Source organism: Silene latifolia, chromosome 11 (assembly GCF_048544455.1).
Source record: "Silene latifolia isolate original U9 population chromosome 11, ASM4854445v1, whole genome shotgun sequence".
Classification (NCBI taxonomy): Eukaryota; Viridiplantae; Streptophyta; class Magnoliopsida; order Caryophyllales; family Caryophyllaceae; genus Silene; species Silene latifolia.
In genome coordinates this window covers 105,339,745-105,411,833 of record NC_133536.1, presented here as the reverse complement: position 1 = coordinate 105,411,833, position 72,089 = coordinate 105,339,745, and the positions used below count along the sequence as shown (strand labels likewise).

General features: G+C 40.5%; 1 protein-coding gene and 2 non-coding genes across 3 annotated transcripts; 2 read left to right on the top strand and 1 right to left on the bottom strand.

Annotated features, from left to right (window-relative positions):
• The first annotated feature begins 18,327 nt into the window (after positions 1–18,327).
• Positions 18,328–67,933, top strand: LOC141613761 (uncharacterized). Its single transcript, XM_074432504.1, has 2 exons — positions 18,328–18,868; positions 67,113–67,933. Exons 1-2 carry the CDS (start codon positions 18,328–18,330, stop codon positions 67,931–67,933), a joined length of 1,362 nt encoding a protein of 453 aa, XP_074288605.1.
• LOC141616332 (small nucleolar RNA R71) lies at positions 44,454–44,560 on the bottom strand. The gene has a single exon (XR_012530687.1). It is a non-coding gene; the product is annotated as a small nucleolar RNA R71 (small nucleolar RNA).
• On the top strand, positions 56,212–56,318 carry LOC141616350 (small nucleolar RNA R71). Its single transcript, XR_012530703.1, has one exon. It is a non-coding gene; the product is annotated as a small nucleolar RNA R71 (small nucleolar RNA).
• Positions 67,934–72,089: the final 4,156 nt, after the last annotated feature.

Here is a 72,089-nt window from a genome sequence, read left to right as displayed (position 1 = left end):
TATAAATACCCCATTAGTCTAATTAGAGGAGCATGTTCTTCTTATCAATAATTAGTGTAGTTAATATCAATCAAATCTCTCTTCAATATTGTAATCAAGTATTAATCAAGTTTTAATCCAAGTTTTAGTTCTTTAATCTCTCTCTTGTTCATCCTTTATTTTGGGTAATTGAAGATTATTTGGGTTATTATTGGGAGATTGACAACCTCTCAATCAAACATCAAGTACTTCTATTATTCTTGCTTTATTATTGGAATCATTAGTAGGTATAATCTCTTAATCCCTTTTTAATTATTGCTAATTACTTTCATTTATTCATCATGTTTCATATTGTTGGTATGATTGACAACCTTGCTAGCATGATCAACATGATAATGAGTGAGTAGTCTCTTAGCTAGGGTTAATGGGTGATTAGGGAAACCAACATGGGGAATGATTCATGCTTAAATTAATATGCTTTCATGTTTTATTTGCTTGCTTGTTTTGATCTCAACTCATGCACATGTTATATTTGATGAAATGCTAAGCCTATGAATCCTTGCATTTACTATCATCTCCTATCCTTTCAATGAGACTTGTAAGACATAACCCAACTCGAGTCTCATTAGACCATGCATGTTGTTGAGTAGGGAAGATTAAGTCGACTTGTAGGTGTTGTACAATCTAATCGATTCGGCTCCGGGACCCAAACTTTCCTAGGATTTTAAGATATAACCCAACTCAATCCATCACAACAATAATTGCTTGCTTATAATTTGAGAACATGTTTGTATGATCATATCCCATGATTCTCCTATGATCCCATGACACCCTAGTGCCTTTAATCAATTGTTTACACCCCTTTAATTCATCTTGCTTGTTTATTTTCATTGTTATTCTAGTTTAGTAACCTTCTACATCAACCCAATTTGTGACACCCCTTAGACACCACTAGTTACAATAGAAATCTCATTTCAACTCCCGTCCCTTGGGATCCGACCTTTACTTGCCTCTTTACTAATTGTAGAGTTGTTTGTGGAGCTATAAATTGTGTTTTGATTCGACCGTGACCAACGACCACATCTTAATTTGTGAACACTTAGCGGGATCGCATCAACTATCCTGTTAACAACCCCTGCCAGGCCTGCTTTGGGAGGTCTCAAGTATCAGTACAAGCTCAACCACCAGCTGCCACCTTGGCCAGCTGAAACATTAACCAACTAAGATCAGAAAAGTCCTAAGGAGCCAGGCCTAATTCACCCTGCAATCAAAAGAAAACTAAACTGAAAGTCAAGCTGCTGAAAGGGACATAAAGCATAAAGCATATTACCATTTCTGGCTAAACAATGAAGAAGCTGATGCTGGGGTAATTTTGCTTGTCTCTCCATAATTTAGATACCACCTAAGAGCCAAAGTCAAGGCTTCTACTGCACCCATTCGCCCTTATACATCCAGCCAAATCAACACAGCAGCCTAGGAAGCAACATGTCACTATCAGTGCAGACTTTCTGTTGTTTTATTGCAGTTTCCTTTAAATCATTTTGTCATCATTACAAAATATTTCTAGTACTTTATTTATGTCCTAAGAACTAATCCTGGCCCTTGGATGAGATTTCTAGGTTAAAGTTTGTAATAGATTTCCAAGAGGAAGGCCTATATAAGGACCTCTCCTCCAACTGCATTGAGGCAGCTTTTGATGAATATTAAACCTGAGTTTTCTCTCAAATTTAAATCTCTATAACTTGTGCTTAGTCTGTAGTTAAGAGTCAGGCCTGTTAACATCTTATGCTTAGACGGTAGGTGTTGAACAAAGTCTGTTAGTGAGGTTCATTCAATCCTGTGCTCAGACTGTGGGTTGTTTGGTCTTGCTGTTAACTTGAGTTGGTTTTTATCTGTGCTTGGCTGTGATAAATTCTAGTTTAAGTTGTCCAAATTGTTAGCTTGCATCCCTGTGATTATTCTTTGGGATTGAGTTGATAATTATATCCATGGATCCTTGATCAGTCTCAAACATCAGTCCTGTGTCAAGGTGTCTGGTTTTCTTCTGTCAGACAGTCCTAATTAATTTATCAAAATTACTTAGAGTCCTTCAAAATCCCTGAAATTTTAGTTAGAGTTACTTTATTCATTTAGCTAGCATGTCACCAAATTTCATGATTTGATCAGGCCATTTGGCATTTTAAATCAAATTCTGAAAGTCCATAGTACCCTGAGAATATCAGGTCAGTTATGCTAAGTTAAAGTCTCAGTCTTTGTGTCAGGCCTGGGGTTTGACACTGCAAATTGGTAATCAGAGCAAGGTTTAACAAAATTCGACCTTTGTGTTAGTCTTAGGTTGAGAGAAACTGTGAGTTCATTATCCCTACTTACAACAAAAACACAAAAAACAACCATGAGTGAAGAGAGACTTGCTGGTATTGAGACCAGAATAGAAACTCTTGCAGAAAATGGGGACACACTACTCAATGTTGTTCATGTAGTGATGGAGAGGTTTCCAAACCATGATCCAAGAAGACAACCACCTCCCAGAGGAAGAGGTGGAGGAAGAGGCTTCTTTGTGGGAGCAGGGAGAGAACAACCACCACCTGGGTATGAATCGAAATCTGAGGAGAGCATCAGAACACAAGAGGAGGTTCCTGAGCACACAGACAAGCATTTAAAGGTAGAAATCCCTGAATTTTCTGGTAGCCTAAATCCTGATGATTTATTAGAATGGATTAGAGATATTGAGAAAATTTTTTAGTATAAAGGTTACAATGATGTTAAGGCCTTTAAAGTTGTTGTCTTGAAACTAAAGGGATATGCTTCTCTTTGGTATGATAACCTGAAACACCAAAGGATTAGGGAAGGAAAAGAACCACTTAGGTCTTGGTTTAAGCTTAAGAAAAAGATGTTGAGTAAATTTGTCACCAAGGAATACACTCAAGATCTCTTTATTAAACTGTCCAAACTTAGGCAAGATGAGAGACAAGTTGAGACCTACCTGAGGGAGTTTGAGCAATTAACCCTGCAATGTGAGATTAATGAAAAACCTGTGCAAAGGATTGCTAGGTTTCTGGAGGGTCTTGATAAGAATATTGCTACAAAGGTTAGGATGCAACCCCTGTGGTCTTATGATGATGTTGTTAACCTGTCTTTGAGAGTGGAAAAAATGGGAAAGGCTAAGCCTGTAGTGTCTAAAACTATCACTAGACCTGCATTCAGACCATTTACTGGTGTCAGGATTGGTAGTACACCTAAACTAGCTTCACCAGCTACACTAGATAAAGGGAAAGCCCCCATGAACCAGAAAACCAACCCACATGTGACTGAGGGAAAGATCAAGTGCTTTCAATGTCAGGGATATGGCTACTTCAGGAAGGATTGTCCTTCTAAGAGGGCACTGACAGCTATGGAAGTAGAAGAGTGGGAAAGAGAAGGATTGGTTGAGTATGAGGAGGATGAGAACCTAGTGATGGAGGAAATGGAAGCTGAGGAGGAATCAGGCCAAGATCAGGTTGTAGCGCGCCCTGACATAGGGCACAGCTTGGTCTTATGGAGAGTGATGCATTCACAACATGCACCCTTAGAAGCTGATCAGAGGTCCCTGATCTTCAAGAGTAAATGCACAGTTCAGGGAAGGGTTTGTAACTTGATCATAGATGGAAGGAGCTGTACCAATGTGGCTTCCATCACCATGGTCAATAAGCTAAATCTGGTGACTCAAGATCATCCAAATTCTTACAACTTATATGGTTAAACAAGGGAGTAGAGGTTAAGGTTGACAAACAATGTCTAGTCCCATTCTCTATTGGGAAAGTGTATAAGGATGAAGTATTGTGTGATGTTGTACCCATGGATGCTTGCCACCTGTTGTTAGGGAGGCCATGGGAGTTTAACAGGAATACAACTCATCAGAGGAAGGAAAATGTTTACAACTTCAAACATGAAGGTAAGAAGGTCACCCTGACCCCCTTACCACCAAATCAAAGAAAATATGGGAGTCCAAACATGCCAGAAGAGATCAGTGGTGTACTGTTCTTGTCTGAGACTGCCATGATCCAGGAAATAAAACAGGAACAACCTGTATTGATCCTGCTATCCAAGGAAGTGACTGAAAGAGAGGGTTCAGAGTTGCCTGCAGAAATTGAACCTTTGATCCATAAGTTCAGGGATGTTTTTCCAAAAGAGCTACCTAGTGGACTGCCACCCTTGAGGGGAATTGAGCACCATATTGATCTTGTACCAGGTGCTATACTACCCAACAGTCCTGCTTACAGGAGTGATCCGGCAGCCACCAAGGTGTTACAACACCAAATTGAGGAGCTTATGAGCAAGGGCTTTGTCAGGGAGTCTCTAAGTCCTTGTGCAGTCCCTGCATTGCTTGTTCCAAAGAAAGATGGAACATGGAGAATGTGTAGTGACAGTAGAGCTATCAACAATATTACTGTCAAGTATAGATTCCAAATTCCAAGGTTAGACGACATGCTTGATGAACTGAGTGGTGCCAAGGTTTTCTCTAAAATTGATCTCAGGCAAGGGTACCTTCAGGTGAGAATCAGAGAAGGAGATGAATGGAAGACTGCCTTCAAGATAAAATATAGTTTATATAAGTGGCTTGTAATGCCATTTGGCCTCTCAAATGCACCCAACACTTTCATGAGGTTGATGACTGAAGTGTTGAGGTCATGCTTAGGTCAGTTTGCTATAGTGTACTTTGATGACATACTGGTGTACAGCAGCAGCAGGGAAGATCATATCAGGCATCTTGAAATGGTCTTTAAAATTCTCAAGGAGCAGAAACTGTTTGGCAAGCTAGAAAAGTGCACCTTCATGGTTGAAGAGGTGACCTTCCTAGGTTACATTGTATCTGGAAGGGGTATATTAGTGGACCAGGAGAAAATTTCAGCAATCCAGTCCTGGCCAGTCCCTAAAACACTCACTGAAGTTATGAGAATCCATGGATTGACTTCCTTTTACAGAAGGTTCATTAAAAACTTCAACTCAGATGTAGCACCAATCACTGAGTGCATGAAGAAGGGAGAGTTTCCATGGACTGACAATGCTCAGCAGTCCTTTGAAAGAATTAAGAAGTTGATGTGTGAAACCCCTATCCTGAAGCTGCCAGATTTTGATCAGCTATTTGAAGTGGAGTGTGATGCCAGTGGAGTTGGCATTGGAGCAGTTTTAATTCAGGCTCAGAAACCAGTAGCCTATTTCAGTGAGAAGCTAAATGGAGCTAAACTGAAATACTCTACCTGTGATAAAGAGTTTTATGCTATCATCAGAGCCCTGATGCACTGGAATCATTACCTGAAGCCTAAACCATTTGTGTTGCAATCAGACCATGAGGCACTAAAATATATCAATGGTCAACACAAATTGAGTCACAGGCATGCTAAGTGGGTGGAGTTCTTATAGTCATTCACTTTTTCCAGCAAATACAAGGAGGGAAAGCAAAATGTAGTGGCAGATGCATTGTCAAGGAGGCACTCCTTACTTTCAGTCATGGGAAACAAAGTCCTTGGGTTTGAATTTATGAAAAAGGTGTACAAGGAAGACCCTGATTTTTCTGAAGAGTGGATAACACAAACTGAAGGACAAAGGGTTCCAGGGAGCAAGTATCTCTTGCAGGAAGGATTCTTGTTCCAGGACAACAAGTTGTGTGTGCCTAGAGGATCTTACAGGGATCTGCTGATAAGGGAAGTACACTCAGGAGGCTTAGGTGGTCACTTTGGAGTCCAAAAGACATTGGACATTCTTCAGGATCAGTTCTATTGGCCTAGGATGATCGGAGATGTCCAGATCATTCTCAGGAGGTGTTCAGTCTGTCAGCAGGCCAAAAGCTCTTTCCAGGCTTGTCCTTATACTCCTTTACCAGTGCCTGATAAGCCATGGGAAGATGTAAGCATGGATTTTGTTGTTACCTTACCCAGGACTCAAAGGGGCAAGGATTCTGTGATGGTAGTTGTTGATAGGTTCTGCAAGATGGCTCATTTTATGGCATACAAGAAGACTGAGGATGCTGCCAGTATTGCTGAGCTCTATTTACAGGAAATTGTGAGGCTACATAGGGTACCAAAGACCATAGTGTCTGATAGGTACACCAAATTCATGAGTTATTTTCTGGAAAAACCTGTGGAGGCTTCTAAAAACAAAACTGTTGTTCAGTACATCTCACCATCCTCAAACTGATGGCCAAACTGAAGTCACCAACAAGACATTGGTAAGGATACTGATGTGTATAGTTAGCAAGTCCTTAAGGGATTGGGATTTGAAACTGTCACAAGCTGAGTTTGCATTCAATAGGGCACCATCTGCTGCAACTGGTCATGGTCCATTTGAGATAGTCTATGGGGTTAATCCACTCATGCCCTTAGACTTTTCTAGTATTCCAAGAGGGGAGATGAACTTTGATGCTAAGGCCAGAGCTGAACAAATGCTAAAACTGCATGAATCAGTCAAGAAGCAGATTGAAAGGGCCAATGAAAGGTACAGGAAGCAGTATAAGGTCCCTCAAAGGAAGAAGGAGTTCATGCCAGGTGATCTGGTCTGGATTCATCTAAGGAAAGAAAGGTTCCCAGCCAGGAGAAAGAACAAGTTTACTCCAAGAGCTGATGGCCCATTTGAAATTGTTGAAAAGATTGGATCAAATGCCTACAAGGTGGATTTACCAGGTGATTATGGAGTACATGGTACTTTCAATGTCAGAGATCTCAGTCCTTACTATGAATCAGATGATAAGGAGGCTACAGGCTTGAGGACAAGCCCTGTTCAACCAGGGGAGGCTGCAGCAGGAGCCAGGGACCAGGGCAACACTGATCAGGCAGCCGACAAAAATTCCAGTCACACTATCCTGTTAGCAACCCCTGCCAGGCCTGCTTTGGGAGGTCTCAAGTATCAGTACAAGATCAACCACCAGCTAAAACATTAACCAACTAAGATCAGAAAAGTCCTAAGGAGCTAGGCTTAATTCACCCTGCAATTAAAAGAAAACTAAACTGAAAGTCAAGCTGCTGAAAGGGACATAAAGCATAAAGCATATTGCCATTTCTGGCTAAACAATAAAGAAGCTGATGCTGGGGTAATTTTGATTGTCTCTACATAATTTAGATACCACCTAAGAGCTAAAGTCAAGGCTTCTACTGCACCCATTCGTCCTTATAATTCCAGCCAAATCAACACAGCAGCCTAGGAAGCAACATATCACTATCAGTGCAGACTTTCTGTTTTTTTTTATTGCAGTTTCCTTTAAATCATTTTGTCATCATTGTAAAATATTTCCAGTACTTTATTTATGTCCTAAGAACTAATCCTGGCCCTTGGATGTGATTTCTAGATTAAAGTTTGTAACAGATTTCCAAGAGGAAAGCCTATATAAGGACCTCTCCTCCAACTGCATTGAGGCAGCTTTTGATGAATATTAAACCTGAGTTTTCTCTCAAATTTAAATCACTATAACTTGTGCTTAGTCTATAGTTAAGATTCAGGTCTGTTACCATCTTGTGCCTAGACTGTAGGTGTTAAACAATGTCTGTTAGTGAGGTTCAGTCAATCATGTGCTCAGACTGTGGGTTGTTTGGTCTTGCTGTTAACTTGAGTTGGTTTTTATCTGTTCTTGGCTGTGATAAATTCTAGTTTAAGTTATCCAAATTGTTAGCTTGCTTCCCTGTGAGTAATCTATGGGATTTGAGTTGATAATTATATCCATGGGTCCTTGATCAGTCTCAAACATTAGTCCTGTGTCAAGTTGTCTGGTTTTCTTCTGTCAGGCAGTCCTAATTAATTTATCAAAATTACTTAGAATCCTTCAAAATCCCTGAAATTTTAGTCAGAGTTAGTTTATTCATTTAGCTAGCTTGTCACCAAATTTCATGATTTTAGCAGGCCATTTGGCATTTTAAATCAAATTCTGAAAGTCCATAACACCCCTAAGAATATCAAATCAGGCAGGCTAAGTTAAAGTCTCAGTCTTTGTGCCAGGCCTGAGGTTTTACACTACAGGTTGTCTTTTACCACTGTGAATGCTTCTGCTTCTATCCATTTGGAAAAATAGTCTGTCATTGCTAGCATCCATATTCTGTTTCCTGTAGCTCTAGGCAGAGGGCCCATGATATCCATCCCCATGTCATGAATGGCCAGGGGGAAATGATGGGATGTAGGGGCTCTGCTGGCTAATGTATCATTGGCGCTGAACGCTGGCAGGCGTCGCATTTTCGGGCATATTCTGCCGAGTCTGCCCTCATTGGGGGCCAGAAGTAGCCTTATCTGATGGCTTTGTTTGACAGACTCCTGCCCCCTACATGGTTTCCACATTCGCCACTGTGGAGGGCATGCAACACAGTCTGTGCTTCTTGTTTATCTAAACACCGTAAGTAGGGTCCTGCTAGCGATTTTATAAAAAGCACATCGTCAATTAGTATGAATCTGGAGGCTTTCATTTTAAAACCCCTTATCTCCTTCTTGTCATCTGGCAGCTTGCTGTGTCTAAACCAATCAAGGTATCGTGTCCGCCAGTCCCAGTCATCTGTCTGGTCAGCTATTTGATCATTTGGCTGGACAGCTGTTTGGTCATCCGTGGTTGATAGAACTGCTGCCCCATCTTGCTGATCTTCCAGCTCCCCTTTATCTACTTCTTCTAACTTTTGGATAGACGGTTCTAGTATGTTTGCGATGGGGATGTTAGACAGCTCTGTTGGTTTGAAGGTTACCCCAGAGTTGCCAGGGCATCCATCTCCACATTCTGGTCTCTGGGGACCTGCTTTAGTTTGCAATCTCTGAATTTTTGTTTGAGCTCCTTTGCCACTTTTAGGTAGGCGATCATCTTTGAGTCCCTGGATATGAATTCATCATTCACATGGTTAACTATCAGTAGCGAATCATGGAATATATGTAGGTTCCTGACTCCTAGCTCCAGAGATAGATGCATTCCTAGTATTAGGGCTTCATACTCTGTTTCATTGTTAGTTGCCTTAAATTCACACCGCACTGCTTGCGCTATCAGATCTCCCTACGGTGATCGCAAGATTAGTCCTACATCTGCCCCCTTTTGGTTGGAGGCTCCATCAATGTGAATCTGCCAGACTTCTACCTCCGTGTTCCCTTTGAGGGTTAGGATCTCCTCGTCTGCCAGATTCTGAATAGCTGGGCTGAAATCTGACACAAAATCTGCCAGCGCTTGCGATTTTATCGCCGTTCTTGGATCATACCTAATGTCGTACCCACTGAGCTGCACAGACCATTTTGACATTCTGCCTGATAACTCAGGCTTCCTCATTATATATTTTAATGGGTAATTGGTCACGACATGTATGGTGTGGGACTCATAGTAAGGGTGCAGTTTGTATGATGCGATAACAAGTGCTAGTACCAATTTTTCAAAAAATGTGTACCTGGTCTCTGCTGGCAGCAAAGACTTGCTTACATAGTAGACTGGCTTTTGCTCCTTGTCCTGCTCTCTAACTAGAACCGCACTTACTGCTACCTTTGTGACAACTAGATAGAGAAACAGTGGTTCTCCCTGCTCCGGTTTTGATAGCAGCAGCGGGGTGCTGAGATAGTGCTTCAGCTCCCTGAATGCCTGCTCATGGTCTGTCGTCCATTCGAACTTCTGGCTCTTTCTCAATATATCGTAGAATAGCCTACACTTGTCTGAGGATCTTGAGATGAATCTGCTCAAAGCTGCCACTTTTCCTGCTAGCCTCTGCACATCCTTCGGTTTTTCTGGTGACTCCAGCTGTAATACGGCCTTAATCTGCTCGGTGCTGGCCTTTATTCCCTTTGAGTTATGATGTAGCCCAAGAATTTGATGGATGAGACTCCAAAGGTGCATTTGGATGGGTTTAGCTTCATTTTGTATTCTCTGAGGGTGTTGAATGTTTCTGTCAGATGCTGCATGTGATCCTCATCTTTCTCTGACTTCACTACTATATCGTCAATATATACCTCCATGGTTCTTCCTATTTGCTCTTTATACATCCGGTTGACCAGCCTTTGATATGTGGACCCTGCGTTTTTCAGGCCGAAGGGCATGAAGTTGTAGCAGTATATTCGTCATTCAGACATGAATGTTGTCTTCTCCTGGCTGCCGGATCCATTTTGATTTGATTGTAACCGCTCCAGGCATATAAAAACGTTAACATTTCATGCCCAGCTGTCGCATCCACCATTGCATCAATGTGTGGTAGTTGGAAGGGGTCCTTTGGACATGCTTTATTAAGCTCGGTGAAATCCATGCATACTCTCCATTTTCCATTCTTTTTGGGCACCACTACCACGTTTGATAGCCACTCTGGATACTTTACCTCTCTTATCTTGTTTGCCGCTAGCAGGCTGTCTACCTCCTGGTTGATCACTTTATTCTTTTCAGCTACGAACTTTCTTCTTCTCTGCTGGATGGGCTTGCATCCTGGATCTACGCTGAGTTTGTGTGTTATGATGGATGGGTCTATTCCTATCATGTCATCATGGGACCACGCAAAACAATCCATATTGGCTTGCAGGAACTTGATTAGGTGCTGTCTGAGGTCTCTTGTGCATCCTGCCCCTATTAGCACGGTTCTCTCTGGGTGCAGCTTGTCCAGGTTGATCTGGTCCAACTCCTCGGCTGGAGGTTCAATGTATTCGTCCTGGACATGTTGCTTCTGTAATTGTTATGCTGGGGGGCTGGCAGTGCACTTTAACGCCTTCTTGTAGCAGCCTCTAGCTTCCTCCTGGTCTCCTCGTATTGTCTCTACTCCCCATGGTGTGGGGAACTTTACACATTGATGATATGTTGAGGGGACTGCTTTCATCAGATGCAACCATGGTCTTCCAAGAATAACATTGTAGGTAGATGGTCCATCTATGACCAAGTACCTTACCTGTTTATTGACTCCTCCTACGTAGGTTGGGATCATAATTTCTCCCAATGAGTTAGCTGTCTCCCCATTGAACCCTACCAGCGGGATGGTTTTCTTTTACAAGTCCTTCTCGGTGAATCCCATGTTTTCTATGGTTTTCAGCATGATTAGATTGACCGAGCTACCAGTATCTACCAGAACCTTTCTAACTATGCAATTGGCCATTGACAGTGGTATGATAAGTGCATCATGATCTTCCTGTCCGTCATGTACATCCTGTTCGTCGAAGACTACAGCAGGCAGGTCACTGTGAGAAATTCTACAAGAAGTTTATGGTCTATCTCCCTTAGTCTCAGTAGCACGCCTTGTGGCTGCTGAATATGTCAATCCGCTTAAGTCTGAGCCGCCTGTTATCACGTTTATTATCTTGGTGCATGTAGGTGGCGCTGCAGACTTTACGGAGCCCACCTTATCCTGCTGCTTGCCCCTACGTAGTAATAGGTGGCTCAGTTCCTCCTGCTCGTATAGGCGCCTAATCTCCCTGCGCAGCGTGTAGCAATCCTCCGTGTTATACCCGATGTCATGATGGAACTCCCATTTTTTCTTACTGTCTTTCCGCCATGACTGTCCTTCTACTGGTGGCCTGGGCCACCTTACCCCGTCTCCCATCTCTCTGAGTGCTTTTAGGATTCCTCTGAGACCAGTTGTGAACCCATATTCTGCCAGTGTGGGGAGTTGATGATTCTCTTCTCTGTTGTCAATTCTGTTGACTCCCATACCATATGGCCTGTACCTTTCCTCCTTCTTGCTGGTGAGTTGTTTTCTATTTGACTTATCCATGGCTGATGTGCTGCATACGCTTGGCGTACTTGGTATGCTGGCTCTGGCTAGGATATCATCTTCTAGTCTGATCGCAGCTGCTGTATTTTCTTGCACCGCTTCGAAGCTATGGCAAGGGTGCATAGGTAGCTGCTTATACAGGTCTGACTACTGCTGTTGATACGTCACATTCTCGTACCGCCACCTTCTCATTGTTAAATCTAGTGTTGTACTCTCCAATGGTCTCACTTGCTCCTTGAACAATTCTGTATAGGTCGCCTGCATGCTTTTGTGGCTTCCGGCTGCTTGCGAATTGCTGAGTGAATGCATTTACCAGGTCGGCAAACGTGGATATTGATCTGTTAGGCAAACTTATGAGCCATGGGAGTGTTGGTCCTGATAGTGTGGATTCAAGCCCCTTGCACATACAGGCTTCTTTTACGTGTCCTATAGCTGTTACTTTCATCATTTTCTGCTTATATTGGCTTATGTGGTCAAAGGGATTTGTTGTGCCGTCGAAGAGAGGCATGTTTGGATTTGTGAACCCCTTTGGCATGGCGACAACAGATATTGCATCCACGAATGGCGAGTCAGCATAACTGTCAGGTGGTGCTTTCTCGAGTGGAGGTGGTAGTCCTGGGACTCTGCTTAGCATCTCTCCCAGTTCTAAATACTGCTGGTTGGTCAGGCTTTCGGAGTCCGAGCCACGTCTGTCTGCTACCTGCTGATTTGGAGTGCTGCTTCCAGGTCCAAATTCCCGAGGATTCTGATGTTGCGTGGTGCCTAATGGGGTTGAAGTCACGAGCGTTCCTTGATGCCAGCTTACCTGCGGACTACCTGTGGATCCTGCACCGGGTGTTTGGTTAGTTATCAGGAGGTTACCAACTGGGGTGTTACCTGGTTGTATTTCCGCGCGGCTGGCAGGAAGCCAGCTGTCTGGTGTGAAGTATCCAAGTCCTTATGGGATTATCCTTTCTCCTGTTGGTACTGCTGTCAGATCTAATCTTGTTACCAATTCGGCTGGTATTTGTCGAAGTTGACTCCTGCTGCCTGATGCCCCTTGGGTGAGATCTACTACTGGGGTCGGACCTTCATCCTCCGTGCTTGTTGGTGTGCTGGAATGTTACCTCAGAATGTCTATATGTGCCCAGAGTTCCCTGTTCCTCTTCCTTGCCTCATCTTCTGCCTTCCTCTGGTCTTCTCGCATACCTTCCATGACCTTCTGAAGATTTTCCATGCCACTAAGCAAGGTTTGTGTTGGACATGGCGGTGGAGTGAGGCCTGAACTTCCTGTTCCCCTATCTGATCTGTGTTGTGCCGCTACAGCAGGAGTTCTGGGAGGCAGGGTGACTTTTGTCACGGATGAGGTTCTTGGTGTGTGTCCGGAGGCCTGAGTTTGTGCCGCTGATGCTGGATTTTGAACTGGATTTGGTGGTATCGACGGCTGACCGCTTCCTGACACAGCTGCTGATGTTTCTCTGTCCATTATGTGTCTGAGTAATTAACGATTGACGATCACAATGCCCCACGGTGAGCGCCAAACTGTTTTGGTAATTTTCTACCGAATTAGGTTGAGTAAGGTCAATGTGATCTTACTCGTTGTATGTTGATTGAGTTGTTTACGTTAGTGTTGAATAAGGAAACTAAAGACGTAAATTAAAGTTGACACGTGAGATTTGGTGACGCGGAAAACCCAATGTGGAAAACGACCGCGGGAAGGGACGGTACCCTTCCAAGGATTGCACTAGCTGTTAATATGAGAACGAATACAATGGAGATGACGTAATAACGTAGCTAGCACAGCGTATTATGTTTGTATGATAGATCTTGAATGAATCTTCTTCCTTGTCTCCTTGGCTATTTATAGGGTAAGAACCCTAGTTGTCCTACTCCGTTTATGGTAAGCAATATTAGTCCTATCATGCTTCTTTCCATAAACACGGTCTTGTATTCTATTCCCCCTGATCTCACTGAATTCTCCCTGAATTCTCCCTGATGACTCCATAGCATGCGGGCTCCTTCTATTCATGGGCTTCTTGTAATTGCTAAGCTTCCTCGGCCCAACTTATTAGACGAAACCAGATGGGCTTGCTCCCTATTAGGCCAATATGCAGATTTTGGCCCAAACAATGAATTTATTAACTGAAGGTTTTTTTGGGGTCTTGGGATATAATTACTCACTTAACTCTCCACAGAAGATCACAGGATAATCTAAGCAAACAATTTGAGAATTTAAATAAGAAAAACCACATCAAAGCACAGGAATTCTCAGATTTAAACTCAACAACAATTAAATTCAACCACGGGAATGCACAGGTTTGATTCAATTGCTACAGGTTCTCAATCTCTAATCACATCAATGCACATATTAGAATTAAGCCTGACTTACAACTAAGCTAAGCACAAGTTGTGAAGATTTAATTCAGAGTAAATAACTCAGGGTTTTTTGTTCAAAAGCAGACAGAATGTTTCATTGCAGGCAATGTTCTTTAAATAGAGGTTGCTGGGAGTTGTTGCTCGGTTACATTTGAATCCTATGGCCAGGATTAAGCTAGTACATAAAGCTAAGGACAAATATCTTACAATGTGGGATTGACAATAGGGTAACACTGAAAAAGCTAGGTAAATAACAAGTAAAATGCAGAAAAGTGGTCTCTCAGTCAACTGCTTTTGTCTTTGCTTGGTGAAGGCTTGAAGTTGCTTTGTGAAAGGTTGCAACAACTTTCTAGAGTCTTAAAGAGGATTTGTTTCATCTGGATTATTGTTGAAATAATCTCACTCTTGTTGGTTTGCTTTAGAGCCTTATTTGAACAAAATTGGTAACCTGGTAGTGACCTTTCTCCTAACCATTTCCACTTGATTTGTGACTGAATTGATGCTAAATTAAAATGAACTGATGTCTGGACCCTGGATTTGATTCTTAAACTAGACTAAGCTTTATTAAGGAGCCATTTAGGCACCCCAACACTGGACCTGGTAAACCTCTTCATGACTTGTGGAGTTTATGTGGCAGCTGAGTCAGGATTGTTGCTGACATGTGCCTCAGCTCCTGCTACAGCTAAGGGTAACGAATTTCTTAGTGTTCATGTCACTAGTTTGTGTCTTGACATGACGCGAAGTATTCGAACTATTTCAATATTTCATAATGGTGGCGACTCTACAAATGCAAGCTTGTCAAACCTTTCACCGGTTTCAATGCCTTACAAATCGGTAACGGCCCATGATGTGCTTTGGCTCGCGCCGGAGTTCCGTGGGAGAAGTGTACCTGCCTCGAAACCAATGCGCGGGTGCGGGTGGCTGTGGCCACAATCGTAAAACGATCTCCAAATATTGACAATGCCAACTGAAAAATACATGTCGTCCTATCATCATCGGATGTTTGACGGGATTTCTATAAATGTCAATATCAACAGATAAGGATATCTACACTGTCAGTCTGTCAGTAGGACTGTTGCCTGTTGTTGGAGATGTTGTGGCCTTAGGATCAGCTCCTGGTGCACTTTGTTTTATCGATCTTGTGATAAGGGACGAAGTTAGGACCAAATAATGACCTGGGCCGATTTAAGTTGTCAATGTTTATCCTCATTATTTTTTCATAGGTCGTGACACCATTATTTAGTACGGTCGATAAAAATTTCTCTTTATTGTTTATTTTTTGTATTCTTGGTGTAGGTTATTTTAATTAAAAATAATAAAAAAAATTGGAACAGAGCTAGTATGATTTTTAGTGTATTGTATTAAACATAAAACTAAATTATTATTATAATTATACATTTTTTCTACTCCAATGTTTTACAAAACATTGTAACAATAACTTTATTATATGATTAAAAAGAATTAAAAGCAAATAAGTCTTGTATAAGATAATTTTATATAGAGTAATAGTTTTAACTAAGGTGAGACATCTAAAGTCATGAAATTATTTATTCCGTACTAAACAAGGACTACTCATAATAATAAACGGTTCCCTACTCTATTAGTCATTGATGAAAATTAAATTTTTTAAAAAAATTATACTCCGTACTTTAATAGTGAAGGGACGTAGTATAAATGTATAGTATGGAGGAAATAAATGGTAAAAAAAGGCTATGATGACGCTATCAGGGATCGAACACATGAAAACCAAGGCATCTCCACCCACAATGGATACTTAACCGCTGGGCTAGTTACAGAAAGTTGACTAGTTTACTACTTGTACACTATATATTCCTAGAATGATCACCCGGGCCATGGCCCATTTGGCCAAAACCTAGCTCCGTCTTTGCTTGTGATTGTAGTCTATTTTACAGCTAAGAAGATCAATCGTGAGATTTATGACAAAGGTGCAAGTTGGTGACATCGGGTTCTTTGTACAACAAAGCTTGAAGCAGTTAGTATAAAAAAATGAATGAGAATACATATTCTAAATATTTGGTAATAGAAAATAGGAGAATTGTGTAGTAATTATTGCAAAGAACTTAACTGGCCAGATTGATTCTTTATAGAATACAATCCTTCGCTAAGTCACCACGGTTTAATTTTGATTGTATGTAGCTCAGTATGGAAGTTAATACACCAATATTAAATTTGTACGAGTTTTCTCTCTAAAATGAGAGCTTTCCTCTCACTGAAAGTGAGCTCCCCAATTCTATACCAAAATCAATACTTAATAATCCAATAATCACAATAACCTCCACCAAATTTCTTTTATTAATAATAACCCTAATAAACTCTATTACCTTCCATCCTTTTTATCTTCAATTCGGTAGTTTTATCAGTAAGAACCCTAATTTTAGTTCGAACAGTAAGCGGTGCGGATATCAATTTACTCAAGTATCTTACTTCGATTTGTCATCTACTAAGTACTACGCGGGTTTTCGGTAAGCCTTATTGTTCTTTCTGCTTTGTCTAATTCATCCTTTGTTCACCCGTTTTCTGAGATGTTGTCGGGTTATTATCAATCGATCATTGATGAATCGAAGGAGAGCTGGGCGTCATGTGTGTTTGGTTACCTCGTTGATTATAGAACACTTAGTGTTGGTTTGATTAACAAACTTGTTCGAGATCATTGGGCCATTCGTGGTCGTATTGCTGCATATAAAATGGGCGATCTCTATATTTTTAAATGCTCTAATTTAATGGATAAAAATGATATTATAGATAGGAATATTGCTTTTTTCGATGGCGCTCTAATGGTGTTTAAGAAATGGCTGCCAAATATCTTTCCTCATACCATGAGATTCACAAATGCAAGAATCTGGGTAATGGTATATGGCCTCCCTTTTGAATTCCTTAATTTACATATTGCTTCATTGGTTGGGAGTATGTTTGGTGACGAATTTACATTGGCGGATTCTACAATTTTTCCGGGTGACGAGTTTTTGCGTATCAGGGTGGTAGTAGAGCTTGATAAACCTTTACTTCCGGGTTTTTATCTAGCTCTACAGGATGGGTCTTTAGTGTGGGTGAAATTCAAGTACGAGGGGATAAGTAAGACTTGTATTCGGTGTGGCTGTCTTGGTCACAAGGTTAGTGGGTGTTCTGAAACGGATGTGATAATAAAGAAAAACATTGACACGCTTTTGTCTGAAGTTACTCTTAGGGGTTTTCCCACTTTACCTGCTCAGAACAACTTTACTATGTTTAAATTGGATTTGAGAGTACCTCCATGAAACTCTAGTTCTAGTGTACATTGAACTAGGATGTGGCAGGACAAGAAGTTTCGACACCCCTCTGTTGATTCAAGAATTTATCCGGGTTCGACTTTTGTGCAAGGAATGCAACCTTTTATGGGGCCGCTGCTTCAACCTAAGGAGTGCGAGGGAAATGAATTTGGGCGTCACTTTGATATTCATGAGGATCAATCTCGTGAAACCTTGCTTAAAAGGCATCCTCTGATACGTGACTGTCTTGGTCAGTCTTCTGCCTCTCAACCTGTTGCCCCATCTGTTCATCCAGCATCTTCTTCTTTCAGGATGGCTGCCCCTGAAGTGGACCTGGATACTACTATGACACTGGGCTTGGGTGAGCCCTCTACTCCTCCTCAGCATTTGGATGTTGGTGTGTTTTTTCGTGACTCGTCGGATGCTGGTCCTAGTCTTGCTCCTCGGCATACCTGTGATCCTTTGGATTCTGCTGGTAGGAAAGTAAAGTTTGTGTTTAAAAGAAAGGTACGGAATGGATTCGAGTATTTTAGTAGACCTAAGTTTAAAAAATCTTCTAGGACTAAGTTTTTTTATTTGCCTTTTACTGATGCTTCTTCATTCTCTAATGTTAACCCTTTATCACTCCCTCCTGAGTGTTTGATGGCATTTCTTGGACTGCCTGGGTTTAGTTATACCAAGCCAAAATCTCCTAACATTCAGGGAATAGCGTTGGTTACCGGGGCAAAGAATCGACACCATCAGTCTGATGATTCTGCCCTGGATTGCAACTGTTTTAAGCGGTTAAAATATTCGAATTCACTGGTCTGGGATTTCTCCTTTTCACCGCTAACAGTTTATTCTTCTTTTTTGTCATGTTCCAGCGTTAAAACTTCAGCGCCTTTCTCAGGTCAGGTGGTGGACCTTAAGTCACCACCGGGGTATCAATGACTATCTTTTGCTGGAATTGTAGGGGCTTTGGAGAAGCCGATGATCTTACAATTCCGTATCTACATTAATGTGTCCTTAAATATCATCCGCTGATTTTATTTTTGCAAGAAACACAAACTAATGTCGAAACTGCAGCAATGAAGACTACCCATCTTAGATTTCCAAATTACTTTGGGGTGGACTCTAATGGGCGTAATGGTGATCTTCTTTTGTACTGGGATGACTCTGTAAATATACAAGTTATGTGTAGTTGCCCTCGTTTTATTTTTTGTAAGATGGGCTTTAGTGTAACTCAAGGTGTTTTTAGTGACATGTATGTAATGTTCCTTTATGGGGAACCTGTTGTTCAATATAGGTCTATTTTATGGGACAAAATTTCTAATGTAATATTGGGTTGTTCTCCTTTACTGGTTATTGGCGATTTCAATCAAGTGGAACTACATTCGGATAAACTTGGCGGGTTAGTTTCAATTAGGGGTCAAGCTGATTTTACAGCGTGGAGAATTGAGAACTGTCTCGTTGATATTCCTTTCTTTGGTCCACGGTTTACCTGGATGAATGGGCAACAAGATGAAAATTATATTATGGAACGCCTTGATCGGGCATATGCAACTCAGGATTGGTTTGAACTTTTTCCTTCTACTTCGGTTCTGCTGGTTGGACTCACTTGGAGGTTTAGTTTTCGGTACTTGTCGTTAGGAGCACCTGGACCAAAACACAATTTATAACTCCACAAACAACTCTACAATTAGTAAAGAGGCAAGTAAAGGTCGGATCCCAAGGGACGGGAATTGAGATGAGATTTTCAATTGCAACTAGCGGTGCCTAGGGGTGTCACAATTTGGGGTTTGAATAAAAGATCACTAAACTAAATAGCAATAAAAGTAAACAAGCAAGTTGATTAAAAAGGGATGTAAACAATTGATAAAAGGCACTAGGGTGTCATGGGGTCATAGGGGATTCATGGGAATTGATCATACAAACATATTCTCAAATTATAAGCAAGCAATTATTGTTTTGATGGATCGAGTTGGTTTATATCTTACAATCCTAGGAAAGTTTGGGTCCCGGAGCCGAATCGATTAGATTGTACAACACCTACAAGTCGACTTAATCTTCCCTACTCAACTACATGCATGGTCTAATGAGACTCGAGTTGGTTTATTTCTTACAAGTCTCATGAAAAGATAGGTGATGGGTAAAAAATGCAAGGATTCATAGGCTCGCATTTCATCAAACATAACATGTGCATGAGTTGAGATCACAACAAGAAAGCAAATAAACTATGAAAACATATTAATTTAAGCATGAATCATTCCCCATGTTTGTTTCCCCTAATTACCCATTAACCCTAGCTAAGGAAACTACTAACTCATTATCATGTTGAACATGCTAGCAAGGTTGTCAATCATACCAACAAAGTGAAACATGATGAATAAATGAAGATGATTAACAATAATTAAAAAGGGATTAAGAGAATTATACCTACTAATGATTCCAATAATAAAGCAAAGAATAAAAGAAGTACTTGATGCTTGATTGGAAGGTTGTCAATCTCCCAATAATAACCCAAATAATCTTCAATTACCCAAAATAAAGGATGAACAAGAGAGAGATTAAGGAAATAAAACTTGTATTAAAACTTGATTAAATGTTGATTACAAGATTAAAGAGAGATTTGATTGATATTAACTACACTAAAGATTGCTAAGAAGAACATGCTCTTCTAATTAGACTAATGGGGTATTTATAGTGGGGATTAGGTACATAAATTAGGGTTTACTAAGGGCTTAAATGACGATTAAGTCCTTGAGGAATCGGCGGTCTCTATGGAGACTCCGGTCTCTTTTTCACCGGTCTTAGAAAAAGATGTGCATCCTTCCTTGAAGCTTGTAGAAGACGAAAGTACTGTCTGGGAATCAGGGCGTTTTTGGCACGGGACGGGCGGATATGGGAGCTTCTGGACGGGCGTCTAGAGGGGGTAGACGGGCGTCTTTAGGAGGTTTTGCCCGGGCGTCTTGTGGAGGAAGACGCTCGGATTGTGGTGATGGACGGGCGTCTTCAGGTCAATCCGCACGGATTGTCAAACAGTTTCATTCCTTCTTCTTTTTCTTCCTTTTTCTTCATAAAATCATTGAGGATTACCTCGGGGATGCAAGGATCTTTTCTCATCATTGCCCATCTACTATAGTATGTACAAAGGCCTTCTAATCTTGTCTCTCCTTGATGCTTGGTCATTGAATTCAATCAATTTAGCCTCATTTTGCCATGAAAATGCAAGGTTTGCACTCCTTTCCTACCAAGGATACAAAACCTCAAAGAATATGCAAAACAAAGAACTAAAGACAATAAATGACCCAAATATTCACTAAAAAGCATGGGAACACGGCTAATTCGGGGACAAAATATGCTCTAATTATGGTCACATCAAATATCCCCAAACCGAACCTTTGCTTGTCCCGAGTAAAGAGTTGACAAAAACTAGGACCATTATTTAAACTAACCTAATAACATAGCCGATATGAGACAATTAGCGGGTCTCACTCCGCCCCTTCAACTCACAACAAGACAACCATGAGGTAGGATGCCTTCTTGCAAGGCAAGGTGGGTCTTGCCAAAATGGCGACACATCCAAACACTAAGCACACAAAATCAAGTAATGGATGCATCTACAAAAGAATAGCCACTTTCCTCATCTAAGTGGCGGAAATTATCTACAAGGGAAGCAATTCAAGGGTACACACTCCTTCATAGATACAATTTCTTCAAACTACTAAGCCTAGAAGGATACCGATAAATCACCTCCAAGTTGTGTCAAGCTAGGGTACCTTTGTCCTCAATCGTTAAATGCTTTTGTCAAGAATACTCCCTATGGTGTTAGAAACACTGGAGGATCGCGGAATTCCCCCTCTTGCCTAGACAAGAAGAAGGGTCGTCCCCTCTCTACCATGCAAAAAAATGGATACGATGGATAAAGGGATCGATAGATATTTGAGTTTCACTTTGGGAGTTTGCTTTGTTGTTGTTTTTTCCCCCCAATTTCTTGTGGCATATAATATTTGAGAACACTTTCTTTTGCCATTTCTTTTGATTTTTGGCATTTCAACACTTGACAACTTTTCAACTTTTCTTTGCATTTCTTTTTGAACATTTTCAAAGTCACCCCATATGTAGTGAGGGTGGCTTATATTTGAAGCTTTAGGAGTTCTATTTTTGCTCCTCTTTTCATTTGATGCATTTTGCAAACTTTCTTTCACTTTTCATTTCATTGAACTCAAATCAATTTCTTTTTGTGCCCATTCCCTTTGATGACAAAAATGTGGTAGAACATGGATGATGGATGGATGCATGGTTTCAAGGGTCACCTTGGAATAAACGGTAGCCAAGGAGTTATCACACCACAAGGTACTCTTGACTAGGCCTTAATCCATGGGTCAAAGGATACTAGCATGACACATCCTAGGGTGTTTTACAAGCATTATAACAAGCAAAGTCTTAAGATGAAAAAGCATCTACTAGGGCCTATATACACTTGTCAAGCTTCCCAAGTAGACGGTTTCGTAAAATTTTTCTAACATGCAACTACATGCCATGATGCAACTAGCATATAAACATCCTAATGCATATGCTTCTACCAACTAATATGACATATAATCTAAATGCAAGTCCTAAATTCACATTGTTATACCGCATCAATCAAAATAAAGCCACATAGTCATTAACATAAAGAGGAAAAAGGAGATTGGAAAGATCATGCCATGCGGTCTTCAATATCCTCATGTCTCAGATGTGGCGTAGTCGATCAATGTGAACAAGGATAGAACAAACACAATATATACAACAATATATACATGACTACACTTACAAAGGAAATGAACTTGTTTTTGGATTTTCAAATTTTCAAATTTTTATGGTTTTTCAAAATTTTTTGATTTTTTTGGATTTTTGAATAAAAGTTAAGTTAGAATTCCCCATCCCCACACTAATATGGGCATTGTCCTCAATGGCCAAAATGATGGGAAATTATGCAAACATTGATGCCTGTCGTTGAATGCACCAAAGATAAATTTATAATTCCAACTACAACTATAGATAGCGGTAGCAGGGTCGAACCACAGAGAGGCGATGCAATTATTAGTCGTCTGATTTTAGTCTTAAAGTAACAAATGAGTGGGGGTTTTGATTTGAGTCGGTCTTATAGCTAATGGCAATAGATGAAAAGTAAACTAAGCTAATAGATGAAAACAGATATTAAAAGGGTGCTAAGATGGTCGGTTCACTATAGTTTCGGCGGCAGTACTAGGTAGGTCTAAAACAAACACGTGAGATGGGAAAATAAGAAGTCCTCTCGGTCCATTCTCAACAGGTAGCATCTTTCGATCTCGCTACAGGTCCCTAATATCACTAATGCTAACTTTCGTCCTGAAAAGTGATTTAAAAGGCTAAATTAACTCATCTTTCGATCTCATTAATCTAGTCGTCTTAATAAGGTAGGCTATCTCCCTTCCCTATCTTTCGATATTTATTGGATCGGTCAATTCCTGAACATTCAACTAGTCGCGTGCACTCGATTCGTCAAATATGGAAATTAAATTAATTAAAACGAAGCATATCTCTCGTGACCAGTCGATCGACCAGGGAACCCAGTCGATCGACCATGGCGCATTCTAGGTCTTCCTATTCTAATGCCGCCTATACTACAGATTCCCTCCATCCTAGCACAGGGTATTTAGCTACTTATACTCATTGATAGGACAAGAGTTGGTCGTCACACATCCATCAAACACATTTATAATACTCAACATACAACTAGTTAGTGGTAGTCGAGGTCGATCCATGGGACGGTGTGCTTTGGGTTCTAAGTCTATCTATCTCAATTTGTGCTAGTGTCACAATTGATGGGGTTTGTAGTTGTGTCCAAACTAATGCAAGCGATAAAGTAGAACGAGCAATAAAAGGAAAGATGTAAACAATTGACTAAAAGTGCTAGGATATCATGGGGTTATGGGGGATTCATGGTGTTGATCATACAAACCCGTTTACAAGGTTGCAAGCAATTAATGTTGTGGAGAAACCGAGTTGGTTTATATCTTACGGTTCTTAGGAAGAGTTGGGTCCCGGAGCCGAATCGATTAGATTGTACAACACCTACAAGTCGACTTACTTTCCTCCTAATCAACTTCTATGCATGGCCTAACAAGACTCGAGTTGGTTTATATCTTACAAGTCAAGTTGAGTAGATAAGAGATGGTTGTAAATGCAAGGATTCATAGGCTTGGCATTTCATCAAACATAACATGTGCATAAAGTTGACATCACAACAAGCAAGCAATTTAATCATGTGAACATATTAGATTAAGCATGAATCAATCCCATGTTGGTTTCCCTTAATTACCCACTAATCCTAGCTAAGTAACTACTCACTCATTATCATGGAAAATATGTCATTAATGGTGTCAATCATCACAACAAGTATAAACATGATAATAGAATGAAGAGATGAACAATAAAGATTAAAGAGTAAAGGAATTATACCAAACTTGAGGTGATCCAAATAATAAAGCAAAGAATAATAGAAGAAACTTGATGATTGATGGAAGGTTGTCAATCCTCCAATAATAACCCAATAATCTTCAATTACCCACTAATAAACTTGAATAATAAACTTGAACAATAATTATGGAAAGATTAATGTGTAATTTATGGAAAGATTAAAGAGTAATCTATTCTAAACTACTTCTAATCTAATCTAAGGATAGATTTTCTAGCTAAGAGAGATCCCCTAATAATACTTGATAATTTGATTATTACAAATGGGGTATTAATAGTGGAAATTAGGTGGATGCATTAGGGTTAACTAAGGGCTAAACTAGTAATTACACTTTTTAGATTGAGCAAGGAGGAGCCGGTATTTTCCGAGAGAAGGGCTTCTTTCTTCGTAGTTGGAGAAGACAATCCGTGCTGTGCTGGAATCCGGGCGGAATAGGGTCGGGACGGGCGGATTCTGGCGTTGGAATCCGAGCGGAATTGATGGAATCCGGGCGGATTCTGGCGGGGCAATCCGAGCGTCTTTGGTGGAAATCCGCTCGGATTGTGTTGTGAGGAGACGGGCGGATTGGAGACAATCCGCTCGGATTGTTCTTCAGCAATGATACTTCTTCTTTTCTTCCCTTTTGTTCACTTCCGTTTTATTCTTGTGGGATTGATCTTTAGTCCTTGCTTCCTCTTCATACTAGTCCATCTAGTATCGTCAATAAGCTTCCAAATATGCACGAAAGACGGGAATTTCCGCCTTATTATCTCCTTTTCTACAAAACATATGAAATGCGATAGAAAAGCCAATAGGAAGGTTTTGACGGGTAAAATGGTCATAGAATGTTATAATAGTATGCAAAATAGGCTCAATTAGGAGACTAAATGTGCGCAAATAATGTTCACATCAAATATCCCCAAACCGAACCTTTACTCGTCCCGAGTAAAGAGGTGACTAAAACTAGACCTTTATTTAAACTATCCTACTAATATAGCCGACATGAGACAATTAGCGGGTCTCACTCCGCCCCTTCAACTCACAACAAGACAACCATGAGGTAGGATGCCTTCTTGCAAGGCAAGGTGGGGCTTGCCAAAATGGCGACACATCCAAGCATTAAGCACACAAAATCAAATAATGGATGCATCTACAAAAGAATAGCCACTTTCCTCATCTAAGTGGCGGAAATTATCTACAAGGGAAGCAATTCAAGGGTACACACTCCTTCATAGATGCAATTTCTTCAAACTACTAAGCCTAGAAGGATACCAATAAATCACCTCCAAGTTGTGTCAAGCTAGGGTACCTTTGTCCTCAATCGTTAAATGCTTTTGTCAAGAATAGACTCCCTATGGTGTTAGAAACACTGGAGGATCGCGGAATTCCCCCTCTTGCCTAGACAAGAAGAAGGGTCGTCCCCTCTCTACCATGCACAAAAATGGATACGATGGGTAAAGGGATCAATAGATATTTGAGTTTCACTTTGGGAGCTTGCTTTGTTGTTGTTTTTCCCCCCAATTTCTTGTGGCATATAACATTTGAGAACACTTTCTTTTGCCATTTCTTTTGATTTTTGGCTTTTCAACACTTGACAACTTTCAACTTTTTGCATTTTCTTTTTGAACATTTTGAAAGTCACCCCATATGTAGGGAGGGTGCCTTATTTTTGAAGCTTTAGGAGTCTATTTTTGCTCCTCTTTTCTTTTTATGCATTTTGCAAACTTTCTTTCACTTTTCATTTCATTGAACTCAAATTGATTTCTTTTTGTGCCCATTCCATTTGATGACAAAATGTGTGGTAGAATATGGATGAATGATGGATGGATGCATAGTTTCAAGGGTCACCTTGGAATAAACGGTAGCCAAGGAGTTATCACACCACAAGGTACTCTTGACTAGGCCTTAATCCATGGGTCAAGGGATACTAGCATGATACATCCTAGGGTGTTTTACAAGTATTCTAACAAGCAAAGTCTTAAGAAGAAAAACCATCTACTAGGGCCTATATACACTTGTCAAGCTTCCCAAATAGACGGTTTTGCAAAATTTTTTTCTAACATGCAACTACATGCCATGATGCAACTAACATTTATACATCCTAATGCATATGCTTCTACCAACTAGTATGCCATATAATCTAAATGCAATCCTAAATTCACATTGTTTATACCGCATCAATCAAAATAAAGCCACATAGTCATTAACATAAAGAGGAAAAAGGAGATTGGAAAGATCATACCATGCGGTCTTCAATATCCTCATGTCTCGGATGTGGCGTAGTCAATCAATGTGAAAAAGGATGAACAAACACAATATATACAAAACAATATATACATGACTATACTACAAAGGAAATGAACTTGTTTTTGGATTTTTAAATTTTTCAAATTTTTATGGGTTTTGATTTTATGAAATTAAAGGACATATTTTTGTGATTTTTCGAAAATTTTCAATTTTTATGCATTTTTGGAATATAAATTCCCATCCCCCACTTTATTTTGGACATTGTCCTCAATGTACATGTAGGAGTAGGAATGAAAAAGAAATACATGTTTTTGGATTTTTCATTTTATGGAAATTGAAGTACAAATGCAATGATATGATATGAATGAATGCATGCTCTAACTAAATGCAATTCTATATGACATATATAACAAATGAATGCAATCTAAACTATGCATGATTTAAACTATGGTCACTTATGATCAAACCTCCCCAAACCGATTTAAACACTATCTCTAGTGTAGAAAAGAATAGGATTGGTCATTAGTGACTATGCATGAACTCTAGTCTACATGCAATTATCTATATGAATTATATGACAATACAATTATACTATGAATTAACTAATGTAAATGCAATGAGAAATATAATACAAATGCATGCAAAAGCTACACTAAATGCAATGTATATACAAAAGAGAGAGAGGGAGAGATGGGTATCATACAAATGGAAGTGGTGAAGTAGGCCTCTTTCACTCGTCATCCTCATCTTGATCATAGCCATAACCATGAGAGCTCCCGGCTTGATCGTATCCGGGCGCTTGGCCCCAATATCCTCCTTGGTCAAATCCTCCTCCTTGACCCGAGTACCCTCCACCTTGGCTAGAATGCCCTCCGTCTCCTCTACCCCAAGCTTGGTCCCCATAATTTGGGAATAAGAGCTCCGGTTGTGCCCAAGAGGGCTTAGGACCATCGGGGTCAATATACCCTTGTTGAGCCATGTTATAGTATTGGGGGTAGAGGGCCAAGTAGTTGTCTTCCCTCCCTTTATGCACCCCAAGGTCCACTCTATTCATGAGTGCCATCAAATCATTAATGCCCGGGGTACCGGGGATTGCCGGCCGAAATTCGGTATATGGAGTAGGGTATGGCGGGATAGGTACGTAGGAAGGTGGCCGAATAGGTATTCCCGGCCCTCTACGAGGTGGTTGACGATGTGTCTCTTCCCTTTGAGGGGGATTATCAAGAATTTGGATATCAAGGAGGTAGCTTGGTGGAGGAGAGTATGGGCTCAATCTTGGGTCAATGCCCGGTATCTTCCATCCTTCAAGGATCATTGAAGTGCATCCCTTGGTGTGCCACTCCACACTCCCATCTCGAGTGTAGTTACACCATCGGTGACTGTGGAAGATGGTGTGCTCATCAATCAAAGTCCTCCCCTCAAGAGGAGTATAGGTTCCTCGGGTATTGAACCCGGGACAAAGGTGGTGTGCCAAAATGGTAATTAGACCTCCCATCACGAAGGTTTTGAGTTGGGTGGTCCCTTGAGCAAAATCATGGAACCTAGTAAGTATCTCAAGTGGCGTATTAAATTTATAACGCCTCACCGCTCGAACATTCAAATAGGACTCAAGAAAAGTTAAGTCGATGAGAGTACACCTATCTTGTTCGTACCTCCCATTGATGCAACCGGCTACAAAGCGTTCGGTGAATCGAATCACCGGATGTTGGATGGCAAAGGTATAGCAACGCTTTATATGGGTAAAGTCCCTCCCGGAGATAGCCTTCCAAAGAAAGTCCACACCAAAATTATCGGGCTTTTCGGTATAGTCGGTGGGTACTTCCAGACCGAAAACATAGGCAAATTCCTCAAGAGAAAGAAGATGGTCTAGGTTGCATAACCTAAACTCCATGCCCACATTGTTGTGGGTATCCGCCATAATGCGAAGTCTACTCAAGAATTCAAGGGTGAGACTAAGGTAAGTCTCTTCATGGGCATGGAAAAGTTTCCCAATGCCAAGGCCATTAAAGAACATCTCGGTAGGGTACCTTATCTTAAGGATTTCCAACACCCTAGTGTCTACAAATTGAGTAGGTTCGTACTTTTTACCTAGTAGCTCGACAAATTTTTGGCGGTGGTCGTCGGATTGAAAGAGCACCTCTTGAAAGCGGTTGAGTTGTTCAATGCCTCCCCTCATTAAGGGTTGGGAGCCTTTTGGTAGTACTACCTCTCGTAGTGTTGAAGAGGTTGATCCCTTGCGCTTCTTCCCGAATGATTCAACCAATTTCTTGGCCTTTCCTTTGGTGTTTGTCAATGGTGCCATTTGGATGTTGGTGATGGGGGTGTTTTTGAGGAAGGGATGGTGATTTTGAGGATTGAGATGAGTGTTTTTAGGGTTTGGTAAGGTGAGGAAATGAGGGAGAAAGGGGGTGATTATATAGAAGGAGTAGGGAATCCGAACGGATAAGGTTGGATCAAACCCGTTTTATCCGAAGGAACAGGACAATCCGAGCAGATTTCTGTCGGGACGGGCGGATTGTCGAGGAAGAAGACGGGCGTCTTTGCTAGAATCCGCTCGGATTCAAACACAGCAAACTTCCTCGGCTGAGAAGTGGGAAAAGTCGGGCGTATTGTGCCTAGGACGCGCGGCTTGATCGGGACGGGCGGATTGTGAACAATCCGCACGGATTTTGTCACAGCTTAAAATCTTGTTTCTGGATGACACACGGGACGGGCGTCCCGTGAAGAAGACGGACGTATTGTCCAGGACGGGCGGATTTTCTTGAATCCGCACGGATTCGCCTTCAGTTTTAGCTTTTTCTTTTCCGTGGGTTTTGGTCGGGCGTCCTCCTCTCGATCCGGGCGTCTTCTGGTCTTTTCCTCCTTTTTCTTCCTTTTTTCGTGAAATAACGCACCCCTTCTCACCAATTTTCTCTTTTTCCTTATCTTTTTCTGAAATTTGCTCATGAAACACGTAAGATGACTCTCTCTCTCTTCTCTCTCATGCAAGGAATTAAATGCAAATGGAAATGTACAATATTATACAAAATAAAGGGGTCCAAGAAATATCTTACAAATGGTGGTTTGAGATAGGACTCCACCAAACTAGTTTAATTTTAAATTCTTATCCATAGAGCTCAAAGCTCTTAATAAAAGATCAAAAGCTTGTGAACAAGCTCCAAATAAGCACAAGTATGGGTTGCTCAATTTGAATATGAAATTTGGCCAAGGAGGCTTGTAGAATGTTCTTTTCCTTGCCTTCTCCTTAGCGTTAGAGTTTTCCCGATGCTTCAAATAAATAAACCCATGATTCTTGTCAACACTAAGCATGAAGTGTGGTTCATTTTCATCCGTGGACTTCCACTTACCAACTTCTTCTTCAATTTTGGTGATGATGATAGCATTTCGATTTTTCAATCCTTCCAAGGTAGAAGGAGAATTTTCATGACTTTGATGATTGGATACCATAGGAGTTGAGATTGCGGGTGCCAAATCTTCACAAGTAACCTCACGAGCAATTTTCTCTTTGAGCTTTTTCACCAAGTAGCTCTTGTAAGAAACATTGGCCTTTTGAAGAAGGTCTATCATATCCTCTTCAATGATCATTGGCTCCAAGATAGGTGCCAAGTGGTCTTCATGAAGGATAAAGGAAGGACGTTCTTCTTCATGATAGGGTATCTCAAATGCCTCAAGGATAGGTTCCTCAAGCAAGGTGATATTGTGAGTCCCTCCTCTAGGTTCATCATCATTGTTGCTATTTTCACATGAATCATAAATGTGGGCTTCATGTAACTCTTTTTTCAACACCTCAATGTCCATATCAAAAGACACACCCTTATACTCACAAAGGTTAAGAGTATTTGGTTTGCTCAACCTCATGTCTTCTTCATTGAACACAACACTTTCATAGTCACAAGAGCTCAAGGAACTTGGCTCCTCCCACTTCTCATTTTCCATGTCAAAGGTCACTACTTCAAATTCGCATTTATGCTCAATGTCCAAAGAACGGTGGGGAGTGATTGCTTGGGATTCTCTTAATTGGGCAATTTGAATCCTCAATTCCTCTCTTTGGATAACAATGTCTTTAAGAACATTATCTTCTTTTTGGCTCTCTTCTAGCATTTGTTTGAAGAAGTTTTGTTGATCGCCCATCATTTGGAGAATCATGTTTTGAATGGGTTCATCTTTTTGTTGTGGGTAGGTGTGAAAGTGGTTGTATTGTGGCAATTGAAGTTCATTGTGAAATGGGTATTGGGTGGGTGGTTGTTGTTGATATTGGGTGTGGTGATTTTGGTGGGAAAAATTGGGGTAGTAGTTAGGATTTTCATTGTATGAGTAGTAAGGTAGGTTTGTGTTGACTTGCTCCTCAAACTCCCCATACCCATAGTCATACTCAAAAGATCCACCACATACTCCATAACACATGTCTTGAGTCATCATCATAGCCAAGATAAAGATACAACTACAAACATGGAAACTACAAGAAAACGGTAAAAACGAACCTTGAGGAACAAGTTCCTCAAGGTGAAAGCAAAATCAAAATAGACAAACAAGTAAGAACTTAATCACATAGCACCATCCCCGGCAACGGCGCCATTTTGATAGGACAAGAGTTGGTCGTCACACATCCATCAAACACATTTATAATACTCAACATACAACTAGTTAATGGTAGTCGAGGTCGATCCATGGGACGGTGTGCTTTGGGTTCTAAGTCTATCTATCTCAATTTGTGCTAGTGTCACAATTGATGGGGTTTGTAGTTGTGTCCAAACTAATGCAAGCGATAAAGTAGAACGAGCAATAAAAGGAAAGATGTAAACAATTGACTAAAAGTGCTAGGATATCATGGGGTTATGGGGGATTCATGGTGTTGATCATACAAACACGTTTACAAGGTTGCAAGCAATTAATGTTGTGGAGAAACCGAGTTGGTTTATATCTTACGGTTCTTAGGAAGAGTTGGGTCCCGGAGCCGAATCGATTAGATTGTACAACACCTACAAGTCAACTTACTTTCCTCCTAATCAACTTCTATGCATGGCCTAACAAGACTCGAGTTGGTTTATATCTTACAAGTCAAGTTGAGTAGATAAGAGATGGTTGTAAATGCAAGGATTCATAGGCTTGGCATTTCATCAAACATAACATGTGCATAAAGTTGACATCACAACAAGCAAGCAATTTAATCATGTGAACATATTAGATTAAGCATGAATCAATCCCATGTTGGTTTCCCTTAATTACCCACTAATCCTAGCTAAGTAACTACTCACTCATTATCATGGAAAATATGTCATTAATGGTGTCAATCATCACAACAAGTATAAACATGATAATAGAATGAAGAGATGAACAATAAAGATTAAAGAGTAAAGGAATTATACCAAACTTGAGGTGATCCAAATAATAAAGCAAAGAATAATAGAAGAAACTTGATGATTGATGGAAGTTGTCAATCCTCCAATAATAACCTAATAATCTTCAATTACCCAATAATAAACTTGAATAATAAACTTGAACAATAATTATGGAAAGATTAATGTGTAATTTATGGAAAGATTAAAGAGTAATCTATTCTAAACTACTCATAATCTAATCTAAGGATAGATTTTCTAGCTAAGAGATATCCCCTAATAATACTTGATAATTTGATTATTACAAATGGGGTATTTATAGTGGAAATTAGGTGGATGCATTAGGGTTAACTAAGGGCTAAACTAGTAATTACACTTTTTAGATTGAGCAAGGAGCCGGTATTTTCCGAGAGAAGGGCTTCTTTCTTCGTAGTTGGAGAAGACAATCCGTGCTGTGCTGGAATCCGGGCGGAATAGGGTCGGGACGGGCGGATTCTGGCGTTGGAATCCGAGCGGAATTGATGGAATCCGGGCGGATTCTGGCGGGGCAATCCGAGCGTCTTTGGTGGAAATCCGCTCGGATTGTGTTGTGAGGAGACGGGCGGATTGGAGACAATCCGCTCGGATTGTTCTTCAGCAATGATACTTCTTCTTTTCTTCCCTTTTGTTCACTTCCGTTTTATTCTTGTGGGATTGATCTTTAATCCTTGCTTCCTCTTCATACTAGTCCATCTAGTATCGTCAATAAGCTTCCAAATATGCACGAAAGACGGGAATTTCCGCCTTATTATCTCCTTTTCTACAAAACATATGAAATGCGATAGAAAAGCAAATAGGAAGGTTTTGACGGGTAAAATGGTCATAGAATGTTATAATAGTATGCAAAATAGGCTCAATTAGGGGACTAAATGTGCGCAAATAATGTTCACATCACTCATGATAAAAACAGCAATAAGATTATCAAATAAAGCCAACGAATTCATGCTTAAATTTACTGAACAAAAGACTAGCATAAAGCGATAATTTGGCTTCGGGAGATCTAACCTAGCAATTCTAAACTATCAGCAAATTAAAGCAATGAAACTGAATATAAGAACAGAAAAGTACCGTGAAAGGAATTGCAGAGGAAAGATCAAAACCGAATGCAAAAAGAACTTTATTAATGAAAGAATAAACTAAACTAATGATTAATGAATTGTATGTCAAGAACTTAATGATGAAACTTGATGATTAAAACTGAAACCCAGGCTACGTTTATAGGAATACAACGTAGTTCTTATTTTCCAAAACCTAATTACGATGGGCTTCAAACTTCTCGTTCTTTTAATTTGCGTCAGAGTCACGGTCTGGCCGATCGACCACTGGGACCGGTCGATCGACTAACCCTCGCTATACAGTAGCTTCTGTATGTCGTGCTCTGGTCGATCGACCATGGAGGTCAGTCGATCGACTGGAGTAGCTGGTAGTTGGCTCCTAATTCTTCATAAAGTTGTCTCTCAGGCCTCGAAACGCGCACCAAGTTCATTTCTCGAGTAAATACTTCATGTCAAATTCAATGCTAGGTACTCAGGGACGGGTTTGGCTCGATATCTACTCATTTCCGCATAAATCTGCAATATTACATAAAAATACGAAAGTAGACGAAATGGGGCAAATAGTAGCTTAAACTACACAAATGAGCTCTGAAATGCGTGTAAAATGGGGTATAAAACATCATATTTAGGACACGCATCAAACTTCCCCAAACCAAACCCTTTCTTGTCCCCAAGCAAGAACTAGACTCGATCCTAAAACCTAATGGAACGAGTTCAATCTCAGAGCGAAATGCAAATTGGATAGTCTAAACCAATTTAATGCAACAACCAACAATTAATTAGCAATGTGAATCACGCAAACGAGTTATGGAGTCGTTAAAAAAAACTGCTGAACCGTTCAACTGTAGAGACTTATCAAATCGGACTCTCATGGGTCGCTCATATCACACATAAGCACAGGTGAATAATGTATAAGATAGAAAGAATTCATTTTGTAATGACACTCACCTAACTACGACCTATAAGAACATGTCTGCAATCTAATATGAAAATAATCTCTACAACCATACATATGCATTCCAACCAAACAAATGACCATTACACATGCCGAGGTAAATATGGATATGTGAGGTATGGGTAAGAAGAGGCTAAGACGAATTTGGATAAAAACAGAGTTAAAAGCCAAGCTAGTAACTAAGGGAACCAAATTAATAAACCCTTCCAACTTCTTGCTCAAAATTTCAATCGAAACGGTGCTAATAGCAAGCACAAATCTCACAATCTCCATAATAATTGTAATTCCCCAAATGATGATAATAAAGCATGGGAATAAAATCACCAACTAATCAAAACTCCAACCATGTGATTTTTTTTTTCTTTTCTCGGGCTTCAGTCGATCGACCATGTAGGTCAGTCGATCGACCGCCCTCTACAGTGCAGCACGCGTTTTTCTCTTTTCCGAATCATTTTTCTTCTCTTTTTTTTTTCTTTTCAATTCTATTTTTTTTCTTCTTTCTTTCCTTCCTTTTTCATCTCCCCAACATCATCTCATAATGAGCATTAGCTACCAAAAACAAAGTAACAATCCCAAGAACATAAACTACTAGCTTGACAAGGGCAGGCTAAATGTAGGATGTAGTTATTGGGACAAAAAAGGCTATTTCTGGCAGTGTGGAGCTTATGGTCAAAATGAATAAAGGGAACCTCTTCCACATGTGTCAACAAACCACAGACCGAATGCATACAGGTATTAAGCAGACTAAGTTCATATTTATGCATATTTATATAACATGTCTCATAAGGAGCGACTACTCACATCCTAGATGAACTGGTCATAGATGTCACCAGTTATAGGCTCTAAAACTCAGAAATATAAGTAGTTTGCCAAAAATCTAAGTCAAGTCTCAAGTCCAGCAAATAATTTAACGAAAACTCATAGGTATGAATATGTGATTCTACTAATAACATGTCAATTAGCAAGGCTTAGGCATAAAAAGGCTGCAAATGCAATGTCATCATAGACATACTACCGTTCCGACTCGACCTAAATGCTAAAATAAACGTGCATTTTTTTGTATTTTTTGAATTTTTTTTGAATTTTTTTTTGTATATATATAGGAAATGAAATAAACAATGCAAACGGAAATGATAAACGTGAAACAGAAATGCAATAAAACATGTGCAATGCAAAACCCTTCCCCAAACCAAATCACACAATGTCCCCATTGTGCAAAATCATATAATGAAATAAAAGGGAAACGGGAATTTTGCGATAAATTAACTACACAAGACACGAAATAAAGACTCGGAAACTCACGAGACTTTAAGCGCAGCAAAAGGAAACCTCCCAAACCAGCGTGAGCTAGGAGGTTTCAGTAGCCAGCGGTGCTACCAATAAGTACCTGAAAAGACAAACAATACCACGCATAATTCCGAGAAAACAATCTAAACGCAAAATTATGTGTAAAATAAGAAAACATAAATGAGTCGGAGAATAAAGTGGAGAAAAGACTCCCTAAATTCCGCAAATCGATCAAACACAGCAGGGGAATGATCGAAAACAGGTACAACAGCGTAGGGCGGTCGATCGACCACATCACCCAGTCGATCGACCAGAGTGAACAGGAACAGAAGCTCCTGGAAGTCGCAGCTCAGTCGATCGACCATAGGAGGCAGTCGATCGACTGGAAAACCTGCTGTAAGTTCTGATTTTCTTCGAATTAGCTCAATAACTCGAGCTAATATGGTCTATAAACCTGCAAATACACATAATAGCGCGCCCAAAATTGCGCAAAACCCAAAGTAACAGTCTAAAGTATTTAGAAATCCTAAGCAAACTTATTAAAATGCGAAGTCTCGCGCACACAAAAGCAATAAAAAGAGTCTAACAAAAGCAATAAAATGAATGTTTTGAAAAGCATTTGGTCAACTAATAGTTGATCAAGAATGGCCACGAAATGGCCCACTTGCTCGGCTCCTGGCTACAAGAGGTAGCCTCTACAGTGCTCATCTTCTCGGCTGCACTCTTCTCAACTCCAACATCCGCAGAACTCAATGGATCAACAGCTTCAACATCTTCCCAAGCAATGACCTCTTCTGGCTCATCAAAGTCAAAATCGGACTCCGTCACTTTGATTGGCTCCTCATCAGTGCCATAGCTAAGACATCCTAAACCGCCTCTTTGAACGACTGGCTCCCTCACAGCTGGAGCAACATGCGGCTCTTCCTTCCCCAAACCAGCTCCTGCAATATCCAAAACAGAAAAATCTTCCTCCAATTTGCTCCCAATCTGGGGCGGAGGTGTTATAGCAGAAACAGGCATAGAGACAGGCATATCAGGAAGCACAAAATAGGATTTCTTTTCAGAAACCGTATTACAAGTTACTGGCCACATGGGGTCTTTCTTCTTAGCTGTCTGGGCAAAGACAATGGAATACTTCCCTACTTTGAAGGTCAAAGTCCCTGAGCCAACATCTATAATCGCACCAAAGAGTGTGCGAAATGGTCTACCCAATATGATAGGAATGTGGGCATCCTCGGGCATATCTAGTACAACGAAGTCAACAGGGAAAAAAAACTTTCCTATTTGCACGGGAATGTCCTCTAAGACTCCTATAGGCGGACCGCATCGATCGACCATCTGTCTTTGTCATGTTAGTGACTGCAAACCTAGTCAATTTCAACTTCCTAGCAAGACTCAAAGGCATGACACTAATACTGGCTCCTAGGTCACATAATGCCTTCTCAATAGAAAAGGTGCCAATACTACATGGGACTGAAAAACTACCTGGGTCTTCTAGCTTATGAGGTGCAGTATGGGTCAGATAAGAACACGACTCCTCAGTTAGTGCGACAGATTGCACAGTTTCAAGTGACTTCTTTTTAGACAAAAGTTGCTTCATAAATTTCATGTAAGCAGGCACTTGATTAACTAATTCAAGAAATGGAACTTGTACATTTAAACTACGAATAACATTTTCAAATTTGTTAAATGATACCTGTTCCTTCGTCGGCACCAATCTCTCCGGATAGGGGGCTGAAAGAAGTGACTTAGCCCTCTCCTCTAGGTCTCTCATACCCGCATCAGTGGATTTAGGCTGAAAATCCACCACCTTGTCCTTGTTAAAGCTCGAACCCTCTTCAGACCATCTAAAGAATGAGCCATTAATCGTCATTGGGTCATACTTCGGAACCGGAACTGACCCATCAGCATTTGGGTCTTGCCTTAATATTTTCGGAGTAGTCGTACCCCGAAACAAGTGGTCCCTCAAGTTATTTGGCATTGGAGGACGAAAAGACTCACCATCAGCAGCGTAGTCAGTCGATCAACCATGTATGTCAGTCGATCGACTGACTTCTACAGGAACAGTAGCTGTGTCACTTCGCGGACTGGTCGATCGACTGGGTATGTCAGTCGATCGATCGACATACCCCCTGCGATCGTCTTTTTCTTGCTATTATTCGTTACAGCCTTCTTCTTACTTGGTTCCGCCTCATCTTTTTCAGTGACATCCTTAACCATAGCGGGCCCCTCAAGGGTGGACCCACTCCTCAAAGTAATAGCATTAAGGGTCTCCTTTTGATCCGTATGCGATGGTAAATGTCCCGGAGCTCGAGTTGCACTCTTGCTAGCCAATTGAGCAATTTGACTCTCCAACATTTTCATCCCGGCCTATCTAGCTTAAGACTCTTTCAGCAACAAATTTTTCAACTCGGCAAAATCGGAACCATGGGACTGCTGCTGCTGCGAGACATACGGAGGCTTTTGGTATGGCTGCTGCTGCTTATGAGGGGGCACGTAATTCTGCTGCTGCTGCTGCTGCTGTGGAGGTGGAGTCGGATTTAGGACATTTTGGCTACTCCACCTCAAATTCGGATGGACATTCGGCTCAAAATAAGTGTTTGTCTGCCTATAATGTTGAAAGGCAGCACAAGACTCATAGGAAATCTTTGCAGCTTATCAAACATGTCCTTCTCCTCCACATCTCTTGCAGACGAAAGGACCGTCTAAAACAGCATTCACATGATAGATCCCTCTTTTTGAAGCTCCTCCCAACTCGTACTTATCAAATCTCGCCGTAAGAGCCTCTAATGTAGCTACAGAAGGGGATTCAACACTTCTCCATTGATTTCCCCTGGAATTTCCATACTCAGCTTTATGGGTGGCCAAATCATCAATAATTTTCCACCCCTTAGTTTCTCCAACATTCTCCTGGAATCTCCCATTAGCTGTCGCATCCAGGATAGCCCTCTGATCGTCATAAAGCCCATTATAGAATTGATTGCATAGGCTCCATTTCTCAAACCCATGGTGCGGAATAGTTCGCACCAGCTTCTTGAAACGGACCCACGCCTCATGAAAATTCTCATCAGGACCCTGTTTAAAGCTCGTGATCTGAGCTCTAATAACATTTGTCTTCGAGGCAGAGAAATATTTCTTGTACAATGCTAGGGCCAGCGACTTCCAATCAGTGATCCCGTTAGCAGCTCGATCCAGGTCTCGGTACCACTCTCTTGCAACATCACGAAGAGAGAATATGAACATCGTCTCCTTCACCTGGTCCTGGGTCACACCGGTTGGTGGGGGTATGGAGCAGCAGTAATCAATGAATGTCTCCATATGTTTGGCTGCATCTTCATTTGCAGCTCCCCCAAATTGGTTCCTCTCAACCAAGTTGATATAAGACGGTTTCAGCTCGAATTTTCTATCCGTCCCTGGTAATGCGAATCACTTATAGAGATTCTTAGCTGTCGGCTCAGAGTGACTGGCTATACTTGCTTCTTCAGCCATATCTGGAGATGTGACGGTCTCAGCTGAGGAAGTAGAAATAGGTGACGAAGGTGGATCCTCCTCAAATAAAGCGTTCTCGTAGTAACTGGACAGAGTACTCAGCTCTTCCTCTGTCGGCAATACCCTAGATGATCGTCTCAACTCACGCAAAGTCTTATCAATCTCAGGATTGAACGGTAGTAATTCACCACCCTGTGACCTGCGCATAAGAGGAAACTACAAATAGATTATGAGAATAGTTTAAGGAACAGATGTCCCTTAAACTAAGAGAAAGACTAAAAATAAAACAACTAATAATTTTAAACAATTGCCTCCCCGGCAACGGCGCCAAAATTTGATGCCTGTCGTTGAATGCACCAAAGATAAATTTATAATTCCAACTACAACTATAGATAGAGGTAGCAGGGTCGAACCACAGAGAGGCGATGCAATTATTAGTCGTCTGATCTTAGTCTTAAAGTAACAAATGAGTGGGGGTTTTGATTTGAGTCGGTCTTATAACTAATGGCAATAGATGAAAAGTAAACTAAGCTAATAGGTGAAAACAGTTATTAAAAGGGTGCTAAGATGGTCGGTTCACTATAGTTTCGGCGGCAGTACTAGGTAGGTCTAAAACAAACACGTGAGACGGGAAAATAAGAAGTCCTCTCGGTCCATTCTCAACAGGTAGCATCTTTCGATCTCGCTACAGGTCCCTAATATCACTAATGCTAACTTTCGTCCTGAAAAGTGATTTAAAAGGTTAAATTAACTCATCTTTCGATCTCATTAATCTAGTCGTCTTAATTAGGTAGGCTATCTCCCTTCCCTATCTTTCGATCTTTATTGGGTCGGTCAATTCCTGAACATTCAACTAGTCGCGTGCACTCGATTCGTCAAATATGGAAATTAAATTAATTAAAACGAAGCATATCTCACGTGGCCAGTCGATCGACCAGGGAACCCAGTCGATCGACCATGGCGCGTTCTAGGTCTTTCTATTCTAGTGCCGCCTATACTACAGATTCCCTACATCCTAGCACAGGGTATTTAGCTACTCATACTCATGATAAAAACAGCAATAAGATTATCAAATAAAGCTAACGAATTCATGCTTAAATTTACTGAACAAAAGACTAGCATAAAGCGATAATTTGGCTTCGGGAGATCTAACCTAGCAATTCTAAACTATCAGCAAATTAAAGCAATGAAACTGAATATAAGAACAGAAAAGTACCGTGAAAGGAATTGCAGAGGAAAGATCAAAACCGAATGCAAAAAGAACTTTATTAATGAAAGAATAAACTAAACTAATGATTAATGAATTGTATGTCAAGAACTTAATGATGAAACTTGATGATTAAAACTGAAACCCAGGCTACGTTTATAGGAATACAACGTAGTTCTTATTTTCCAAAACATAATTACGATGGGCTTCAAACTTCTCGTTCTTTTAATTTGCGTCAGAGTCACGGTCTGGTCGATCGACCACTGGGACCGGTCGATCGACTAACCCTAGCTATACAGTAGCTTCTGTATGTCGTGCTCTGGTCGATCGACCATGGAGGTCAGTCGATCGACTGGAGTAGGTGGTAGTTGGCTCCTAATTCTTCATAAAGGTGTCTCTCAGGCCTCGAAACGCGCACCAAGTTCATTTCTCGAGTAAATACTTCATGTCAAATTCAATGCTAGGTACTCAGGGACGGGTTTGGCTCGATATCTACTCATTTCCGCATAAATCTGCAATATTACATAAAAATACGAAAGTAGACGAAATGGGGCAAATAGTAGCTTAAACTACACAAATGAGCTCTGAAATGCGTGTAAAATGGGGTATAAAACATCATATTTAGGACACGCATCAAACATGATGCATGAATTCTACACTAAATGCAAGCTATACTAATCTACACTACATGATGCATGGGTTTTTGTTTATGACGGAGAGCGTAATTTAGATTACCTCCCGTTGCGTATGCATGTACTTCCCCAAACCGAGATAGACATTATTTCTAATGTCCTAAAGTTGGGTGTAGTTCATGCACACAAGATGCAATGCATGAAACTAAATTTGTCATTTTGGATTTTCAAAAGTGGGAACAATAAAATAAGAACACCTTAATGGGGCCGAGGTGTTAGTCCTCAATGTTGCTAGGACTCTCCAACCATGATCAAGATAAAATAAATAAAACAAAGAAAGAAGTAGACAAACCTCAAGAGGGTAGGAGCCTCCAAAGCTTGCTAGTCTTCCACCATATCATCATTGTCATCATCTTCCTCAATAGAAGTGGACTTATCACCACTTCCCTCTTCACTTCCTTGCTCACTTCCTTCATCATCCTCTTCTTCATTAGCCTCTTCTTCTTCACTTACCTCTTCAACAATGTCCTCATTAACAACCTCATCACCGACAACCTCATCGTCACCCGATCTCTCACCCCTAGATGCACTTGGAAAGAAGACTTCCCTATCCGCCCAACTAGGCAAAGGACATGAAGGATCAAGTAATCCTTGCCTAGCTAAATGAAGAAGGGGTGGATATTGGGCTAAGTATGCATCTTCCCGATCCTTATAAGCTTGTTTGTGCATCTCTTGCATAAGTAGAGTCATGTAGTCATTGCTTGCTTTAACACCTTCGGGTTTGAACTCTTGATACTTGAATGGATAGGGTGGTGTGACAATGGAGGAGGAGGGCATTTCAATTTCACCCCTTTGTTGACGGATGATGTATTCGGCTTCTTTTGAGAGGGGAAGAAGGTAGTTGGTCCTATGAACACTCAAACGGCATATCTTGGAAGGCAAAGTAAAAGATCTAGCATCATTGGTGAGCCCCCCATATTTGGTGTCAAGAGGATTATGGGTAACCCACTTGTACTTGTTAATCATGGCATCCATGTCAATGAGATGACCCCCTTTTTTCGCCACATACTTGCCATCCTTGTTGAAATTCGGATCAAAGTACTTAGCCAAAAGAGTGACTAGACCTCCATTTACAATAAAAGTGGTGCCTTGCTTTCCACAATCAACATTGAGCCATCTTTCCACCAAAAGCCTTAGAGAATTGTAAGGCTTGGTGAATTCCCTTCCAATATTTAAGGCCGACTCAAGTAGAATACAATCGAGCTTGGTAAAGTGGTTAGTGTCTTTTTTTGCAATGATAGTGTTCCCGATGACCTTATGCCACACTCTAATGCCCGGATGGTGGACTAATAGAGCGCGACTAGCATGATAGTTCTCAAGTTTCCTTCCGGAAATCGCCTCCCAAAGAGGAGCGGGGTCATATTTTTCGGGTTTCTTGTAATAACTAGGTGAATCACTAAGACCTAATGCTTTACCCAATTCATCAAAAGTGATGCGCCTACTCACATTTGCAAGGCGGAACTCGATGTTTTATCTAGTCTCTACCTTAGTTACTTTCAAAGAACTCAAGAATTCCAAGGTAAGGGAGGGGTATGTCAATTCTCTTGTAGCAAACAATTTTCCCAACCCCATGGCTTCAAAGAAGGCTTTTGTTTCTTCAAGGACACCCAATTTGTTCAAGGCATCTTCACATATGAATTTGGTGGGTATAAAGGATTTTCTAGCATACTTGGCAAATGTATCCCTATGGGAGTTAGAAATGAAAATTACCTCCGGATAGTTTGATAATTGAGCAATTTCCGGAGTTGTTGATGTTGTTGCTTCCAAGGGAGGATTTTGTTGTTGTTGAACTTCCAAGTTTGAACTAGCAACCACCATAGCCAATGAGGCTTTCTTTGCTTGAAGACATTTTTGCCTTGTTGAGAGTTCCTTCGCCTTAGGTGCCTTTGTTGATCCTTTTGTTCTTGCCATTGATGATTATACCAAGAAAAGAGTGAAAATCTTCAATTTCCAAGTATACTGATGTGACCATAATTAGCGCACATTTAGTCCCCGAATTAGCCTTGTTCCCATGCTTTTTAGTGCATATTTAGGTCATTTATTATCTTTAGTTCTTTGTTTTGCATATTCTTTGAGATTTTGATCCCTTGGTAGGAAAGGAGTAAGAATCTTGCATTTTCATGGCAAAACGAGACTAAATTGATCGAATTCAATGACCAAGCATCAAGGAGAGACAAGATTATAAGGCCTTTGTACATATGATAGTAGATGACCAATGTTGAGAAAGGATCCTTGAGTCCCCAAGGAAATCACCAAGGATTTCATGAAGAAAAGGGAAGAAAAGAAGAAGAATTTGTGCTGGGCTACAATCCGAGCGGATTGTCCCCAATCCGTCCGTCTCCTCACAGCACAATCCGAGCGGTTTACTCCAAAGACGCTCGGATTGCACCGCCACATTCCGCTCGGATTCTCTCGAATCCGCTCGGGTTCCATCGCCAGAATCTGCATGTCCCGACCCCAATATGCACGGATTCCTTCACAGCCAATTTCGTCTTCTCCAAGCTACAAAGAAAGAAGCCCTTCCTTCGAAAAATACCGGCTCCTCCCTGCTCAATCTAAAAAGTGTAATTACTAGTTTAGCCCTTAGTTAACCCTAATGCATCCCCCTAATTTCCACTATAAATACCCCATTAGTCTAATTAGAAGAGTATGTTCTTCTTATCAATAATTAGAGTAGTTAATATCAATCAAATCTCTCTTTAGTTTTGTAATCAACAATTAATCAAGTTCTAATACAAGTTTTATTTCCTTAATCTCTCTTTTGTTCATCCTTTATTTTGGGTAATTGAAGATTATTTGGGTTATTATTGGGAGATTGACAACCTCTCAATCAAGCATCAAGTACTTCTTTTATCTTTTGCTTTATTATTGGAATCATTAGTAGGTATAACTCTCTTAATCCCTTTTTAATTATTATTAATTACTTTCATTTATTCATCATGTTTCAATTTGTTGGTATGATTGACAACCTTGCTAGCATGATCAACATGATAATGAGTGAGTAGTCTCTTAGCTAGGGTTAATGGGTGATTAGGGGAAACCAACATGGGGAATGATTCATGCTTAATTTAATATGCTTTCATGTTTTATTTGCTTGCTTGTTTTGATCTCAACTCATGCACATATTATGTTTGATGAAATGCTAAGCCTATGAATCCTTGCATTTACTATCATCACCTATCTTTTCAATGAGACTTGTAATACATAAACCAACTCGAGTCTCATTAGACCATGCATGTTGTTGAGTAGGGAAGATTAAGTCGACTTGTAGGTGTTGTACAATCTAATCGATTCGGCTCCGGGACCCAAACTTTCCTAGGATTGTAAGATATAACCCAACTCAATCCATCACAACAATAATTGCTTGCTTATAATTTGAGAACATGTTTGTATGATCAATTCCCATGATTCCTCTATGATCCCATGACACCCTAGTACTTTTTAATCAATTGTTTACACCCCTTTAATTCATCTTGCTTGTTTATTTACATTGCTATTTTAGTTAGTGACCTTCTACATCAACCCAAATTGTGACACCCCTAAGACATCACTAGTTTCAATAGAAATCTCATCTCAATTCCCGTCCCTTGGGATCCGACCTTTACTTGCCTCTTTACTAATTGTAGAGTTGTTTGTGAAGCTATAAATTGTGTTTTGATTCGGACGTGACCCAACGACCACACCCTTAAATTGTGAACACGAAACGGACCGATCAAAAAATGGCGCCGTTGCCGGGGACGGTGTTAGCTTGATTTAGATTTCTTTTTATTGTTATTAGTTGTGTCTTTCTTCACCTTGGGGAAGTAAAACTCCTCAAGGTTTGTTCTAATTATTTTCGAGTTGTTTGATATTTTGCATGTCTAGAAGGTCACAAGGTGATTTGCTACCTTTTGACCGTGAAATCGAAAGAACCTTGACGAACAATAGGAGACTTGTTAGGAGGAATTTGAGAGGTATTAGTGAAGTTGTTCAACCAACTATTGAGTTCATTAACCCTTTCGCAATAGAAGGAGAGGAAAACCCATTACACAATACCACCCAAAATCAACCTACAATGCCTATATTCTCGTCACACTCCGTACCCACCGAGGAGAACCTACCCAATGGTACTCCTACACCACAACATCTAACCGGAAATTTTATTGCCAAATCCGCCTTCATCCAATTAGTTGAAAGGAGCCAATTTGGGGGGATGCCTAGTGAAGACCCTCATTCTCATATGGAAACCTTTTGCGACTATTGTGATGCAATCTCTCAAACGGGTGTGACTCAAGACCAAATTAGATGGGTCTTATTTCCTTTTTCTCTAATCGACACCGCGAAGCAATGGTTGAAGGGCCTTGATAAGGCCACTCTCGGAATAGATTCTTGGAAGAAGTTGGCTCTAGCTTTCTACAAAAAATTCTACCCACCGGAAAAGACTAACATGCTAAGAGCTCAAATTACGGGTTTTAAGCAAAGGGATGAAGAATCTTTGTATGAAGCTTGGGAGCGGTTCAAGGGAATTTGTCGCTCATGTCCTCACCATGGACTTAGCGAATGGTTCTTGGTACAACAATTTTGGAACGGTTTATATGAAGATTCAAGGAACATTCTCAACATGGGATCAAATGGAATGTTCACCGAAGTTGATGATAATCAAACATGGAACAAGATTGAGGAAATGGCGGTCCATAACTCACAATATAGTAGACCTCGCAAGGCTACTAGAGGAGGAAAGCATGAAGTGGACTCCATTACTCAATTGGGTGCTCAACTTAGTGCTCATATTGACACAATCAATTTGAAGTTTGAAAAAGCTATGGCTATACTTGAAGAAGTCTCAAAATCACCAAAGCATCATGTTAATGCCATGACGGCATCTTCATCAATCCCAAGTGGGATATGTGAGAATTGTGGAACTTTGGGACATGACCAAAGTGAATGTAGGGGAACAAATGAACAAGTGAATGCTTTCCAAACATACAAGAGTGGTACCCCTTATTCCAACTATTACAATGAGAACACCAAATTCCATCCAAATCTCTCATACAAAAGCCAAAATGTTCAAAACCCTCAAAAAACATACACTCCACCACCCATGAGAAACCAAAATCAAAGACCCTTTTACAATCAAAACCAAGGTTACCAAAATCAAAATCCATACAATCACCAAAATGACCAAGGTTTTGATGTCCAAAAAGCGGTCCTCCAAATGCAAAAGAATCAACAAGAATTTTTCACTCAAATGCAAAAAGATAGTCAAGCAAAGGAAACCACCATCAACAACATCCTAGCTCATACCAAGATGTTGGAAACACAATTGACTCAACTAGCATCTTCAAGCTCACAAAGACAAAAGGGACAATTACCACCTCAAAGTAATCCCCCTAGACATGAAACGGTTAGTGCCATTCACTTGAGAAGTGGTACTAGGTATGAAGCACCGAAGAAGCAAGTTGAGGATGAAGTTGTGGAAGCTAGTGATAAGGAAGAAATTGTGCAAAACTCCAAGGATAGAGAATCATCAAAAGAAGAAAGTTCAAAGAAAAATGAAGACAAGGTCAAGGAGAAGGAGCCCATTGTGATTAGACTTCCTTTTCCAAGTCGTCGAGCCAAGCCCAAATTTGATGATCAACTTGGAAAGTTCATGGAAATTGTGAAGAATTTGGAAGTCTCAATTCCTTTCACGGAATTAATTAATCACGTACCGGCCTATGCAAAATACATGAAAGATATCCTCACAAAGAAGAAGTCAATCCGGAAACTTGAGACTATCGCCTTCACTAAGGTGAGTAGTGCAATACTTCAAGGGAGTTCACCTCTAAAACTAAAGGATCCGGGAAGCTTCTCAATACCGTGTACCATTGGCGACACAACGATCAACAAAGCCTTATGTGATCTAGGGGCTAGTGTGAGTGTCATGCCGTACTCGGTGAGTAAAAGGTTGGGGATGGGAGAGCTTAAATGCACCAACATCACACTCCAAATGGCCGATAGATCGACGAAGACACCATTAAGGATATGGGAAGATGTCCCCGTGCGAATTGGGAAGTTTTTCATCCCGGTGGACTTAGTCATTGTTGATATGGAGGAAGATTCCAACATTCCAATCATTCTAGGAAGACCTTTCCTACACACCGCGGGTGCGGTGATTGATGTGAAACATGGTGAGCTCACTCTAGAAGTGGGAGATGAAAGCATAACCTTTAATCTTGACAAGAATATGAGAGCTCCTCGTTTGCATGAACCGTGTTTCATGATTGATCATTATAGCCGAAAGGATGAGAGGAAGAAATCGGAACTCCAATGGAAGAAGAAAATTGAAGATGCTCCATTCAAAGAGCAAGTGAATTGTGACAAGGAGAGCTTGCAAAGCTCATCAAAATCAATCAAAGAAGAAGAGGATGGCCTCATTGGCCAAGAGAAGAAATTGGAGGAATTGTCTCCATCAAATAAAGAGATTTTCAATGATCAACTTAATGAAGTTTGTGGTCTTTGGGACGACGAATTTGAAGGGATTTTTAATCCCTGCATTGGTAATGCCATCGATCAAGACCGACAACAAGGGCCAAGGTCTATTGAAGACCTCTACCATGATAATGAACAAGCTTTTGATCACTTTTTCAAGGTGTTGAGCAACATCAACATCACCTTGAACATGCCCCCTTGACATCTCATCAAGAATGAGAGTTTGGTGGAGTCCTCCCTAAACCACCATTTGTAAATATTTCTAACTCCCTAACTCGCATTTCAATTCTTGTATTGCAATTTTTGTCATTTTTGGATTTTTATTTACTTTGATCAAGATAATTGTCATTTTTGAGAGAAGTGAGGGAGGGACTAATAATTTCAATTGATGTGTAGTGCTTTAGCTTAGTGTGGGGATGACAATTGCCTAGGCTATCCATGCCTTAGTAGTGCCCCCACAATGAAGAACACAAGATTTAAAGAAGAATGGAAGGATGATAAGGGATATGCATTGTACACGGATGGAACTGAATCCGGGTACAAAGGGGTCGAATCCGAGCGGATTGAAGAGAATCCGCCCGTCTTCATGCAATCCGAGCGTATTGGGCTGAAGACGCACGTCTCTATAAGCTGAAGTTTTGAAATATTTTTGACTGTAAGAGAATCCGGGCGTCCTGAACAGCAATCCGCCCGTCTCTGGGAATCCGTCCGTCTTGGATAGAAGACGTCCGTCTTCTTTGCTGAGGAAAACAAGAAAAATTTCCTGGACTCAAATCCGTCCGTCTTCTGGAGAATCCGCCCGTCCCGTATCAAGCAAATCCGAGCGTCTTCTCCTGAATACGCCCGTCTTTAGGCGAGTTTCATCAAACCCAGAAAGTGCAGAATCCGCCCGTATTGGGCAGAAACCGCACGGATTGCCCCTGCAGTTTGAATTTTTCGGTCTATAAACCCCCCCCCCCCCCCACCTTCATTCATTCATTCATTCATAACACTACTTCAAAACATCAAAACCCTCATCCTCTCCATCACAAAAACAAAATCCCTCAACTAACATTCACCAAAATCAAATCAAATCATCCTTTCAACAACAAATTAATCACTCCTTTTTCAATAAAAATCAAAACCAAGCACAAAATCTTCAACCTTTGAGTCGATTTTTGAATTCATAAAGGCAAAGCCTTTCACCTTTAAATCGATTTTGGGTATACTACAAATTGAAGATTTTTCATTCTTTTTTTGGTTAGTTCATCAATGGCAAGGACTAAGGGAACAACAAAGGCAACAAAGGCACCAAAGACACTTTCACAAAGGCAAAAAGCTCTTCAAGCAAAGAAAGCATTGGCTATGGTGGTAGCAACACCAAACTTGGAAGTGCAACAACAACAACAACCTTCTATGGGAGCAACAACATCTTCTACTCCGGAAATCGATCAACTTTTGCATTATCCGGAGGTAACTTTTATTTCCAAAACCCATAGAGATACTTTTGCCAAGTTTGCTAGGAAATCAATTTAATCCACCAAATTTATTTGTGAAGACACCTTAGAAAAGTTGGGTGTCCTTGAGCAAACTAGAGCCTCTTTTAAAGCAATGGGGTTGAAGAAATTGTTTGAAACAAAGGAATTGACATACCCCTCCCTTACCTTGGAATTTTTGAGTTCTTTGAAAGTCACCAAAGTTGAGACTAGGGAAAATCTCGAGTTTCGTCTAGCAAATGTTAGTAGACGCATTTCCTTTAGAGAATTGGGTGAAATTTTGGGTCTTAGTGATGAACCGAGTTATTTTAAAAATTATGGAAAGTATGACCCCGACCCTCTTTGGGAGGCAATTTCCGGAAGGAAATTTGAGGACTTTCATGCGAGTCGTGCTCTTTTAGTCCACCATCCGGGCATAAGAGTATGGCACAAGGTCATAGGAAACATCATTATTGCAAGGAAAGATACCAACCATTTCACCAAACTTGATTTTATTCTTCTTGAATCGGCTTTGAACATTGGAAGAGTACATACCAAGACTTTCAACTCTTTGAGGCTTTTGGTAGATAGATGGCTCAACATTGATTGTGGGAAGAAGGGCACTACCGTTATTGTCAATGGCGACCTAGTCACTATCCTAGCTAAGTACTTTGATCCTAACTTCAACAAGGATAACAAGTATAAAGCAAAGGAGGGTGGTCATCTTGTTGATTTGCATACTATGATACACAAGTATAAGTGGGTTGCCCATAACCCTCTTGACACTAAGTATGGATGGCTCACTAGTAAAGCTAGATCGTTCACTTTGCCTTCAAAGATTTGTCATCTAAGCGTCCACCGGACCAATTATCTACTTCCCCTTTCTAAAGAGGCCGAGTATATTATTCAACAACAAAAGGGTGAACTTGAAATGCCCTCCTCTTCCATTGTCATACCACTTTACCCCTTTGAGTATCAAGAGTTCCAGCCGGAAGGAGTTGAAGCTAGAAATGATTATTTGACTCTTCTCATGCAAGCAATGCACAAGCAAGCCTTTGAGGATCGGAAAAATGCTTACTTGGCTCAATATCCACCCCTCATACACTTAGCTAGACAAGGACTACTTGATCCATCATGTCCTTTGCCTAGTTGGGCGGATAGAGAAGTCCTATTTCCGGGTGCATCTAGGGTCGTTTCGGGTGACAATGAGGTTGTTGGTAATGAAGAAGTTGATGATAACATTGATGAAGAAGCAAGTGAAGAAGGAGAAAAGGATGATGAGCAAGGTGAAGAAGAAAGTGAAGAAGCAAATGAAGAGGTAAGTGGCAATGTGACCACTTCTAATGAGGAAAGTGATGATGATGATGATATGATGGAAGATTAGCAAGCCTTGGAGGCTCCTACCCTCTCATGGTTTGTCTATTTCTCTCTTTATTTTAATTATTTTTCTTGATCATTGTTGGAGTAGTCCTAGCACCATAGAGGACTCACACCTCGGTACCATTGAGGTGTTCTCATTTTATTGCTCCCATTTTCAAAATCCAAAATGACAAATTAGTTTCATGCATTGCATAGTGTGTGCATGAACTACACCCATCCTTGGACATTAGCAATAGTGTCTAACTCGGTTTGGGGAAGTTAATGCATACACAATGAGAGGTAATCTAAATTATCCTCTCCGTCATAACAAAAACCATGCATCATGTAGTGTAGCTTAGTGTAGATTGCATTTAGTATAGAAATCATGCATCATCTTTGCATAATTTCCATCATATTGGCCATTGAGGACAATGCCCATATTAGTGTGGGGATGGGAATTCTAACATTTAACTCTTATTCAAAAACCCAAAAATTTGAAAAAATTTCGAAAATCATAAAAATTTGAAAAATTGAAAACCCAAAAACATGTTTATTTCCTTTTGTAGTCTCGTGTATATATTGTGTTTGTTCTATCCTTGTTCACATTGATCGACTATGCCACATCCGAGACATGAGGATAATGAAGACCGCATGGTATGATCTTTCCAATCTCCTTTTTCCTCTTTATGATTAATGACTATGTAGCTTTATTTTGTTTGATGTGGTATAACAATGTGAACTTAGGACTTGCATTTAGTTTATATGTCATATTAGTTGATAGAATCACTTGCATTAGGATGTTTATATTAGTTGCATCATAGCATGTAGTTGCATGTTAGAAATGTTTTGAAAATGCCTAATTAGGAACTTTGACAAGAGCAACTAAGCCATTACAAATACTTGTTCAACTTAAGACTTTGCCTACTAGAATGGTTGTAAAACACCCTAGATAGTGTCATACTAGTATCTTTTGACCCATGACCCAAGGCCTAGTCAAGGGTTTGCATGTGAGTCACCTATCCAACCTCGTGATGCGATATGGACTTGGTTAACTTGTCTAGGTGACCTTGATTGACCTTGTGGTAAGGCAACCCAAAAATATTTTCTATCAATAAGCTTGAAGTGCTCATTTCAAAGAATTTTGTCATGTGGAAGTAATTTAATGCCAAGGAAACCTCAAATGTTATGAATTGTTGAATGTTGAGAAATTTTAAGTTGTTTTGATGGAGGCGTACCACTTCGATGTGCTTTGGTGCGGGATCCATTGAATTGGGCCCCCACACGGTTGTGAATTCGGCCGCCCAGAGACAGAGTGACTATCACCCCGAAAAGCTATTGTCTAGAGGTTAACCGGTTGCCTAATAAGCGATTGGCGAAAGCAAAGGACACTAGCCCGGAAGGGACAAACCCCATCTTAAATTTTTGAAATGTGAAAGTTGAAATGAGGACAATTTTGAATACTAGTCATATCCACCCATTGTGTATAAAGATTTGAGCATTTCATTCCCAAAAAACCTTTTTGTCAAGCCACTTGGTCGAGCTTGGGACGATCCATGACCTTTACTTTTGTAGAGAATTCGAGACTTGTCATGTCATATGCTACTAGCATCATAGGGATCATCATTGCACCACTATCCGATCGCTCTTGACGAAATCATTTGGAAATTGAGGACGAAAGTAGTCTAGTTTAACACCATTTGGAGGTGATTTAGTGCCATCATCTTAGCCTTAGTAATTTGTTGAACTAGTATTTGTGAAGGATTACATGCTCTTAAATTTGTTCCTCTTTAGTGCCTCCGCCACTTGATGAGGAAGTGGCTATTCTTTTGTAGATGCATCCATTATGTGATTTTGTGTGCTTAATGTTTGGATGTGTCGGGCAAGACCCACCTTGCCTTGCAAGAAGGCATCCTACCTCATGGTTGTCTTGTTGTGAGTTGAAGGGGCGGAGTGAGACCCGCTAATTTTCTCATATCGGCTATATTATTAGGATAGGTTAGTATTGGTCCTAGTCTTTGTCACCTCTTTACTCGAGACGAGCAAAGGTTTGGTTTGGGGATATTTGATGTGACCATAATTAGCGCACATTTAGTCCCCGAATTAGCCTTGTTCCCATGCTTTTTAGTGCATATTTAGGTCATTTATTATCATTAGTTCTTTGTTTTGCATATTCTTTGAGATTTTGATCCCTTGGTGGGAAAGGAGTAAGAATCTTGCATTTTCATGGCAAAACGAGACTAAATTGATCGAATTCAATGACCAAGCATCAAGGAGTGACAAGATTAGAAGGCCTTTATACATATGATAGTAGATGAGCAATGTTGAGAAAGGATCCTTGAGTCCCCAAGGAAATCCCCAAGGATTTCATGAAGAAAAGGGAAGAAAAGAAGAAGAATTTGTGCTGGGCTACAATCCGAGCGGATTGTCCCCAATCCGCCCGTCTCCTCACAGCACAATCCGAGCGGTTTCCTCCAAAGACGCTCGGATTGCACCGCCACAATCCGCCCGGATTCTCTCGAATCCGCTCGGGTTCCATCGCCAGAATCCGCCCGTCCCGACCCCAATACGCACGGATTCCTTCACATCCAATTTCGTCTTCTCCAAGCTACAAAGAAAGAAGCCCTTCCTTCGAAAAATACCGGCTCCTCCCTGCTCAATCTAAAAAGTGTAATTACTAGTTTAGCCCTTAGTTAACCCTAATGCATCCTCCTAATTTCCACTATAAATACCCCATTAGTCTAATTAGAAGAGTATGTTCTTCTTATCAATAATTAGAGTAGTTAATATCAATCAAATCTCTCTTTAGTTTTGTAATCAACAATTAATCAAGTTCTAATACAAGTTTTATTTCCGTAATCTCTCTTTTGTTCATCCTTTATTTTGGGTAATTGAAGATTATTTGGGTTATTATTGGAAGATTGACAACCTCTCAATCAAGCATCAAGTACTTCTTTTATCTTTTGCTTTATTATTGGAATCATTAGTAGGTATAACTCTCTTAATCCCTTTTTAATTATTATTAATTACTTTCATTTATTCATCATGTTTCAATTTGTTGGTATGATTGACAACCTTGCTAGCATGATCAACATGATAATGAGTGAGTAGTCTCTTAGCTAGGGTTAATGGGTGATTAGGGGAAACCAACATGGGGAATGATTCATGCTTAATTTAATATGCTTTCATGTTTTATTTGCTTGCTTGTTTTGATCTCAACTCATGCACATATTATGTTTGATGAAATGCTAAGCCTATGAATCCTTGCATTTACTATCATCACCTATCTTTTCAATGAGACTTGTAATACATAAACCAACTCGAGTCTCATTAGACCATGCATGTTGTTGAGTAGGGAAGATTAAGTCGACTTGTAGGTGTTGTACAATCTAATCGATTCGGCTTCGGGACCCAAACTTTCCTAGGATTGTAAGATATAACCCAACTCAATCCATCACAACAATAATTGTTTGCTTATAATTTGAGAACATGTTTGTATGATCAATTCCCATGATTCCCCTATGATCCCATGACACCCTAGTACTTTTTAATCAATTGTTTACACCCCTTTAATTCATCTTGCTTGTTTATTTACATTGCTATTTTAGTTAGTGACCTTCTACATCAACCCAAATTGTGACACCCCTAAGACACCACTAGTTTCAATAGAAATCTCATCTCAATTCCCCTCCCTTGGGATCCGACCTTTACTTGCCTCTTTACTAATTGTAGAGTTGTTTGTGAAGCTATAAATTGTGTTTTGATTCGGACGTGACCCTACGACCACACCCTTAAATTGTGAAAACGAAAAGGACCGATCATATACCCAAATCGATTTTAAGATGAAAGGCTTTGCCTTTGTAATTTCAAAAATCGACTCAAAGGTTGAAGATTTTGGTGCTTGGTTTGATTTTTGTTGGAAGAGGAGTGATTGATTGTTGTTAAAAGGAAGTTTGGATTTGATTTTGTTGAATTTGGTTGAGGAAATCTTGTTTTGGTGATGGAGAGGATGAGGGTTTTGAGTTTTGGGGTTTATGGGTAGTGTTTTGAATGAATGAATGAAGAAATTAATGTGGGAGGGTGTATTTAAAACACCCGAAAATTTTTAAACTGCAGGGGAAGACGGGCGTCTTTCCTTCGGGACGCTCGGATTCTGCCTATTTTGGGTTCAGGATTCTCGCCTAAAGACGGGCGTCTTTCAGCAAAGACGCTCGGATTCTTTAATTGCAGGACGAGCGTCTTCCTCTGAAGACGGGCGGATTCTGAGACAGCAAGCTTTCTTGTTTTTCACGGGCAAAAAGACGGGCGGATTTCTGAAGACGAGCGTCTTCTCTACCAGGACGCTCGGATTCTTCGACAATCCCAAAATTTCAAATTTTCAGCTCAGATGGACGGGCGGATTTTGACAAAGACGGGCGTCTTTCCTAAAGATGAGCGGATTCCCCTTGAAGACGCTCGGATTCTCCCTGTTTTACCCGGATTCAGTTCCATCCGTGCACTTGCATATCCCTTGTCATTTTTCATTCTTCAAATCCCGTGTTCTTCATTGTAGAGGCACTACTAAGGCATGATTAGCCTAGGCAAATACGATCCCCACACTAAGCTAAAGCACTACACATCAATTAAATCATTAGTCCCTCCCTCACTTCTCTCAAAAATGATAATTATCTTGATCAAAGCATAAAAATCCAAAAATGACAAAAAATGCAATGTAAGAATTAAAATGCGAGTTAGGGAGTTAGAAATATTTACAAATGGTGGTTTAGGGAGGACTCTACCAAACTCTCATCCTTAGTGAGATGTCATGGGGGCATGTCCAAGGTGTTGTTGATGTTGCTCAACACCTTGAAGAAGTAGTCAAAAGCTTGTTCATTATTATGATAAAGATCTTCAATAGACTTTTGCACTTGTTGTCCTTCATATTGGTCTTGATCGATAGCATTACCAATATAGGGATTGAAAATCCCTTCAAACTCATCGTCCCAAAGACAAACTTCATCTACTTGATCACTAAAGGTCTCTTGAGTTGATAGAGACAACTCTCCCACTTTCTTGTCTTGGCCAACAAGGCCATCTTCTTCATTGCTTGACTTTGGTGAGCTTTTCAAGCTCTCTTTGTTACAATTCACTTGCTCTTTGAATGGAGCATCATCAATTTTCTTCCTCCATTGGAATTCCGATTTCTTCTTATCATCCTTCCGGCTATAATGATCAACCATAAAACATGGTTCATGCAAACGGGGAGCTCTCATGGTCTTGTCAAGATTGAAAGTTATGCTCTCATCTCCCACTTCTAGAGTGAGCTCTCCATGCTTCACATCAATCACCGCACCCGCGGTGTGTAAGAAAGGTCTTCCTAGAATGATTGGAATGTTGGAGTCTTCTTCCATGTCAACAATGACAAAGTCCACCGGGATGAAAAATTTCCCAACTCTTACGGGAACATCTTCCCATATCCCTAATGGTGTCTTCGTCGATCTATCGGCCATTTGGAGTGTGATATTGGTGCATTTAAGCTCTCCCATCCCTAACCTTTTACTCACCGAGTACGGCATAACACTCACACTAGCCCCTAGATCACATAAGGCTTTGTTGATCGTGGTGTCGCCAATGGTACACGGTATTGAGAAGCTTCCCAGATCTTTGAGTTTTGGAGGTGAACTCCCTTGAAGTATTGCACTACTCACCTTAGTGAAGGCGATAGTCTCAAGCTTCCGGATCGACTTCTTCTTTGTGAGGATGTCTTTCATGTATTTTGCATAGGCCGGCACGTGATTGATTAATTCCGTGAAAGGAATCGAGACTTCCAAATTCTTCACAATTTCCATAAATTTTCCAAGTTGGTCATCAAATTTGGGCTTGGCTTGACGACTTGGAAAAGGAAGTCTAATCACAATGGGCTCCTTCTCCTAGGCCTTGTCTTCATTTTTCCTTGAAATTTCTTCGTTTGATGGTTCTCCATCCTTGGAGTTTTGCACAATTTCTTCTTTATCACTAGCTTCCACAACTTCATCCTCAACTTGCTTCTTCGGTGCTTCATACCTTGTACCACTTCTCAAGTGAATGGCACTAACCGTTTCATGTCTTGGGGGATTACTTTGAGGTGGTAATTGCTCCTTTTGTCTTTGTGAACTTGAAGATGCTAGTTGAGTCAATTGGGTTTCCAACATTTTGGTGTGAGCTAGGATGTTGTTGATGGTGATTTCCTTTGCTTGACTATCCTTTTGCATTTGAGTGAAAAACTCTTGTTGATTCTTTTGCATTTGGAGGACCGCTTTTTGAACATCAAAACCTTGGTCATTTTGTTGATTGTATGGAGTTTGATTTTGGTAACCTTGGTTTTGGTTGTAAAAGGGTCTTTGATTTTGGTTTCTCATGGGAGGTGGGGTGTATGTTGGTTGAGGGTTTTGAACATTTTGGCTTTTGTATGAGAGATTTGGATGGAATTTGGTGTTTTCATTGTAATAGTTGGAGTAAGGGGTACCACTCTTGTATGCTTGAAAACCATTCACTTGTTCATTTGTTCCCCTACATTCACTTTGGTCATGTCCCAAAGTTCCACAATTCTCACATATCCCACTTGGGATTGATGAAGATGCCGTCATGGCATTAACATGATGCTTTGGTGATTTTGAGGCTTCTTCAAGTTTAGCCATTGCTTTTTCAAACTTCAAATTGATGGTATCAATGTGAGCACTAAGTTGAGCACCCAATTGAGTAACGGAGTCCACTTCATGCTTTCCTCCTCTAGTAGCCTTGCGAGGTCTACTATATTGTGAGTTATGGACCGCCATTTCCTCAATCTTGTTCCAAGTTTGATTATCATCAACTTCGGTGAACATTCTATTTGATCCCATGTTGAGAATGTTTCTTGAATCTTCATAAAGACCGTTCCAAAATTGTTGTACCAAGAACCACTCGCTAAGTCCATGGTGAGGACATGAGCGAAAAATTCCCTTGAATCGCTCCCAAGCTTCATACAAAGATTCTTCATCTCTTTGCTTAAAGCCCGTAATTTGAGCTCTTAGCATGTTAGTCTTTTCCGGTGGATAGAACTTTTTGTAGAAAGCTAGAGCCAACTTCTTCCAAGAATCAATTCCGAGAGTAGCCTTATCAAGGCCTTTCAACCATTGTTTCGCGGTGCCAATTATAGAAAAAGGAAATAAGACCCATCGAATTTGTTCTTGAGTTACACCGGTTTGAGAAATCGCATCACAATAGTCGCAAAAAGTCTCCATATGAGAGTGAGGGTATTCACTAGGCATCCCCCCAAATTGGCTTCTTTCGACTAATTAGATAAATGCAGATTTGGCAATAAAATTTTCGGTTAGATGTTGTGGTGTGGGAGTACCGTTGGGTAGGTTCTCCTCGGTTGGTACGGAATGTGATGAAAACTTAGGCATTGTGGGTTGATTTTGTGTTGGATTTTGTGTTGGGTTCTCCTCACCTTCTCTTGCAAAAGGGTTGATGAACTCAATAGTATTTGGTTGAATAACCTCACCAATACGTCTCAAAGTTCTTCCACCAAGTCTTCTATTGGTTGTCAAAATCCTTTCAATTTCGTGATCAAAGGGTAACAAGTTACCTTGTGACCTTCTAGACATGCAAAATATCAAACAACTCGAAAATAATTAGAACAAACCTTGAGGAGTTTTACTTCCCCAAGGCAAAGAAAGACACAACTAATAACAATAAAGGAAAATCTAAATCAAGTTAACACCGTCCCCGGCAACGGCGCCATTTTTGGTCGGACTCACGATGGAGGTTTACCTTTCGGTACTTGTCGTTAGGAGCACCTAGACCAAAACACAATTTATAACTTCACAAACAACTCTACAATTAGTAAAGAGGCAAGTAAAGGTCGGATCCCAAGGGATGGAAATTAAGATGAGATTTCTATTGCAACTAGTGGTGTCTAAGGGTGTCACAATTGGGGTTTGAAGTAGAAGATCACTAAACTAAATAGCAATGAAAGCAAACAAGCAAGATGAATTAAAAGGGATGTAAACAATTGATAAAAAGCACTAGGGTGTCATGGGGTCATAGGGGATTCATGGGAATTGATCATACAAACATATTCTCAAATTATAAGCAAGCAATTATTGTTGTGATGGATCGAGTTGGTTTATATCTTACAATCCTGGGAAAGTTTGGGTTCCGGAGCCGAATCGATTAGATTGTACAACACCTACAAGTCGACTTAATCTTCCCTACTCAACTACATGCATGGTCTATTGAGACTCGAGTTGGTTTATTTCTTACAAGTCTCATGAAAAGATAGGTGATGGGTAAAAAATGCAAGGATTCATAGGCTCGCATTTCATCAAACATAACATGTGCATGAGTTGAGATCACAACAAGCAAGCAAATAAACTATGAAAACAAATTAATTTAAGCATGAATCATTCCCCATGTTTGTTTCCCCTAATTACCCATTAACCCTAGCTAAGGAAACTACTCACTCATTATCATGTTGAACATGCTAGCAAGGTTGTCAATCATACCAACAAAGTGAAACATGATGAATAAATGAAGATGATTAACAATAATTAAAAAGGGATTAAGAGAATTATACCTACCAATGATTCCAATAATAAAGCAAAGAATAAAAGAAGTACTTGATGCTTGATTGGAAGGTTGTCAATCTCCCAATAATAACCCAAATAATCTTCAATTACCCAAAATAAAGGATGAACAAGAGAGAGATTAAGGAAATAAAACTTGTATTAAAACTTGATTAAATGTTGATTACAAGATTAAAGAGAGATTTGATTGATATTAACTACACTAAAGATTGCTAAGAAGAACATGCTCTTCTAATTAGACTAATGGGGTATTTATAGTGGGGATTAGGTACATAAATTAGGGTTTACTAAGGGCTTAAATGACGATTAAGTCCTTCAGGAATCGCCGGTCTCTAGGGAGACTCCGGTCTCTTTTTCGCCGGTCTTAGAAAAAGATGTGCATCCTTCCTTGAAGCTTGTAGAAGACGAAAGTACTGTCTGGGAATCCGGGCGTTTTTGGCACGGGACGGGCGGATTTGGGAGCTTCTGGACGGGCGTCCAGAGGGGGAAGACGGGCGTCTTTAGGAGGTTTTGCCCGGGCGTCTTGTGGAGGAAGACGCTCAGATTGTGGTGATGGACGGGCGTGTTCAGGCCAATCCGCACGGATTGTCAAACAGTTTCATTCCTTCTTCTTTTTCTTCCTTTTTCTTCATAAAATCCTTGAGGATTTCCTCGGGGATGCAAGGATCTTTTCTCATCATTGCCCATCTATTATAGTATGTACAAAGGCCTTCTAATCTTGTCTCTCCTTGATGCTTGGTCATTGAATTCAATCAATTTAGCCGCATTTTGCCATGAAAATGCAAGGTTTGCACTCCTTTCCTACCAAGGACACAAAACCTCAAAGAATATGTAAAACAAAGAACTAAAGACAATAAATGACCCAAATATGCACTAAAAAGCATGGGAACAAGGCTAATTCGGGGACTAAATATGCTCTAATTATGGTCACATCACTAACATATATACATCCTAATGCATATGATTCTACCAACTAATATGTCATATAATCTAAATGCAAGTCCTAAATTCACATTGTTTATACCGCATCAATCAAAATAAAGCCACATAGTCATTAACATAAAGAGGAAAAAGGAGATTGGAAAGATCATACCATGCGGTCTTCAATATCCTCATGTCTCGGATGTGACGTAGTCGATCAATGTGAACAAGGATAGAACAAACACGATATATACAACAATATATACAAGTCTACACTACAAAGGAAATGAACTTGTTTTTGGATTTTCAAATTTTTCAATTTTTTTTTTTTTTTTTGATTTTTTCTAAATTTTTGAATAAAAGTTAAGTTAGAATTTCCCATCCCCACACTAATATGGGCATTGTCCTCAATGGCCAATATGATAGGAAATTATGCAAGTATGATACATGAATTCTATACTAAATGCAAGCTATACCAATCTACACTACATGATGCATGGGTTTTTTGTTTATGACGGAGAGCGTAATTTAGATTACCTCCCGTTGCGTATGCATGTACTTCTCCAAACCGAGATAGACATTATTTCTAATGTCTTAAATTATGGGGTAGTTCATGCACACAAGATGCAATGCATGAAACTATATATTGTCATTTTGGATTTTTCAATGGGAACAATAAAAGAACACCTCAATGTGGCCGAGGTGTTAGTCCTCGTGTTGCTAGGACTCTCCAACCAAGTCAAAGTTAAATATTGTACAAGTTAACAAAACATTGAATTCTTTCATGAAGATTGAAAATAAAGAGAGGAGATGAGGAAACTTCACTTAAGTTTGAGATGGGTGCCTCATGCCCGCTCCATCTAGCTATGAAGAGATCTTCTAGAGATCGCCATCATCTCCCTCTAGGTCACTATCCCATATTTCCTTGGATGCATCACTTGTATTAGGGTCCCCACCGCAAGATTTGTCGCTCCCTTCATCTTGTCGCCCATTTGCCCCTTCATTTGCTCTTTCCGAATTGGGGAAGAGTATATCCATTTGTGCCCAAGAGGGAAATGCTCTCTCCTCACTAATCTTCCCTCTTTGAATCATATCGTGGTATTAAGGGTAAAGTGCATAATAATTTTCCACGGTAGCTTCATAATGTCGGAAGTGCAAATCTTGGAGAATTCCCGTTACAAAGTCATCACGGGGGAGGATAAAGGGGTTAGGGTGGTTGTACGGTTGATATGGAAAAGGGTAGGGAGGTACTTTGATTTTCTCATCGCGTGGTTGTTGCTCTTGTTGTTGTTGTGGATTTGGTGGTGGTGGTGCTTGCTTTGCTTGGGTTGGGTTTGCGGGGATGAGGTAGGATGGGATTGGTGATAAAGGTCCCCTTCTTGGTGATATTCTTGGTAGTCCGGTCATTGGTAAGTAGATTAGATCACTCCCTTTTGTTATCCACTTGATCTTTTTATCAACCCCCTCAAGGGTTATCCAATGATGATGCACAAGAAGAAGGTCTTCATTTATCCTTGTATTCCCGGAAAGAGGAGTATACTCATTATTCTCATTAAATTTTGGATTGAAATGCTTTGCAATCTTTGTAATGAGCCCTCCATTAACAATGTGTTTCATCCCATCATCATCACCGTTTCTGAACTTAGCCCACTTCTCGAGTAGCACAAGAGGCGCATTAAAGTGGTACCCACCCCTTCCTTGGATATCGATATAGGACTCCATGAACACAAGATCGAGTTCGTTCACTATTGCCGGGTCTCGGCGAGCAAGGAGGGTGCCGGAAAGGAACCGGTAAGTAAGTCTCAAAATAGGATTTTGAATGTGGAAAGCTAGACACTCCTTGATATACATGAAATCTCGGCTGGTCATGGCCCTCCATAGGGGTGCAACACTATATCTCTTCGTTTTTGATGTCCGGTAGGCGAGACATCGAGACCAAGCACATTAGCAAATTCCACTAGAGTCATCATTCTTGAAACACTCTCCAACCTAAATTCTATGCATATCGTTCTATTCAAGGTTGTGATTTTCAAGAAGCTTAAAAATTCAAGAACAAGGGATCGGTAAGTTTGCTCGTGCATGTGGAATAGGGTAGAGAGACCAAACAACTCAAAAAGGGCTTCCATTTGATGGTAAATCCCAAGCTTCCTTAAAGTTCTATGGCATAAAAATTTAGTAGGGAGAATGTTCTTACGAAGAAGCCGGTGAAAAACGAGCCTTTGCACATCATTGACGAATTCAACATTTGAGAAGTCATCAAGCCTTGTAAGATCCACAATTTCTTCATGCTCCCTCCTTAGAGTGTTGATGTGAGAGGTAGAAGAGCTTCCTCTTACTCTTGGTCTTCTTTTATCCCTAAAGGAAGATCCCTTTGGTCCCATTCTTTGATTGTTGAGTTGGAATTTTTTATTTGTTGAAGTATGAAGATGCTCTTTGTGGATTGAATATTGCTTTTGAAACCCTAGAAATTGGGGCTTTTTGATTTTGTGGAATAAAAGAGTGTTTGGGATCTGCTTTGGAGTCATAAGAAGGTGGGTTTTTATAATGCAAGTGGAAGGAAGGGTGATGTGTCACAAATTGTGTGGTGGGGAGAATTAAAATTGGAAAAATCGGGAGTGAAGGCCGCAGGAAGACGAGCGGACTCAGGCTCGGGACGCTCGGATTCTCTCATTCTAGGACGAGCGGATTCCCGGGAAGACGCTCGGATTCTCTTACAGCGAATTTTTGCAAAAATTTGACGCAGCCAAGATGAGCGGATCGAGCACAAGACGAGCGTCTTTTCTGGAGCAAGTCGAGCGTCTTTTCTCATAGCCGAGCGGATTCTGTTACAGGAACTTTTCTTAAAATGTTGCAGCAAAAAGACGAGCGGATTCATCTTCAGACGCTCGGATTCCTTCCGGACGAGCGTATTCTCAATAAGACGGTCGTCTTTGTACAAACCGAGCGGATTCTCTCTTTATACGCTCGGATTTCTTGCCGCGGATTCCCTTTGATTTCCTTGACTCCGATAAAAGCTTCCCCACACTTGAAAATTAGTTCCTTCCTTCATCAAAAATCATTAGTGACCCTCCCTCACTTACTCTCATGGAAAGAATTTATGTTTATGATAAAAGGAATGCAACAAAATTATAAATACAAGTTAGAGGGTTAGTATATTTACAAGTGGTGGTTTAGGGAGGACTCCACCAAACTCTCCCTTTGATGACTCCTTCAAGGATGAGGAGGCCCGAGGTAGGTGACCTCGACCTCTCCAACAAATGCACCCTCATAATATGGCTTCAATCTTTGACCATTGACCTTGAATTTGCTTCCATCTTCCGCCTTGATTTCAAAATCCCCATATTTTCCTACCTCGGTGATCACATAGGGACACATCCATCTAGAGTTCAATTTTCCCGGAAAGAGTCGATAGCGGAAATTGAATAGAAGGAGTTTCTCCCCTTTGTGCAAGGCTTTTTGTTTGATCCTCTTGTCATGGAGCAATCTTGTACTTTCCTTGTAGATCTTGGCATTCTCATAAGATTGTAGTCGGAATTCCTCCAACTCTTGAATTTGTATCGTCCTCTTTTGACCACTCAATTTGAGATCAAGGTTAAGGGCTCGGATTGCCCAAAAAGCTTTGTACTCCAATTCGATTGGCAAGTGGCATGCTTTTCCATAAATAAGCTTGTAAGGGGAGGCTCCTATGGGAGTCTTATAGGCTGTCCTATAAGCCCAAAGAGCGTCATCAAGCTTTGTGCTCCAATATTTTCGGGTCTTGTTCACAACTTTCTCAAGAATTTGCTTGATCTCTCTATTCGAAACTTCAACTTGACCGCTTGTTTGAGGATGATATCCCAAGCCGGTTCTATGTTGAACACCATACTTGGTCAAAAGGGATGCGAGTTTCTTTTCATGAAAATGCGTTCCTCCATCACTTATGATTGCTCTAGGGACTCCGAATCTTGGGAAGATTCTTTTCTTGAAAAGCTTGGTGACCGTCTTCGCATCATCGTTTGGAGTGGCAATTTCCTCCACCCACTTTGAGACGAAGTCTACGGCCACAAGGATATAATTATTCCCATTGGATGTCACAAACGGCCCTTGGTAGTCGATCCCCCAAACATCGAAGATCTCCACCTCTAGTATGCCCCTTTTTGGCATTTCATTCCTCCAAGAGATATTCCCCGTCCTTTGACAAGCATCACAATGAATGATGAATTCCCTTGTGTCTTGGAACATTGTAGGCCAATAGAAGCCCGATCGAAGAATTTTTGCAATGGTTCTCCTTGCTCCATGGTGCCCACCGTAGGGTGATGAGTGGCATCCTTCCAAGATTCCTTGGACTTCCCATTGGGGGATGCACCTCCGGTAGAGCCCATCACTACACTCTTTGTAGAGATTTGGGTCATCCCAAAAGTACCTTTTTACTTCGAATAAGAATCTCTTCCTTTGGTTGTAGTTCAAATTTGGAGGGAGTACTCTTCCAACGATATAGTTGGCATAATCGGCAAACCATGGGGTGATGTGCCTTTCAAGTTGTGTTTGAATGGCCATCAAGATATCGTCGGGAAATGAGTCATTGATCGGCGTTTCTCCTTGTTCATCATGAAACCGGATCCTTGACAAGTGATCCGCCACTACATTTTCGGCTCCTTTCTTGTCTCTTATCTCCAAGTCGAATTCTTGAAGAAGCAAAATCCATCTTAACAACCTTGGTTTGGCCTCCTTCTTTATCAAGAGGTGTTGGAGAGCACGGTGATCCGAAAAGACAATCACTTTGGATCCGAGTAAGTAGGAACGAAATTTGTCCAAAGCATAGACAATGGCAAGAAGCTCTTTCTCGGTGGTATCATAGTTCACTTGGGAGGGATCAAGAGTCTTGCTTATATAGTAGATGGCATGAAGAGCTCTTCCTACCCGTTGGCCAAGAACCGCTCCAACGGCGTAGTTACTAGCATCACACATAATCTCGAACGGTAGTTCCCAATTTGGAGGTTGAATAATCGGTGCCGAGATTAGTGCTTCCTTGATTCTATTAAAGGCTTCAACACACTTATCAGTGAAATGGAATTGGGCATCTTTAAGTAAGAGTTGAGTGAGGGGTTTCGCTATTTTTGAAAAATCTTTTATGAAACGGCGATAGAAACCCGCGTGACCGAGAAAACTTCTCACCCCTCTAACATTCACGGGAGGTGGGAGTTTCCCTATCACCTCAACCTTAGCTTTATCGACCTTGATGCCCTTTTCCGAAATTAAATGACATAAAACAATTCCCAATTTAAAACAAGACTAACATCTTCACATTTTTGCAATACAAGAGAAAGATTATGCAAACATGAGTCAAAGTCTTTTCCATAAACGCTAAAATCATCCATAAAAACTTCCATTGTGGTCTCTAGGTAGTCGTAGAAGACACTCATCATGCATCTTTGGAAAGTGGCGGGGGCATTACATAGGCCAAAAGGCATCCTCCTATATGCAAAAGTACCATAAGGGCATGTGAAGGTGGTCTTATGTTGGTCATCCGGGTGTATGGGGATTTGAAATAATCCCGAATACCCGTCAAGGTAACAAAAGAATTTGTTGGAGGCTAACCTCTCAAGCATTTGGTCAATGAATGGTAGGGGAAATGATCGTTCCTTGTTGCGGAATTCAATTTTCGATAGTCAATGCACATACGCCAACCGGTGATCTTCCTTGCTGGTATTAACTCATTCTTTTCGTTTGTCACCACCGTGGTACCTCCTTTCTTAGGTACCACTTGAACGGGGCTAACCCATAAAGAATCCGATATGGGATATATGATTCCCGCATCAAGTAATTTCATAACCTCTCCCTTGACAACTTCTTGCATGTGGGGGTTTAATCTCCTTTGAGGTTGGATGGTAAGTCTATGGTCCTCCTCTAGATGAATTCTATGCATACAAAAGTTGGGACTTATCCCCTTAAGGTCATCTAGACTATAACCTATAGCCTTTTCATGTTGCTTTAACACATCAAGCAATTTTCCCAATTGGTTTTCATCAAGTCTATCATTAACAATCACGGGTTTGGTCTTTGATTCATCAAGGTAAGCATATTTCAAATTTGGGGGAAGGGGTTTTAAAGTAGGGATTTGTACCTCACTTTCCTCCTTTGAAGGTTCATTGAGAATTTGCTCCATTTCCATTAGACACTCCATTCTCATAGCATATTCAACTTGTTCTTCGGTCTCCTCAATCTCGTCATACTCGAATTCCATGACGAATTCCTCTTGGTCTTGAGCTTGTAAGATGTCTTCTAGGATGGATTGCTCATTTTCTATAGGTTGATATGCTTCCACAAGGATGTTATGTACTAATTCGGATTGCTCATGAGTAAGTTCTTTGTTAGCTAGAGCGGCCTCAAAAAGATCTACCTCCAATTCCCAATACATATTTTTAGCCTCACTTGCTTCCAAGGCTTCCAATGCTTGCATGGGATCTTTGAAGAAAGGTCATACTTAAGTGGTCCTCTACAAAACAATCTATAAGGTCCATCTTGCAAAATATCAAACAACTTGAAAATAGTTAGAACAAACCTTGAGGAGTTTTACTTCTCCAAGGCAAAGAAAGACACAACTAATAACAATCTAAGAAAATCTAAATCAAGTTAACACCGTCCCCGGCAACGGCGCCATTTTTGGTCGGACTCACTTGGAGGTTTAGTTTTCGGTACTTGTCGTTAGGAGCACCTAGACCAAAACACAATTTATAACTCCACAAACAACTCTACAATTAGTAAAGAGGCAAGGTCAGGTCAGATCCCAAGGGACGGGAATTGAGATGAGATTTTCAATTGCAACTAGCGGTGCCTAGGGGTGTCACAATTTGGGGTTTGAATAGAAGATCACTAAACTAAATAGCAATAAAAGTAAACAAGCAAGATGATTAAAAAGGGATGTAAACAATTGATAAAAGGCACTAGGGTGTCATGGGGTCATAGGAGATTCATGGGAATTGATCATACAAACATATTCTCAAATTATAAGCAAGCAATTTTTGTTGTGATGGATCGAGTTGGTTTATATCTTACAATCCTAGGAAAGTTTGGGTCCCGGAGCCGAATCGATTAGATTGTACAACACCTACAAGTCGACTTAATCTTCCCTACTCAACTATATGCATGGTCTAATGAGACTCGAGTTGGTTTATGTCTTACAAGTCTCATTAAAAAGATGGGTGATGGGTAAAAAATGCAAAGATTCATAGGCTCGCATTTCATCAAACATAACATGTGCATAAGTTGAGATCACAACAAGCAAGCAAATAAACTATGGAAACATATTAATTTAAGCATGAATCATCCCCCATGTTGATTTCCCCTAATTACCCATTAACCCTAGCTAAGGAAACTACTCACTCATTATCATGTTGAACATGCTAGCAAGGTTGTCAATCATACCAACAAAGTAAAACATGATGAATAAATGAAGATAATTAACAATAATTAAAAAGGGATTAAGAGAATTATACCTACTAATGATTCCAATAATAAAGCAAAAGCTTGATTAAATGTTGATTACAAGATTAAAGAGAGATTTAATTGATATAAACTACACTAGAGATTGCTAAGAAGAACATGATTATCTAATTAGACTAATGGGGTATTTATAGTGGGGATTAGGTACATAAATTAGGGTTTACTAAGGGCTTAAATGACGATTAAGTCCTTGAGGAATCGCCGGTCTCAAGAGAGACTTCGGTATCCTTTCCGCCGGTCTTTGAAAAATATGCCCATCCTTCATTGAACAAGTAGAAGACGGATTAGCTGTCACACAATCCGAGCGTCCAGGGCACGGGACGGGCGGATTGTGGGTCTTTTGGACGAGCGGATTCGTGGGGTGGACGGGCGGATTGTGGTGGTTCTGGACGCGCGTCCAGCTGAGGAACACGCTCGGATTGCTTGTGATGGACGGGCGGATTGTGGTCAATCCGCTCGGATTCTCTGTCAGCTTCTTCCTTTCTTCTTTTCTTATTTTTCCTTCATAAAATCCTTGAGGATTTCCTCGGGGATGCAAGGATCTTTTCTCATCATTGCCCATCTACTATAGTATGTACAAAGGCCTTCTAGTCTTGTCTTCTCTTTGATGCTTGGTCATTGGATTCAATCAATTTAGCTCCATTTTGCCATGAAAATGCAAGGTTTGCACTCCTTTCCTACCAAGGGATCAAAACCTCAAAGAATATGCAAAATAAAGGACTAAAGACAATAAATGACCCAAATATGCACTAAAAAGCATGGGAACAAGGCTAATTCGGGTACTAAATATGCTCAAATTATGGTCACATCATCTGCATTTACCTATTCTTATTTCAGATCATTCGCCGATTATTGTACGCTTTCTCGAACAATCGAAATCACGTAAGCGACCGTACCGTGTTGATAACTGGTGTCTTCAAATACTGGAAGTAGTGGCTCTTGTTTCTACTGCGTGGAATACTCCAGTTTCTGGATCCTCTTCATATGTTCTGTCCCGAAAGTTGGCTGCTGTTCGGTTTGCTATTCTGAATTGGGTTATTCAACACCGCATTTGCTATGGTATAAATTGGTCATCGATTGAGAACGAACTTGAGCTAGCATCTACTTCTCTTTCGGATTCTGCAGCTGCAAATACATATCAAAACCTGAGATCTTCTCATCTTCAGCTCATTTCTAAGCAGCACGGATACTGGATTCAGCGGGTCAAGACTCGTAAAGAAATTTTGGATGGCCTTCCGACTCGATTTTTATTTAACCGAGTTAAGCAAAGATCTTCCAAGCAGCGTTTGCTTTCTCTTCGAACGCCTGCAGGGAACTGGCTTAATGACCCGACTGAAATTGAATCAGAAATCCTTTCTCATTTCCGTTCTATTACGGGTGCATCTCATTCTTCCCATGTCGAGTATTTTCAGTTTACTGATGCCTTTCTTTCTGAGCTGGATATTCCGTCACTTTCCTCCGCTGAATGTTCTCTTTTATCTACTCCGTTTACTGAGGATGATGTTTTACGCGCGCTTCGTGGTATGGATGGTTCAAAGTCACCTGGCCCAGATAGTATTACACCCCGCTTTTATCAGGTTTTTTGGCCTCAGATTGGACACCTCATGTCTGCGGCCATTTTACAGTTTCTTAATACTGGAATTATGTTGAAGGAATGAAATCACACACATATTGTACTTATTCCGAAAGTGGACCACCCGGAGATGGTTACTCAGTATCGCCCTATTAGTCTTTGCAATGTCATTTACCGCATTGCGTCCAAGTGTCTTGCAAACAGGCTTAAGTTGGTGATTCCATCACTTGTATCTGATTCTCAACAAGCTTTCGTACCTGGACGCCTGATGACAGATAGCTGCCTTATTTCGCACGAAGTTATGCACTATATTAATAAGACGAAAAAGGGTACTAACTGTTTCGCTGTGCTTAAACTTGACATGAACAAGGCCTTTGATCGGGTTTCCTGGACTTTCCTCATGCTGATTATGAAGCACATGGGATTCCCAACTTTCTGGAGAAATATTATTTGGGAATGTGTGTCTACGGTCTCTTACAGGGTTCTTATTAATAGAGAACCTTCTGAAGCTTTCCGATCGTCTTGTGGTCTTCAGCAAGGGGATCCGCTGTCTCCCTATCTTTTTATTATGTGTATGGAGGTTCTGTTGCGGCAGCTAATCAAAGCTGAAAAAACTGGCTCCTTAACCGACCTCAAGATTTCGCGATACGCCCCAATTCTTTCACACCTGTTCTATGTGGATGATGCACTTCTTTGTTGCAAAGCTACTCCTTCGTCCTTTGAGACTTTGCGGGTTCTTGTAGATACCCGTATCCGTCGATATTGGAATTTATAGAGAACCCGACAAACACCCGATGATGATAGGACACATGTATTTCTTTAGTTGTCATTGTCATTATTTGGAGCTCGTTTTACGATGTAGAATGGGCGTCGTCGATGAAGTATTTTATTAATTTAAATGATATTTAAATTAATGTTTTTTAAGTGAGTTCATTTTATTAATTTAAATGATATTTAAATTAAAGTCTTTTTTAAGGTGATTTCAATTTACTTTATTTTATTTTGAATTTATTTTCCCAAGTTTATTTTATTGAAAATAAAATAAATAATTGATTTGAAAAATCATTTTATGAATATATTTGATTTGAAAAATCATTTATTTTAATGTGTTAATTGATTTGAAAAATCGATTTTAAAAGCGAAGAAAACTCGTTTTAGAAGCATGTTTTTGAGCTCGATTTTAGCCCGGTTTTTGGGCCCGTTTTCTTTACGACTTGGCACGAATATCGAGTACACTAACCAACCTAAGCCTCTACCCATCCACCCTTGTTCGAACCCCCTATCCACGGCCCAAATTCCATCCCCAAACACCCCCCAACCAGCCCGCGCATACAAACAGCCCCCCTGTTTTGGCAGCTCAATCCCGAGCCCAAAACCCGCTCCAAACACCACCAAAACCCGTACCCATTAACCCTAACCCATACCCTAGCATCCTACCCATATTATCCTAACTTAATCACCAAGAAAACCCCTCTCAAACCCTCACAAAAGCTGCTGGACAGCAGCTATGCGTGAGCAGGCCCGACTGCCTCTCCCTCTCTTTTACCCTATTTTAACTCCTTATAAATACCACCCCTTGACCATACATTCATTCCGCTAAGTTCTCCATACATCCTACCATCACCCACAAGCTTTAAACCTCAGAAACAAACCCTAATTGCCTCCCAAAAACCCTAAACAAAACCGACACACAAACTGAACTGTTTGTGTGTCCTCCTCGAAAAGCAACTCGTTCCTCCATCAAACCTCCATCAAAACTCGATTTTCTTGTTCCTAATTAACCACATAACATCCATATACACATTAGACAAAGATTTACGAGCCAAATTTCCCTTGAGAGTACACGAAATCCCTCGAAAAACAGTGTTATACACTCTGTTTTCGCGGTTTATTCTTGTCTGTCCAGTTCTGTTTGTGCTCGTTTTTCGTGCCCAATAACCCAAAACGAGCAGGGGTTGCTTTAATATTTCTGTTCTCCTCTCTTTCTAGTTTTCAAAAAATCTTTTAAATCGAATTTTCGTCGTGAAACGAGGGAGATATCATCGTTTGAAAGTTGCTGTCCAGATTTGTCAAAAAACGCGTGTTGCTTTGTTTCTTCGTCGACGACGGCCTCTCGAGATAAAATCTACCATCGATTACGACCCAAGACGGTGTCAACGATACATGTAGGTTGAGGGTGCATCAAATCCTCCGCTTTTCCCTTTTATTTCGTTTGTTTTATGTTTGTTTTTTATTGTCTCGTTTTATTTCGTTTATCGTTTTGTTTATCGTTTAATTAACTATGAAATTAGTTTAGTCCGAGTATGAGTTAAAGTACCACCATGAACACCCGCGTTGACTTGAGATGGGAAAATAAACCGCTACTTCAGTCGGTCGTACACCCCGTCTCATTTACATATCCTCGTGTTCAAGGTAGGGCATAAATAAAACGAATTTCTAACTTCGCTCTTCGCTTTTGACCCCTTTGTTATTTCGGCCAATTCGACATACCCTAGGACCCGTCACATGTTAGTATGACCTCTGATTGTTAACATATAACTCGTATAGATGACATTCGATCACTTAAATAACCTAATTAGACACATTAGGGTACATCGACATAGCTTTAAAAATCGATTAACAATTCTATAACCTAATTGAATACATCTTTCTTATCACTTGATTTCTCGCTAGCATAGGAGTGCGTGATTAGCACCTTCCTATTAACACTCGACGAGTAAGCATTAATCTTATGATATCTGACCTAATTGGACCCTTTAGGCCGTGTAGAATGACACACTCGCGCGTTTCTTCTCAATCGATCAACCTGATTTATAACTTGTTTTCTAATTCGTTTTCTAATCCGTTTCGCAATCATTCGATCTAACCAATGAACCTAACTTAGGAACTAGGTTGGCCTTGTCTTGGCCGTGAGGGTGGCCGTTGGTTTGGGCCGTGAGTGGCCGTGTTTTCCGTCTTTCTCATTTCGTTCTTCTTTCCTTGTTTATCATTTGTTCTTTGTTGTTTTGTAGCTTGTAATTCATAGTTTGTTTATCGAGTTGTAATTTTCGAGTTAGTTTTCTTTTATCGAGTCAAAAAACCTCTTTCAAAAAACCTTAGTCTTGTTTGGTTAGACGGTTGTTCCCCAATGCTTGTAGGAGCGTAGTAAACCGCATGTTGTTTAAAGCAATATGGCCCGGTTTATGCTAATGCATGCTTTGGTGCGTAGCCCTATGTCTAATTCGATAAGATTAAGTAAAAGCACGCATTACGAGGAGTGACCCAAGGCCGTGTGTCATGTAGGCCGTGAGTCACCCCTCTTGTGCACGGTTTTCTAGGCCAAACGGCCGTGTATTGCGTCGTGTGTATAGCTTTGTATTTAGATCGAGTTGTATCTTTAATTTGTTGTTGTGTCGGCATGAAATGCCTGGTTTGTAATAGGTAGATCCCAACGGCTCCCCCATTCCCCCTAAGCCTTGTTTGCTTTCGTTTATATGTTGCTTAGATCAATCAACCCACATGCTAAATTACAACTTTGACAAAGTTAGTTTAGTTGCATCTAAAACGACATAGAAATTGTTGTCACATGATAGGGTTAAAACAACGTTTGCATTTCATACATCGTAGTAGCTATGACCTTGTTTGAAATCCGACACTTGACTTAGTAGAGGCCGTTATTGACGGGCGGGGTTGGGTGTCCTTATGGGCTTCCCAACACGTACCCTCACCCCTTACTCAAGATCTATGGTTTGTGGATCCGTCTAAATACCATTGGATTACGAGAGTCATTCTAATCGAGTGATATAGGGTACAAGTCTTTATCTTTAATCACTCGTAGTCGATTGGCTTTATGCTTTTCGATGAAAGGTGTAAAGTTGACTTGAACGGTTCCAAGTTCCCAAAAAACTTGGTGGCGACTCTAATATGTCTTAATTCGATTCGAAAGAACCTCGAGTCGATTATGCCTGGTGTGGATCCCGCGGACGCAGCCTTCCGAGGGCCTTGTCCACATTTGGCGGCTCACTGGGAAAAGAGGACTAGTTACACTTTGTTTCTAGGGTCTTTTCCTCCGAGGTGAAACTTGAAAAGAAAGTGTTGGAAAGTAAAACATTACTCATAGTGCTACGATTCATGCATAAACCCTTAAGGACTTGCCCGGGCCGTCCCAGCGTTTCTTCGTGATGCGTGGGGGGCGACGTCCCACTATGCTAGGAAGCTGCACATTGCTCGCTTCCACTTCGCCTCGCGTGGTTCTTGATGGT

What these genes read in the sequence shown, in the direction of transcription:
- LOC141613761 (XM_074432504.1), top strand. Translation starts at nt 18,328, where the DNA reads ATGAAGACTACCCATCTTAGATTTCCAAATTACTTTGGGGTGGACTCT. An exon ending in TGGACTCACTTGGAGGTTTA is followed by an intron (nt 18,869 to 67,112) that starts GTTTTCGGTACT and finishes TTCTTATTTCAG; the next exon opens with ATCATTCGCCGATTATTGTA.